Source organism: Leucoraja erinacea, chromosome 6 (genome assembly GCF_028641065.1).
Source record: "Leucoraja erinacea ecotype New England chromosome 6, Leri_hhj_1, whole genome shotgun sequence".
In the NCBI taxonomy this organism is placed as follows: domain Eukaryota; kingdom Metazoa; phylum Chordata; class Chondrichthyes; order Rajiformes; family Rajidae; genus Leucoraja; species Leucoraja erinaceus.
This window is the reverse complement of record NC_073382.1, coordinates 35002886-35074974: the sequence shown is the minus strand read 5'-3', so window position 1 is coordinate 35074974 and position 72089 is coordinate 35002886. Positions and strand designations below refer to the sequence as shown.

Here is a 72089-nt window from a genome sequence, read left to right as displayed (position 1 = left end):
ACCTCAATGAATCCCTTGATGGGATATTTCTAAATCTTTCCAGAATCCAGGGAGTTCTTCAAAATAACTCCCCAATTGTTTCCGAGCCACATATATAAAGCTGCTGTTGAATGGAAAGAAAACAAAAATACCAACATTATTTGCATTTATATAGTGTTTTTGATATATGAATGTGCACCCAGGCACGACATAGATTCAATCTTAAACAACATTTGAAAATGAGGGAGTTTTAAAAATAATTTTAAAATGATTCTTTTCAGAGACTTTTAAGAAAAAGAGAGAAAGGGAATGAGATGGAAACATTTTTAAAAATCCAGAATTTATGACCTAGTTAATTGCAGTTATGGTTATCAAAGAGAACCAATTAAAACCTGGACATATGGGAGAGAAAATATTGTTGGGTTTAATGTAGGTAGTGGAATATTGAGGTGTTTATTATGTAAAAGAATATGTGTGTTATGATTGTGTTTATAATTTGTTTGGTTGTTTGGTTGTCTTTTGCACAAAAGTCCGCGAGCATTGCCACTTTCATTTAACTGCACATCTCGTATGTGCATGTGACAAATAACAGAAGAAGCGGTGTTCACTTCCTGCCCACTCTGATCAGTCTTTGTTCAGCCTCCTCCCCAAAGCCTCTTGAGCCAAAGCCTCAACTTACACTCCAGCACAGCACTTATTTTAGTTTAGTTTATTGTCATGTGTACCTAGGTGCAGTGAAAAACTTTTATTGTGTGCAGTCAGCAGAAAGATAATAAATGAATACAATCGATCCATTTACAGTGTATAGATACATGATAAGGGAATAACATTCAGTGCAAGGTAAAGCTAGCAAATCCCAATCAAGTATAGTCTGAGGGTCATTTATGAGGTAGATAGTAGTCCAGCACTGCTCTCTGGTTGTGGTAAGATGATTCAGGTGCCTGATAATAGCTGGGAAGAAACTGTCCCCGAACCTGGTGATCACACTTCTATACCTCCAATACCACTTACCCTCCAACCCAGTACCTCTGCTCAACCCAACATGGCCATTCCCAATAAGCTGCTCTGCTGTATCGTGCCTTCCTTTTATTGACTGCAAAATTAGCTAAGTTTGATCATTCAACCAAAGACAGCGATGTATTTTTAAATCTCTGAAAGGGAGCTGTTTGGCAAGCATGGGGCTGAAGATGTGGTCAGACATGATCTGCAATGGAACTTCGCTGAAGCTCCAACAAGGAGGTCGACCTGTGCTCAGAGACGCTGGCAGGTAAGGTCGCTTTACTAACCTCTGTAAAAACTCAGAAATGGAGCAGTCTGTTGACCCGGGTTTGGATTTACTGGCAGCATAGTCTGTCTAGTACCTTTCACTGTCTCTGGAGAAGAGCAGGTTGATGCAAAGAAATTGGCATGGTGCCTTGCACAGCAACTTCTGTAAGTTCCGAGTAGGAACTGTTTAGCTAAGTTTGATCATTCAACCAGTAGATCAGTAGACCAACTTGAAACTGGATGTCCATATGGAACAGATTGGCCAGGGAATCACTGCCTCAACATCTGTGATTGAGGTGACCAGGCTCAGTAGTGTGAGGTAGTTTGAGGTTTCCCTCAACACATGCTTAATTCTTTCAGCTCAGCTAGTACAGTTGCCAGCTCACTGGAACATCATTTGCCATCCTCTCAGGGATAGGTAGCTACCAGCAGAAGGCCGATCTGGCATGCAGTATTATTTTATCTGACTTGCAGGTTCATGTTATAAACGCTTCAACTCTAGTCATAAGGATCTGATATATATTTTGCTTCTGCCAGACACTGGAGCTTCGTAGGTTTATGTCACCATTTGAAGCAAAACAAGTCAAAAGGCCTTATACCCCCAGAAAGTTCTGAGTTTCTCTGGGAATGTTCAAACTTTGTGAGGTCAGTAGAGATAATTCTGCTGTCTGATTTACAGTAGACCCTTTAGCACTTTTATGTATTTGCAGTCTAAACTCAATTGTGTTAAGGGCCTGTCCCACCAGCATGCGGTTGCATGCGTCTAGCGCAACCAAACGTGGTCGCTTGAGGCGTACGGCCGTGCGGGGCTGGTCCCAATTCGAACCGCGGAGGTGTATGGAGTTGTGCAGGGCTCTCTCTCCTCCCCCCACCCCCTCCCTTTGCTCAGCCAGGGCCTCCCGCCTCACTCTCTCTCCCACCCCCTCTCTCTCCTCCCCACCCTCTCTCTCTCTCCCTCCCCCTCCGTCCCCTCCCCCTCTCTCTCTCCCCTCTCTCTCTCCCCCCCTCTTTCTCCCACCCTCTTCCCCCCACTCTCTCATCCCTCTCTCCACCTGCCTCACCCCTCTATCCCTCCCACCTCTCTCCCCCTTTCTCCCCTCTCACCCCCTCTCTCTCCCCAACTAACTCTCCCCCTCTCCCTCCCTCCTCTCTTTCTCCCTCTCTCTCTCCCTCTCTCTCACCCTCTCTCCCCCCACCCTCTCTCCCCCTCTCTCTACCCCCTTGATCTCTCCCCACCACTCTATCCCACACTCTCTCCCTTCCTCTCTCACCCCACCCCCCCCCCCTCTCCCTCCCCTCTCTTCCCCCCTCGGCTCGGCCCAGGCCTCCTCTCTCTCTCTCCCCCCCTCTCTCTCTCTCCCCGTCTCCCCTCTCTATCCCCCCCCCCCTCTTCTCCCCCCCCCCTTCCTCCCCTCTCTCCCCCCCCCCCCCCCCCCTCTTCCCCCCCTCTCTCCCCCCCTCGACACAGCCTGAGACTACCCCCCTCTCTCTTACCCCCCTGCCCCATTCTCTACCCCCCTCTCTCTTTCCCCCCTCTCGCTCCCCTCTCTCTTTCCCGCCAGCTTTCTCTGTCTCTGCCCCTCTCTCTCTCTCTTTACCCCCTCTCTCTGCCCTCTCTCTATCCCCGTCCCTCTCCCATCTCTAGACGCGCCTGCGACTTCAATATACAATACAATACAATATTTATTCAATGTCATTTGGACCTCAGTGAGGCTCAAACAAACCTCTGTTTCTGCAGCCATACAAACACAACAATTCCTACAAGACAAACATACAGTTCAATTCACACAAACATCCATCACAGTTAATCTCCTCCTCACTGTGATGGAAGGCAAAGTCTTTTCTCTCCCCTGTAAGGCCGCGCCGGGCGATGTATGGCCCTGCTCCAGGTCTAAGTGTCTCAAAGTTGGAGACCCCGGTGGACGTTGGAATGTACTGCGGCCATTAAAGCCGCACCGAGCAATGTACGGCCCCACTTTGGGTCGTTCCAACCCCGCGACACGGGCGGGAGAAGTTGCGTTGCGGGAGCTCCAAAAAGCGGTCTCCCACCCGGACCCGCGAGCTCCTGATATCACAGCCCACCGGACCTGTGGCTGGAGCCTCCGAGCCCCGGTGTCGGGCCGCAGCAGCGAGCCAGCACCGCTCCCCACGCTCCGAGTCCAGCCAGCCCCACGATGGTAAGTCCGCAACTCCGCAGGCTCCGCGTTTGGAGCCCCCAGATGCGTTCCCGTTGGAGGCCACTCCACGGCACTAGGCCCCAATGACAATGGAGACCCGAAAGGAAAAAGGGCGGGTCTCCCATGCAGGGAAGAGATTTTAAAAGTCCCCCCCCCCCCACATATACACAGTTAAAAACAGCATATAAAAATAAACACAACTACATTTAACTAGACAAAAAAAGAAAAAAAAGACAGACAAGTTGCAGGGGCCGTTGCAACTTGAGTCGCGCTACCAACCGGAACCTATGCGCTAGGGAGCTATGTGTGAGTGGATAGGGTGGGGTGGGGTAAAAGGAACAAATGAATACTATTAATACAATATCAAGGGGGGTGGATAGTGTGTGTGTGTGTGGGTGTGTGAGGGGGTGGGGGTTGGTGAGTGTGTGTGTGTGGGGGGGGTGGTTAGTGTGTGTTTGACGCTGCAGGCTGCCCCCCCGCCCCACAACTGCGTGTTAACAGGACAGGACCCAATGGGTCCCACTTGGTCTAGTAACTATTAAAAGTCTGATCTTGGATGTGTGTGTGTTTGTTCGTGTGTGTGTTTGTTTGTGTATAATCACATCTCTCGAAAAAACGGCGTGCTAACGGTAAGTACAGGAACAGGCCCCTCAGCCTACAAATTCTGTAGGGAGCATGATGCCAAGTTAAACTCATCTCCTCTGCTTGCATGTGATGCATTCCCCCCCCAACCAGTTCAGTTGTCATCTGAAGGTAAAAGGCTGTTCTTTCCTCAAAACAGCAAAGTTGGGCCATATTATGTGAACATAAAGTACTCCATCGGTGTGGTAGTTTAAAAAAAAAACATTACAGCTATGTGGCCCTTTGGCCAAATGGGTGGCCTTGTAACACCTCTCCTGATTTTTATTTCTGTTAAGGTCAATCAAAATAGAAATTGGTAGTAATAAAAAAATATTTTGCCAATGCATTTTGCCGATGCATTATTAATTTGTTAAAATGTGTCTATGTGCGAAATGCATCGTATTACTACTAGAACTTCTGAATTAGGAGATGGCAATTTGCATTTTGTATTGGATTTTTTGTTTCGGTGGTAATGATGTTCTGCTTCAGTAGTAACACGCCATCTCATTTTGTTTTTTCACCTCTTATTATCCAGGATACAGAATGAGCTTTGTGCAAATGGCAAATTATATTCAAAATCTTTATAGCATTTTCACAATCTGTTTGTGATTGTTATTTAATAAATAGGTCAATCTGAAATAGTAGCAAAGCACTCATTTGTGAATGACTAATTCCATGCTGCTTGACTTCAATCACAATCGTCTTTAAAAAATAACACTAAAGCAAATGAAATAAGGTAATAATTGGAAATATAAAGAGATAGATAAGGAGCTTGATAGCTGCCATTTAAACAATCCAAATTATAGTTCCAATCCAAATTCAGATGACAATAATTGCCCTATACACAGTTAAAAGTTCAGGTTTGAGTTCTTCCTAAAATGCATTAAAAAGGATTATGCAGCAACAATGATTTCAGTATAAGGTGTAATGAATGACAGCACTTTGGAGAAGATGGTTTAGAAATTGTGCTTCGAGCCAGCGCTGCCATTCAATGTGATCATGGCTGATCATCCCGAATAAGTACCCCATTCCTGCCTTCTCCCCATATCCCCTGACTCAGCTATTTTTAGGTAATTAGGAATACAAAATGTGGTATTCTGCTAATATTAACAATTAACCCTGTCAGTGTAAATAGCTCGTTCTAAGCTCCCCTCCAGTCTAGTTTCAGTCAAAAATCACGGAGTCAAGCACCTGCGCATCTAAACTTTATTTTGACAAAACACAATTACATTTCCCACTACTATACCTAACCACCGCGGGTTCGATTCTCGTATCTGTCTGATCAAGCCCTCTTTTTAAAAATTTCAAAATAGACTTTATTCAATTGATAAATATATACAATTCATGAATCATGCGAAAAAATTCATCCGACATTTTCGGAGACTATACAAATTGTTCAGTACAATTTTTTTACATTTGTCAAATTCCACCAAACTGTCCCCAACCCGTGCCACTCTGTGGCCCCTGTCCAAGTAATAAATATATACAATGTGTGCACAGTGCGAAAAATTCATCCGACATTTTCGTAGGCTATACAAATTGTTCAATACAGTTTATACATCTTTTAAATTCCACAAAAATGTTCCCCACCCATGCCACTCATGTGGCCCCCTGGCGTGGGATACCTTCCCTTAATTTGAGGGGCGTCTCCACTGTACCGTGCCCCCCATGTCCAGCAGCGGAACGGATGCTAGACTGTGGCCCTCCCCCACCGAGCCATGGCGTTGGCTGCACCAAGCTTCAGTGAGTTCCTTAGCATAGTCTGCAGCGTGCCAGTTGGCAACATTCCCTGACGGACATCTTGCTCTGCTGGGTGGTGAACAACGCTCGGGCAGACCAAAGAGCGTCTTTCACCGAGTTGATAACCCTCCAACAGCACTCGATGTTTAGTCTCTGAATGTGTCCCTGGGAAAAATCCGTAAATCACAGAGTTCTCTGTGATGGAGCTGTTCGGGATAAATCGTTCCAGGGACCCTTGCATACTTCTCCAGACTCTTTTTGCAAATCCACACTCTGCAAAGAGGTGGGAAACCGTCTACTCCATAGCAGACTTCCCGAGGGCAGTGTGCGCGGGTAGTGAGGTTCCGACGGTGCAGGAAGGATCCAGGTCTTGGTGCTTGTTGGTCAGTTCGGGCGATGAGGCATTTTGCCAGACAAGCTGGGCAGTCTGCTCTGGAAACCATGCCACCGGATCCATCGAGTCCTTTCCCTGCAGTGCCTGCAGGACATTCCGTGCTGACCACTGCCCGATGGACTTGTGGTCAAATGTGTTGGTCCGGAAGAACCATTCCACAGATGACAGATGGGGCGGTAATGTCCAGCTGACTGGCACATTGCGTGGCATCTGCGCCAGGCCCATCCTTCGCAACACCGGGGACAGGTAGAACCTCAGCAGGTAGTGACACTTAGTGCCCATACCAAAAACATAAATTATATATCAATTGCTCGTGAATTCTACAAAACATTGAGAAGAAAAAGACTGCAAAAAAAACAAGACATTGGTGAAAGACAAATTTCAAAACAAAAGCTGTGGTAGTGCAAGAGATGGTCTGCACTGTTCCATTGCAGAAGATGTCTCGACCTGAAATAATGTAGCTCAGACCTAACCTAAACTCAACTCCCCCCTAAAAGATTGACTATTTCTCTCCTATACCCAATCTACGGGTTTAGACACAGTGCGAGTCAGTTGATGGCCTTGTCTCCGAGAACGAGTGAGCTGCAGCAGAGTCTCCACTTGGTACCTTTATCTCACCAGATGCATTCAAATGTGTTTGAAACTTGAAAATTGTCTGGCCCTGAAAATTAGTTCTGGCACGCAGTGTGGCCTCTTTCCTAGGATTTGTGCCCATTTTGAGTAGAAGTTCCCAATATCTCATCCAAAGTGTAATTTTGCCATTTTATCAATGGTCTGGGTCTTCAGTGAGTATTTTGGTTTAATATCAGATTGTCAAATAAATCATGACCTGACACGAGGCAATAGTAAACAACAAGAATATTACAAATAAAAACAGAATTAGGCCATAAGTCCCTTTAAGCCTGCTCATTTAACTAATCAGTAAGATCATAGTGGATAATCAGCATGTCTTCCATTTTACTTTATCTGCTTATCCCTTGTTGTCCTAAATGCAAACAGAAAGTACCTAAAATATTCTGATAAGCAGACAGCAGCAATGAAAAAAATCTATAATTTCATCTATCAGCATTTATCCTGCCAAGCCACATTTTCTAGTTCAACATTTTATTTTTGAACACAGCAGAGAATACAAATACAATCTGCTGAATCAAATGATCTGGGGTGATGGAGGGTCAATGGCTTGTTTTATATTTCTGCTATTTTTTTCCTGATTGACTTCAAAACTCAGCAAAGATGTAGCATTGAAAAGCTATTCATTATTACCTATTTTACCCGATTGTAAAAGGTTAGGTTCTATGCCAGACTATGATGAATTGAGTCATTAGTTGGTATTTCTAGTAAACAACACAAACTGTTGTTATTTCAGTTCTTAACATAGCCTTCCATTTCTGCTGCAAATCAAACTTGAAATAATTGCCTTTTTTCGTGCTTTCTTTGCACTTTCATTAAGCAAAGTTTTATTTCTGGCATAACAAAAAATAAATCTCCTTGTGTCACTGCAGATGATGATTGTAAACAGTTACTACAACAACTGAATATAAATGTTAGAAGAAAGTTTGTATCATTAAATACATTTTCAAGTGTAATTCTTTCACTCAGGCAACTTATACATTGTTCACTTTATTTCAATTATCTAACCACAAATAATCCCACAGGCTATAATCATTTAACATTAGAAAGACATGATAGATGGTAATTTGCCATATTCTTTAACATCGAGTGTCATTTCAAATATCACCTTATATTGATCAGCAGAAGTAAGCTGCAAATAAAGTATTTCAGTACAATCTTATAAATAATGTTACCTTTATCAATAACAATATCATTGGGTTCTATATTGGTCTTTCTGATTGAATTTAAGACAAGAAATACAATGGTAAAATTTGGGGAGATAATTAATTTATGGTACAAAATTAGTAATACACTAGACCAGGTGTGGACCCATTGGACCCGTCTTCCAAGGCAAAATTCCACCACTGACCCATAGCCCCCAACTGCGCAGGCGCGGCTGACGGGTTCCTGTTGTGACGCCAGAGATCTCCGTCGTGACACACGCCATCCCTCTTCCTATCCCTATCCTCCTCCATACCCTCTCATCCCCCAGCAGTCCCTCCCCCTCTTCTTCACCCTCCCTCTTCTTTCTCCTCCCCTCGCCCACTCCCTCCCTCTTCTTTCACCTCTCCTCCTCCCCTCCCCCACTCACCACTCCCTCCCTCTCCTTTCCCCTACCCTGTCACTCCCTCCCTCCATCCATAATCCCTCTCCCTTCCCTACCCCCCTCCTCTCCCTCTATCTCCCGGCTCCCCCACTCCTTACCTCCCCCTATCCCACTTCCCCACCTCACCTCCACCGCTGCCCTCCTCAATCCCCACTCCCTACCTCCCCCACTCCTCCCCCACTCGTCCTGCTCACTACCACTTTCCCCTCCCTCTCCCTCCCCCCCCCCCCCCCTCTCCCTCTATCCCTCTGCTCCCCGACTAGTCACTTCTCCCCTATCCCACCCCCTCCATGAAAATAGTGATTTTTTTTAATGAAACCTCCTCCCTACCCTACCCACCCTCCACACAATGAAAATTGTGATGTTTTTTTAATGAAATGTGGCCAAACTAATCCTTGGATCTTATTCTTTAGAAGAGATAGGAAAGAAATGTGTATTATTCCTTACATTAACAGTTAGACAGCCAAAGACATATTGATGGGTTACCACAGAAAAAAAGATCTGAATGTGAAATGAGAGAAATATTTGATGAGAGGCACTTGCTATGGCAAAGAGATAAGTAATTTGATCCTAGAAACAAAATGTCAGGTATGGATGGTTTAACTTGATAACCAAGGACTGATGCTGTAAAGATAAATGACAATAGAAAAATCACCTCCTTTTGCAGGTAGTAAGAAGCAAATGGTGTTGCATCTTGAGGAATGCAAGTATGAAGATAAATATTTAGGTTTATTTGATGGCTTCCATTTCGACCCATGATCCAACATCAAATATTGGCCAAAAAAAACAAGACAACAGTAACCAGAAGCAAAGAGCACTCACCAACCTTTATATTTGCCTGATTGTGGTAACCAGTTTTCCTGTCACCTGTCACTTTCCTGCATTTATAATTGTTATAGATTGTTTACATATCAAAAACATTTTAGATTCAAATATACTTAAAGAGGTTGAAGTTAAACCATTAGAACATAATATTACATTTTTTAAGCAAGAGAACAAAAAATATCTGTTTATCATATCACTATGTCATTTGCCAAACACAAGTACAAAGTGAATGGAAATTGGGTTCCTAAATTTATTTTAACTTGTCATTTTGTTGATACAATAAACTTCATATTCATCAATTAAGTGTGAAAAAGTTAATGATTAATTTACTGATAATTGTTGAATATCTTATCATGAAAATGTATTTTATGATGAAAATTATATCAATATTATGTCTGATGATAATTTTTACTAGTCTTTCAAAACCCTTCACATTCAATGGTTTCTTTCGAAGAGAAATTATATATAGCAGTCAGCAAAAATTGTTTTGCCCCTGGATAGAACCTACAAACCACACAATCTATTAATATTGGTAGACACAAAATGCTGGAGTAACTCAGCCGGTCAGGCAGCATCTCTGGAGAGAAGGAATGGGTGACGTTTCAGGTCGAGACCCTTCTTCAGACTCGACCCGAAAAGTCACCCATTCCTTCTCTCCAGAGATGCTGCCTGACCCGCTGAGTTACTCCAGCATTTTGTGTCTACCTTCGATTTAAACCAGCATCTGCAGTTCTTTCCTACACACTATTAATATTGGTACTGGTTAACAGAGAATTGTTGGCCAGGATATTGCCACAATGACAGAACGTTTAAGAAACATTTAGACAGGTACATGGATGAGATATTTTTAGGGATATGGGTCAACCGCAGGCAGGTGGGATTAGTGTTGATGGGGCATGTTGGTCAGCATGGTCAAGTTGGGTCGAAGGGCCTGTTTTCATGTTGTATGACTATGACTCGATGATTAAACTAGACTGATTTCCTGTCTTTGAATAATGATCAATATTAATTTAAGCCATAGGATTTGCAGACAAGCTGTGACTGCAGTCAGTGTCACAACTTATCCAAATGACAGCACAGAACTCTCTGAACACTTTGTTACTGTCAGCTTACATTACTAGCCATGTCTTTAACCTAACACAACCAAAAATAATGTTTTCAGATTGGAAGCACTCGAAAGAGCATAAAATTGTTCAATCAGCAAATCAAGCTTCCGACCCTAATTTGCCACATTCTTAAAGGGTAATTGCTCTAGTCCTAAAGTGGTTTGAATTGACACTATTTTGACATATCGGAGATGTTGAAAACTAATTTAAATTAACGGAATAATGGGTATAATAGGGTTTAAAACTGGTTTAATATAATAATAATGTAACTGCATCTGAAGAAGGAAAGAACTCCCCAATGACACAAAAAAGTAACTCGCAGTCTTTGTAGGGGATAATCACAGCATTGTATCCAATTTTAACATCCCCAATATATTGATTGGGACTTGCTCAATGATAAATGTTAAGATGCGGCAGCATTTGTGAAATGTATCCAAGAGGGTTTTTTGAAACAGTATGTGGAACAACCTGAGTAGGGAACATACAGGACCTTGAGTTGGGGAATGAGCCTGGCTATGTGAGTGATGTTTCAGTGGAAGAGCATTTTGGGCATGGTGATCACAGCTCCAAAAGCTTTAAGATTGTTTTGAATAGGGAGAAGTCTGGACCTTGCGCGAACAAATTAAATTGGAGCAAGGCAAACTATAACATTATTAGTCATGAACCGATGGAGTATTGTTGTATATGCCGGTAGATAGCCAGTCTTTTTCAGTGCCCGGCAGTACTTGTTATTGGGTATGTTTATGTAAAGAAGTGAAGTCTGACACACTTGTAACTTTACTTATTGTTTAATGAGCACTCAGGTTAAACACATTCCAGCACTGACTACGATCAGTTTATAACCGTGCTGGAACCAAGAGCGCGTGAGAGAGAGAGAGAGAGAATTATTATACTTGATAACTAAGGCGTGGTTAGTGGTACTGAGGGAGCTATATTATTGGTTGCATGCATGGACCATCTACAGTTTACATCTGACATGTGGGAGTTGTTTAAAGGCCAGTTCATCTATGTTCAGAACTGACATGTTCTAGTAAGGAAGGTGGGCAAAATAAGGGAATCTTGGATAACTAAAGAAGTTGTAAATTTGGTCAAAATTGAAAAAGAAAAGATGTGCAAGGTTTAAGATGTTAGAATCAGACCTTTATGAAATATTAGACTAAGTGGGACCTGTTGTATCCCAGCTTCACACGAGAGGGCTGGGCCCCAACACAATATTCCACCTCTCCACCAATTCCAATATTGGTGGCCAGTGGGGGGGCTTTATGGAGTGCTAGTATGGATGTTGTGGGCTGAAGGGACTGGTTTCCAGAGGGCTAGTATGGACATTGTGGGCTGAATGGATTATTGGGCTTGTGGCTCAGTCACTCAAGCCTGGTGTGCTGGCAGCTCACTCACTCACGGCTGGTGGGCTGGCAGTTGACTCACAGCTATTCCTTTTAAATACCACTTCAGGCAGGGTGCAAGGCCGCTAAACTCAAGTGCCGCCATTAGCAACAAGTAGTGCCTTTCAACTTCAAGCCAAAGCACCCAGACCGCCATTTGCAGCAAGTAGTGCCTTTCAACTTCAAGCCAAAGCACCCAAGCCGCCATTTGCAGTAAGTGGTGCCTTTTAACTTCAAGCCAAAGCACCCAAGCCACCATTTGCAGTAAGTAGTGCCTTTCAACTTCAAGCCAAAGCACCCACCATCATTTGCAGTAAGTAGCGCCTTTCAACTTCAAGCCAAAGCACCCAAGCCGCCATTTGCAGTCACTAGTGCCATTCAACTTCAAGCCAAAACACCCAAGCCACCATTTGCAGTAAGTAGCGCCTTTCAACTTCAAACCAAAGCACCCAAGCAACCATTTGCAGGCAGTGCCTTTGTACTTCAAACAAAAAATATTTTCATTTTCAAACCACATTAAGGGGACTCACAGTTGAGTAGACATGTGTTCAGTGTTATTCAGAGCTCAGAGAGACGGGACCCTTTGGCTTCATCCATCTTGCAGAGACTGAGTGAGGCACACCACTTCCTGGTTTTATAGTCCCTCCCCCTCCCTCCAGCAGGGGCAGCAGAGAGAATGGTGATTTAAAAAAAAACATTAATATCTCTCTGATTTGTCACTGCTGGGAAAAATCCACCAGACCCGGATGAGGGAGGGGGGGGGGGTCTGAGCGAGGTGGCCAAAAATGACAGCCCTAGGTGGCGGCGTTCTCTCGGAAATCGCGACACAGCGAGTCAAAAGCGGTCAAGATCAGAATTTTAGTAATATAGAGATATATATAAATGACTTGAACATCAATGTAGATAGGTTGGTTAGTATGACACCAGGAATACTGGGGTCCCAGAATATGACAAAGTCTTTCAAAGTACACAGCAGGATGTAGATCAGTTAGAAAAATAGGTGGAGAAATGGCAGATATCAAATTCCAGATAGCAAATCCGAGCAAGTTTGAGGTGTTAACATTGAAACATAGTAGGCCATTTGGCCCTTCGAGCCAGCATCACCATTCAATATGATCATGGCTGATCATCATAAATCAGTAACCTGTTCCTGCATTGATTCCGTTAGCCCTAATAGCTATATCTAACTCTCTTGAAAGTGTCCAGTGAATTGGTCTCCATTGCCTTCTATGGCAGAGAAGTCCACAGATTCACAACTCTCTGTGTGAATATTTTTTTCCTAATCTCAGTCCTAAACAACTTACCACTTATTCTTACACTGTGACGCCTGGTTCTGGACATCCCCAATATCAGGAACATTTTTCTTGCATTTAACCTATCCAATCACTTAAGAATTGTATATGTTTCTATAAGATCCCCTGTCATACTTCTGAATTCCAGTGAATATAACCCCATTCGCTGCCACCACCATGAACAGACTCCTCGGTCCACCATAACACTATTCGGGTATAAAGAGGTCCATAATAAAGTGGATAGACTATAATGGCATGATCTTTAACAATATTGATGTACAGAAGAATCTTGGGGTACAAGTCCATATTTTCCAGTTGTGGCAATAAAAGTTGAGAGGGTCGTAAAGCAGGCATATGGTATGCTTGCTTTTATTGGTCAGGTGAATAAGTACAAGAATCAGGAAATCATGATGCAGCATTACCAAACTTTGGTTATGCTGTATTTGCAGTATTTCATGCAGTTCTAGTCATCCCATTACAGGAATCATGTAAAGCTTTGGAAAAGGTGCAAAGAAGGTTTACCAGAATTATGCCTGGATTAGGGGCCATTAACTACAAGTAATAGGTGGACAGACATGGATTTTCTCTGGATCACCGTTGGTTGCAGAGAAACCTTATAGAAGTATATAAAATTATGAGAGGCATAGATAGAATAGACAGAACATTTTTGCCCTGGATAGAAAAAAATCAAATACTGGCAGATTTAAGGTGCTAGGGGCAGTTTAAAGTCATTTGATCAGCCATGATCGCAATGAATGGCGGTGCTGGCTCGAAAGGCCGAATGGCTTCCTCCTGCACATATTTTCTATGTTTCTATGTTTCTATGTAAACAACATGTGTGGGGCAAGTTTTTTTACAAAAGGGTGGTGAGTGCCTTGAATGTGCTGTTGGAGATTGAGGTAGGTAGGATAGTGGCATTTGAGATACTTTTGATAGGTATATAGATATGCAGGGAACAGAGGTTTATTTAGGCAGATAAGAGTTGTTCTTTGCATTATGTTCAACATAAATATTGTGGGCCAGCTTTCATGCTCTATTCTGATGTGTACTCCACATCGCTTCGCTGAAGTGAGATGACACCCTTCAAGACCCCTTTGAGTTGGTGGACTGGTCCACGTTCAAGGAATATGCAGCTCGATGAAAATGCCACTACTGTCACAAACATTATAAACAAGTGTGTAAAGCTTTGTCTACCAAAGGAGATGATAGTCTATTTCCCAACCAAAAAACATGGATAAACCATGAGGTCCTCTCCTAGTTCGCCTACATAGAAACATAGAAACATAGAAATTAGGTGCAGGAGTAGGCCATTCAGCCCTTCGAGCCTGCACCGCCATTCAATATGATCATGGCTGATCATCCAACTCAGTATCCCGTACCTGCCTTCTCTCCATACCCTCTGATCCCCTTGGCCACAAGGGCCACATCTAACTCCCTCTTAAATATAGCCAATGAACTGGCCTCAACTACCCTCTGTGGCAGAGAGTTCCAGAGATTCACCACTCTCTGTGTGAAAAAAGTTCTCCTCATCTCGGTTTTAAAGGATTTCCCCCTTATCCTTAAGCTGTGACCCCTTGTCCTGGACTTCCCCTACATCGGGAACAATCTTCCTGCATCTAGCCTGTCCAACCCCTTAAGAATTTTGTAAGTTTCTATAAGATCCCCTCTCAATCTCCTAAATTCTAGAGAGTATAAACCAAGTCTATCCAGTCTTTCTTCATAAGACAGTCCTGACATCCCAGGAATCAGTCTGGTGAACCTTCTCTGCACTCCCTCTATGGCAATAATGTCCTTCCTCAGATTTGGAGACCAAAACTGCACGCAATACTCCAGGTGTGGTCTCACCAAGACCCTGTACAACTGCAGTAGAACCTCCCTGCTCCTATACTCAAATCCTCTTGCTATGAAAGCCAAAATACCATTTGCTTTCTTTACTGCCTGCTGCACCTGCATGCCTACCTTCAATGACTGGTGTACCATGACACCCAGGTCTCGCTGCATCTCCCCCTTTCCCAATCGGCCACCATTTAGATAATAGTCTGCTTTCCCGTTTTTGCCACCAAAATGGATAACCTCACATTTATCCACATTATACTGCATCTGCCAAACATTTGCCCACTCACCCAGCCTATCCAAGTCACCTTGCAGTCTCCTAGCATCCTCCTCACACTTAACACTGCCCCCCTCCCCCAGCTTAGTGTCATCCGCAAACTTGGAGATATTGCCTTCAATTTCCTCATCCAGATCATTAATATATATTGTAAATAGCTGGGGTCCCAGTACTGAGCCTTGCGGTACCCCACTAGTCACTGCCTGCCATTGTGAAAAGGACCCGTTTACTCCCACTCTTTGCTTCCTGTTTGCCAGCCAGTTCTCTATCCACATCAATACTGAACCCCCAATGCCGTGTGCTTTAAGTTTGTATACTAATCTCTTATGTGGAACCTTGACCTCGCCTAAATCTGCAGTATTCAAGTTAAGTAATCCTGTGTGGTACAAGTAAAATATCTACATCTTTCGCAGATCCATTAAGAATGCCAAGTGGGAATTCTGGAATAAGGTGGTCTCGAGGCAATGACACATGCACCCATTGATTGTGGCAAGGCGTGCATGCTATTATGTGCTACAAAGCAAAGCATGCTATTATGTGCTACAGCGCTTCCTGTGACAGATGTAAGATCAGCCTTCTTGAGGTTGAATCCATTAAAACAAACTCATCCTGATGGAGTTCCTTACTGTGTCCTCGGGACTTGTGTGGGTCAGCTGGTAGAAGTCACGAGAGCACCTGGAGAAAACCCATGCAAGTCATGGGGAGAACGTATAAACTCCATACAGTAGCAATGTTACAAAATTTCGAGATTTTAAAAATCAAGTCTGCAATTTATCCCATCAGATAAAACATAAAAATAAGTTTAATTTGACACCTAATTCACTCTCATATCTTCAGGTTTAAAAATGTTATGGCAATTTTCATACTCGGAAATTAGCATCTTGCTTCCTATTGCTTTTCCATTGACTTAACTCAAAAGCTGTAATCGAGGACAGTCAAAATCCCATAGCTTTCTTAAAAATTAAGAGAACTGAATGAAATTTTCAGTTATTAAAGATTGAAGCATTCTGAAAAAAATATGAAACAATCTTACTTGGATGACCTGAAATTAAAGCATATAATTAGTTAGTTACCTAATTGTAGCTAATTCAAAATTCAATTACTAGATCTAAACATCTATCCATTTCTTAAGGAAAGGTTAACATTTTTAAATAGCCTAAGTGTCTAAATAACATTCACACAATAATTCACAATATAACATGATTTTTAAATCTCATTGTCATGAATTAATAGGACAAATGGAAGGAAGTTTGTGTTTAATTCCTGTAAATTAATGGCCATTTAAATCATCTTGCAAGTGAGATTTTGTGGAACGCAATCGTTTGGAACATTGCGGTGAATTTAATCCCCATATCGGCAGGAAAAACACTGCCGGTTCATATATTTACATAATCACATTTTCGCTGATGAAATTTTGATTAAAATAATCCTAAGAAGCAAGTTTATATGTAAAATAAATGACTTACCTAATGTTTTGTCCCCTACGTGAGATCCGTCCCGTTGTCAGCATTGACGGCGTTAGAAGTAGATTTTTATTTTACTCCAGCAATTAAATTGTCCCGAGCTTTGTTTTTAAAACTTCCGAGAATGGTAGTCGGAACTTTTCAGCATCAGGTAGTAGCCCGAGAAAATATACCTTGGTCAGGCAGGAGTAAACGGCATTTTAATTCTGCCCTCCCCCCCCCTCAAAGGCGCCAAAGTCGCGCATACGGCCCGTGACAGAACTGCAGTGCCGCTGAAGGTACGTTTTGTAACATACCTACATACAGGCACCACTTCTCCAGACCATTGGTCCACGTATCTTGCTGCTGGCTCTCTTGAATTTTGTGCATTGCATGCTCCTTATTGGATTAAAGGCAGGCAGAGTTAAAAGCTTTTCTGGTTAATGCCAGTGCAAAAGCACCCAATCTATTTTATTTCCAAACAGCAATCCCAAGATAAAAGTAATTGGCTCATGGTGTAAGGGCACTGAATTTTCCTGGTGGGCAGCAACACATTTCTAGTTGTTTTGCAATTAAAAGTGATATATCGCATTTAAGCGTTTGAAATCATATCAGATAAATAAATTGGTGGCAGAGTGGTGCAGCGATAGAGCTACTGCCTTACAGCGTCATAGACCCGGGTTCGATCCTGACTATGGGTGCTATCTGTATGGAGTTCCCACTATGGAAACATCCTCTCCACATCCACTCTATTCAAGCCTTTTCACTATTTGGTAAAGGGCCTGTCCCACTGCGGCGACCTAATTTGCGAGTTTAGAAGAGTTTGCTCTCGACTCAAACTCGCAGCATGGTCGACATGTGGTCCTAGGAGGTCCAAGGAGGTCACTGGAACTCTCCTTCATGCTCGAGGGAAGTTCTCGCATACTCACGGCCTCAGTTTGGTTGAGGTAGTCGAGGTTGCCGTAGGCAATCTCCTTTGCTGACCGCGCATTTTAATTGGCTCATTGGAGTTCTCAGAACCAAGGGAAACTGACCGGTAATGTTAAATGCCTGCTAAACTTTATTTAAAGTTGTCTGGCTTCTTAAAATGTCTCTCCACTCCCTCTCTTCCTTCCCCCCCCCCCCCCCCCCCCCCCCCCCCCCCCCCCCCCCGACTCACCCAACCCTCTCCTTCTCCCCCTCCTCTCTCCCCCCCACTTCTCCACGCTTTCTAAAGGACTTACCATAACTGTGCCAGCCATCTTTTACCTTCCTGTTCATCACGGGTGTGAATTTCAGACAGTGCTCCCGCCTTTGAGGGGTGTGTGTGTGCGTGTGCGTGTGCGTGTGCGTGCGCGTGTGCGTGTGCGTGTGCGTGTGTACGGTCGATCTGGCTCGCGGTTTCATCGCTGACGGCCGATCCAGCTCGAGGTTTTTCAGGCGAGTGCCCTCGAGCTTGAAGGTCGAAGACAGTTTGCGAAAAGTCACGTTAGTGGGACAGGCCCTTAAGTTTCAATGAGGCCCCACCTTATCTTTCTAAATGAGTAGAGATCCAGCACTGTTAAACACTCATCATATGTTAACCGACTCATTCCTGGGATCATTCTTGTAAGCCTCCTCTGGACCCTCTCCACTGCCAGCACATCCTTCCTCAGATATGGGGCTCAAATTTGCTCACAGTACTCGAAATGCAGTCTGACCAGTATCTGAAACAGCCTCAGAATTACATCTCTGTTTTTGTATTCTCATCCTCTAAAAATAAATTGTCTCCAGTGTGTGTAGGATAGTGTGTGCAGATTGATGGTCAGCATGGACTTGGTGGGTCCAAGGTCCTGTTTCTGTGCTGTATCTCTAAACTAAACTAAATTAAATGCAGTGTTTGTTATGCAAACATTACAAACTAACAACTGCCATGGCAAGAGTGATCTCTTATATTTTTTTTCAGTAATATGAAAGAATGGTGTTATGGCCAAATAACAGGAAGAATGCACTGATTCACTTCTGCAATCCTCAACTAGGCCTGTTGAACTTGGCTTGTTTCATTTGTGTGACTTTGCCCATGGAAATTAAAATTTGCACCACACTTAATTAAGAAATCTGTTGAACAACAGTAAACACATCTGGAATATTTTAATTTTCATCAAAGATGCAGTCCCGTCCCCCCCCCCCCCCCCCCCCCGCCCCCCCACTACTACGAGGTTTATGTAAGTTTATGTAATTACTGGATTATGTAAGTAGAATGCAATCTTTTTTTTCCCAAAGTGAATCTTGACACTCAAGTGAAGAGTTTTTAAAATATAATTATAATACATGTTATTTTCAACGTCACCTAATGAAACTATATAATTTATTCTTCGCTACTGATCCTAATAAACAATCTTATTTTGCTCAATCATGAGTAATTTATGTAAAATAGTTTTATAAGTAATAACATTTTTTTTAATTGCCAGAGTCATTTTCTTGGAATAACCATTTTGAGGTGAGAGGGATGAAGTTTAATGAAGATGTACAGGGCAATGTTTTTACACGCAGGGTGGTGGGTGCTTAAAATGCATTGCCAGGGTGCTGGAGGCAGAGACGACAGTGGCATTTAAGAGGCTCATGGCATGTGGCTATGCAGGGATTGAAAGGGTACAGATCATGTGCAGGCAGATGAGATTAGTTCATCTTGGCATCATGTTCACCACAGACATAATGGGCTGACAGGCATATTCTTGTTCTATGTTCAATATAAACATTGATTTAATGAGCTTCCTGGTCTTTGAATTTCATGTTTTAAACAACAATAATTACAGGTTGCTGTGGCATCATGGATGACGCCACACTGGTGGAGAATGCAGGCATGACTATACTGGCTACTCACATGCTGAAAGAAGCATCAATGACCCAAGCACATCAGGATTAGCTCACCTACCCCTCATCACTCTACTCTTTAAAAAAACAAGGTCATTTCAGCCAGGAGAGGGCGATGAGTTGCAGGTGGCCAGGCCCTGGCCAATCCATCCCATCCCAATCCCAATCCCAATCCCAATCCCAATCCCAATCCCAATCCCATCCCATCCCATCCCATCCCATCCCATCCCAGCTAATTGGAAGCAACTGTTGCTCCTCTGGATTCAGTTCAGTCCAAAATGCAGGCCAGGCTGGTGCATGATTTCCAGCAGGCAGGCACCTTCCTCTTTGTTGGTCTACAGCTCCTCCTGGCCTGTCTGCCTCTAACAGGGATCAGTTCAATACCCGAGAGAAGAGGCGTCGCCACATTACCTTGATCCTCGTAGAAGCAGATTAAAGAAGACAGGAGCAGGTCTTGTGACATGCATGAATAATATTTTTATAACTTTGGTTGTCGTAGGCTGTCGTGGGTGTTGTTGAGGTTTGACATTGCATTACGTGATTAGTTGGGATGCTGGTTGATGTAGCTTGTCGTAGCTTGACGTCGACTAGGTGGCAGCCTGTCGTAGACACAGTCGTAGGGGGGCGATTTCTTGGTGTCATGACACGATAGTGATTGTCGCCGGCTGTCGCCGAAAAAGTCACCTAAGTGGAACATGCCTTTAAGACTCAAAATATTGAAGCAAACAATGAAATTACAGCTATCAGAAGTGTATTGAATCACTTGTTGTTATCTTTCTTCTTAAGGTTATAAAAACTTGGTGTACTTTGTGTTTGTGTGTAAAACAACACTACGCTGTGTTTTTCCCAGGAAACTATTGTCCACCAGGGTTCCTCCAAAGTGCTTGTTTGTTGTGATGAATAAAGGTCTTTTACATCAACCAACTTCAGTCTGCACGTGGCTTGTTCACAGTCAAATCAGCTATCATTACCCAATTGTTATTTTTGGAGAGCACTCGGAGTCTGATTAAATTGGTGGATGAGAGAATGCGTATTATCCTCTGCAAGATGACATTTTTGTTGGATATCATTTTACATTTGATTGAGCCTCCATTTACCTTCTATAATATGGACATAATTCTTGAGAGTACACGTCATGTGCTTGTAGATTTAAATTTAAACTAAATCATTAGATATTTTGCTCTTATACTAGATTGAACCTACAGACATTATGCATGTATAGATGCTTTAATTCCCACTCTGCTTCAATTTATCTTTCCAGATAATAGATTATAACAAGAGTTGGAACTGATTTTGAATTAATACTAAATGATATTCTGAATTAATATTATGAAATTTACTTATAGTGGGCAGTCTTGCTGGCTAGCTATAAATATTGGGAAATCAGAGACATTCATAATATAAGTTCATAAGTGATAGGAGAAGAATTAGGCCGTTTGGCCCATTGAGTCTACTCCGCCATTCAATCATGGCTGAGTTATCTCTCGCTCCTAACCCCATTCTGCTGCCTTTTCCCAAAAACCTCTGCTACCCGTACTAGTCAATCGTTTAATACATTTTTCAATTAATTCAAAGAAAGGGGGAAGTACAGTATATGAGTGCTCGAGACCCCCGTTCCAGCCGCAAACTTTCCCACATTCCAAACCTCTGTTTGTTCGGGTCCCCAACCCAGGCTCTGGACCCTAGGCTCGATCTTCAAACTAATAAGTGAGGCAGATGCTGGACTATTAGGATTTCTGAAAAATGTATCAGTTTATCAGAGTTTTCCTCCCGTTAACAATTGCATACATATTACAGTGTTCCATGGAGAAAAATCCCCTCACATCACTGTATTTTGGCTTGTATTTTGCTTGTGTTGTCATTCTATGCTTGATCTGTACCTGTTTTAACTATGACCATGAAACTACTTTGGTGAGGCTTGCCCTGGCATCAAGAAATGCAGTCTGAAGAAGGGTTTCAACCCTTCTCTGCCTTCCGAACGACCCTGTGATGCTCTGCACTGGAGAGTTCTATCTCTTTCTGTTAGTCAGACAAAATTTGGTTTCCATTTGCCTTAATTAATCTAATTTAACAACAATTATTCCTGACTATAAAGCAAGATAAGGAATATTTGTGGTACAATTGAGTCTTTTTTTTAAATATATCTAACAAAGGAATAATAAATTGACAATTAAGAGGTGCCTTATTCAATCGAAACATGGACTGAGATACTTTACAAATCATTAAATTATTTTGAAGTAGGTTTCTCACATTATATTGGAGGAAGTCCAACAGACAATGTCCATACCGCAGTTGAGGTAATGGCAGAGAAAATGTGATTTGATTATGGTGGCTGAACAGTATTAATTGGCCAGAAGAACGACCTTCTACTTTGAAAATGTGGAGTGGTAGTTCATATAACCATCTATGAAGGAAAGTGAAGTCTCCGTGTAACTATTCATCCAATAGATGGTATCTACAACAATAAAACCATTCCTCAGCACCATACTGGACTGTTTATTTTTAAAGATACAGTGTGGAAACAGGTCCCTCGGCCCACCGAGTCTGCACCGACCAGCGATCCCCGCACATTAACGCTATCCTACATACACTAGGATACAATTTACACTTATATCAAGCCAATTAATCTACCAACCTGCACGTCTTTGGAATGTGGAAGGAAACCGAAGATCTCGGAGAAAAACCCATGCGGTCACGGGGAGAATGTACAAACACCGTACAGACAGCACCCGCAGTCGGGATTGAACCAGGGTCTCTGGTGCTGCAAGTGCTGTAAATCTGCCACTCTACCGCTGCACCACTGTATCGCACTGACTGTTAGTTTAGATTTCCGCTTTTTAAGCTGCAGAGATATATTACCCATTGCAGATGATGGACATCTTAAATAGAAACAAGAAATATTCAGCCCAGGCTATAACTGTGGGGGGAAAACTAAGTTGAAAACCATTACGACATGCTCAGTTCTCAGGAGCACCCTTCTCCTCAGTTCTGATCAAATGACATCAACCTGAACCAGTAAATCTTTCATTTTTTCTTTTGCCGTTTTTTTCTAGTCTGCTGATTATTTCCAGCATTCTGAAATGAAATGAAATGATTCAATTAATTGTCATTGTCAGTGTACAGTACAGAGACAACGAAATGCATTTTTAGCATCTCCCTTGAAAGGGAGACACAGGGCGTCGCGGTGTGCCCGCGCCTGCCGCCGTAATTACATTCCATTACACACAGGCAAAGGTGGGTGAAGTGTCTTGCCCAAGGACACAACGACAGTATGCACTCCAAGCGGGATTTGAACCGGCTACCTTCTGGTTGCCAGCCGAACTCTTAGCCCATTGTGCTATCTGTCACATTCTCTGTTTTTATTTAAGATTTCAAAAATCAAACAAGAGGAAAGAATAATGAACTAGGAGTGCGATAATATCTGCCCAGAACATGGTATTATGGGGTACAGTAAAAGAACCATGCTACCATCGCTCACTTTCACCATAGACTGACAGGAATAGAACATATTAGGTTCATTAACAGGTAAGTGATGTCTCTGAATAGGGAATTCCTTCAGGTCTTCTTCCCAAACTCTACTTTCCATATTTTAACCTACATTCAGTTCCATTTATCCTTCCCTCTTGTGATGATCAGAAATAGCACTTCATTGGCCAGTGCCTTTATTTGAAAATTCCCATTAGAATTTCTCCACTGCATTGTATATTGCCATCCCTGGCCAACCTTACCATTCTTAAAGATTTCATGGGTTTTCCAATTATGAAATCATGTATTCTCCAAGTTATATATCACTGCTGACGATGGCAGTAATTGTTTCGGTCCCGCATGTTTAAACTCCCGTTCTCAACCATTCTACCTCTTTCTTTTCCATTTAGACGCTTTTAGAATTCAATCACCTTTGCGAAATATTCAATCCCTTATCTCAACATCTTCTTATGTAGTGTATTGGTTAAAATCTGCCTGATGGTACAGTCATTAAGCACCTTAGACCATTTTAATATATTAGGGCAGGTTGTAGATTTGTCTATGATCCATAAATAAAAAAGAAAATCACATTACTTGTATAGGAGCTGGTGTTAATAAAAGTCGAGATGTAAATGATTAAAGTTAGGAAATATTATTCTAATCAAATTAAAGGTTTTGTTTTATTAAGATGAAATGAGCTATAGAGAAAAAACACGTTAAAATTAAGAGCCAGATTTATGCTTTAAAATCAAAAGGTTGCCATAAAATTTGCACCTTGTGAATCAAAATGTACCAGTAGCAAAGAACCATGTAAAAAAAAATGCCAAGCACTAATTAATTAACTGAAACAGTGTTAAGGATATCACTGTATTCTGTATTGAGTAAACTGAGGAGCTGCCACTCAAACAGACCAAGGTGGGTGGATGTAATGTCAATGACTGGACTACTGTACTAATAGTATATAGAGGTTAATGGCTGCACCTTTTTAGGTTTATTGGCTTCAACATAGATTAATTACCAATCATTTATCTTATTAAAAGGTTTATATAATCATGCAAAACCCTTTTTTTCATGATTTCATTTTTCTTCTGCTTCAAGCCATGAGATACATATTGGCGTAAATATAAGAAATTAGAACCATTGTTGATTACTCATGAACACAAGGCAGCATCATGTTCACTGGTAATTCGTATATAAAATAGAATTCACATTTAAAAATACATTGATTGTCTGTGAAAATGGAAAAAATCATATTGGTTTATCACCAGCAGCTCATCAAGATATAAGATTAATGTATCATCAGGCCAACTGCTGGGGATACTGCAATAGAAAAACAATTTACATTTATTATTCATTCCATGCATCAGGATCAACAACTAATTTCACTGAAACAGTTTATTTCATCTGGCGCTTCAACAGCACCCTCACCTACAATCTATCTGTCCTTCTTGTCTTTTTTGGGGTATTTTTAGTGTGTTTTAAAAGTAAATGTTAATGTTCTCTGGTTTGTTTTATGTGTGGGTTGGGCAGGGGCGGTGGAGTAAACATTTTATCAATCTCTTACCTTGCCGAAGACAGGATTGTTTTCCAGATCACATCTCCGGTCACTCTGTGGCCTAACATCGTGGAGCTGGAGGCCTTGCTCGGGACTGACTTTGAGCCCCACCCTGGGTGTGTGGACTTAACATCGGAGCCGATTCCTTGCCTGGGATCAATGCTTCAACCGCGGCCTGCGGACTATAACATCAAGGAGCTCGCAGTCTCGGTTTGAGACCGACGTCAGGAAGCTACAAAAGGTGCATGATGTTCAACTGGCCCCTACTCGAGGTAGGCTGCCTGAGGTAGGCCGCCCGGCGCAGGGGAGCTGAGAATCCCCCACCGATGCAGGAGCTTGAACGCCCCGACGACGAGGTCCACCACCGACAGCTGGAGGACAAAGAAAGGAGAGATTGAACTTTTTTTCACCTTCCATCATAGTGAGGAATGTGGAGGAGTCACTGTGTTGGATGTTTATGTTAAAAATAAATTTTGTGTGTTCTGTTGCTTTTTATTGGTATAACTGTATGGCAAATCAAGTTCCTCGTATGTTGCAAAACATACTTGGCGAATAAAGTATGATTATGATTATGATTATTGTTTGTGCGCAAATTGGCTCTATGCTTCCAAAAGGACCACATTTCAAAAGTACTTAATTTTCTGTAGTGCTTTGGGACATAGAGGTCATCAAAGACATTACAGATGATTGATTTTTTTTCTTAACAAGTGATATTTTTCCAAGATCCATCAGAAGAGCATATTCAGACCAAAATCAATGCTGGGCCAAAATAACAGCTATTAGTAGGGGAAACATCGAAAACATAGAAAATAAGTGTAAGAGTAGGCCATTCGGTCTTTCAAGCTAGCACTGCCATTCAATATGATCATGGCTGATCATCCAAATGCAGTATCCTGTTCTTGTTATCTCCCCATATCCTTTGATTCTGTTACCCCTAAGAGCTATATCTAACTCTCTTGAATACATCAAAGAAAGAAATAGCCTATTCAAATAAATATGTTTAATGTGAGCGTTACAATGTAGAGAAGGGCATAAATACAAGGAAAAATTCAGAACATTCAAATTCTAAAAATTGCTCATATTTTTCATTTATTCTATTCTGATGCCAAAATGTGAATGCATGGGTGCTTTCTCCACGGAGTTTGTACATTTTCCCAGATTTCAAGTTTGGAAAGGTACTCTAGTCTTGAAAAAGATAATCATAGGAAAGTACATGAATTATAAAGGTAAGCACAAAGGAATCTCGGCCCATCTAACAGTTTCTTCAACAGCAACCAACAACAAACGGAATTCAAGTATTCAAATGAAAAACTAAAGCTCAAAATCCACAATTCACTACTTCACAGAACCTAGAAATGCTGCCTGTTTCAAACAAAATGTGAATTTATGGAATTCCCTGCCACAGAGGGCAGTGGAGGTCAAATCGCTGGATGGATTTAAGAGAGAGTTAGATAGAGCTCTAGGGGCTAGTGGAATCAAGGGATATGGGGAGAAGGCAGGCACGGGTTATTGATTGGGGACAATCAGCCATAATCACAATGAATGGTGGTGCTGGCTCGAAGGGCCGAATGGCCTCCTCCTGCACCTATTTTCTATGTTTCTAAAAAGAGGCTATTTGGTTAGTCATATTGACTCATTTTTTATTCAGCTGGTTGCACTCTCCACTGCCTAGAAAATTATTTAATTTCAGATACATATCCAGCTTCCATTTAAAGGCATTTGAATATGCCTCCACTACCAGCCCAGCTGTGAATTTGCAACTCTAACCAGTAGCTGCAAGAAAGATTTTCCTTCAAGTCATCTTTCTATTTCTCCTTCTACTTAACTTGTCTGACTATGGGAATCATTTCTCTACATCTACTCTATCTTTCATGATTTTAAATATTTCCTTAGATTTCCTTGCAATCTTATCTGTTCCAGAAAGAGTAGCTGAAGCTGCTCTCGTCAGTCCAAAAACAGTTAATACCCCTCGAATTACAAATTTATGCTGAATTGTCTCCAAAGCCTTGCATCTTTCCTAAGGAGTGGCAGACAGACCTGCACACGAGTCCACTTGTGGCTGAAACAATGTTGTATGAAAGGTCTGAAGGATCTTAAAAGGCTGCCTGTCCACTCCCTCCACAGATGCTACCTGACCTGTTGAATTTCACCTGCATTTTATGTTTTGGTCGAGATTTAGCATCTGCAATCTCTTGTGTCTCTTTTTTTTAATATAAGCCTCAGAGTGACTTCCTTACTATTATGCTCCAATTCCAGCTTCTTTGTAAAAAGCTATGCATAAACATCCTCAATTAAATTTCACCCACCAACTATCCTTCCACCACATAATGTTTATTATCTCATTGAATATTTTTGGTAGGTTATCTGCAAATTAGGAATTATGCCCCAATTCCCCAAATCCAAGACCTTTAAGAAAAGTATTGATTCCAGTACTGAATAAGGAGAACTCTATTATAAACTACTGTCAGTCCTTTAGAAGGGATAACATTCTTGAAATAGAGGAAAAGGATAAGACCATAAGCCAACATAGGAACACAATCTCAGAGTAATGTTGTAAGCTTTGTGGAGTAATCAATATAGCATAAGTGGCAGCATTGATGTTCCCATTTAACAAACAGAAAAGCTGCAAAACCATTCCAGCCAGCACGGTTGTAAATTGTGGAAATTTATTGCAGTCGGCGAGATAATTGATGATTGATGGGTCCATGGAAACATAGAACATCTAACAGTAGGGCATAGAAACAGGCCCTCTATGCTCACGTCTATGTCGAACATAATGCCAAGTTAAACTAATCTCCTCTGCCTGCATGTGATCCGTATCCCATCATTACCTGCTTCTTTATGTGCCTGTCTAAAAACCTCTTAAATAGCATTGTTGTAGTTGCCTCTACCACAACCCCTGGCATCTTGTTTCAAGCACCCACCACTCCCAGTGTAAAAACTTTGGTCCTCTCATTTAAAACCCTTTAGTCCTCTGCCCTCTAGTCTTTTACATTTCCATCCTGGGAAAAAAAGTTCTGACAGGGTACCATATAACCATATAACAATTACAGCACGGAAACAGGCCATCTCGGCCTTACAAGTCCATGCCGAACAATTATACCCTTGATTGTACCCTTGATAATTGCTCGTTTCTAAGCTTCCCCCCAGTCTAGTTTCAGTAAAAACATTGAATCAAGCACTTGAAACAACTACATTTTACTTTATCAAAAGTGCGTTACAGATCAACCATTGTACCTATCCCACCACGGGTTCGATCCTCATGTCTCCCTCTAGGCCTCGCTCAGACAGAGACACTCCAGAAGTTCACGCAATCCCAAGCGTTCTCCCAGAAGATCGATGCTGAGCCTCATGGTAGCGGACTTTTATATGTCCCGGGACCTCGAGAGGCCAAACCACATGGGGGTGGTCTCTTAATAACCCAATTACAGATATTGACTAACCACATACATAACAGACATTCCCCAAACCCAATAATACAACAGCTCATACATTGTATAAGAAAGAAAGCTCTCGAAGGAAGCTATCAAGAACAAACATTGAACCATGTGCCCTGGGAATCAAACAATTTCTCCAATGCTCAACAGTTCGAACAATCATCAATTAACATCTTGCAACAATATTTATACTGTTTATAATGCTTTTGCGGCGACCCAATAGAAATGATGCATTTAAGGTTGGTTTACAAAACCACCATACATGTTATCAATTTAAGAGAAAGATGGGGAGCACCTGGACCCTTACCATCCTGCATATCTGTCTGAGCCTAGACTGGCTGGCGCCAATCAAAGCCTGTAAAGTTCAGCTGACAAAGGTCATGCAATTCTGACAAGTGCAGGGATCCTCCATTTTATGGTGTCTTTAATTTAGCCAATATTAACACCCTATCTACTGTATGCCTCTCATTATTTTATAAGCATATGTCAGGTCCCCCCTCAGTCACAACACTCCAGGTAAAACAGCTTTGCATGTCATTGTGGATGGCATGTTCCTTTAAATTTTAGACTGCCCGTTATAATGTGGGTGGGATTTATGACGTGTCTTTGGGCGTGTTTATGCAGCTAAACTGCTTGCGTGGTAGTTTAGTTAGTTAGATTTGTTTTGGAGTGAAGAGGGAGAAGGTTAATCCTTCGACCATGTCAAGCCACATGTCGAGCATGTAATGCCACATGTCAAGATCATGTGAAGCATGGAGACACGAGGAGTTTTCTAGTATCTGAAGTAATGAGCTGGAGTTCGAAGAAGATTGCCGGAACAAGTTGGAAAAACCTTGGATGTATCTTACTGTTTTATATCTACAATAAAGAAAATATTCATTAAAAGACTGTGTGCTGAAGTTTTATGAAAGGAGAAGCTCTGAAGGTCTCTGAGGCAGCTTGCATGCGTACCGAAGATATTCCCCTTGTCCCGTCTCACCCAATTAGTGGCTAGGGAGTTAATTTCCTGAAAGATTTGAAAAATCTGCCGCTACATCAAGTCGAAGGATACTTCCAGCAGGGGGGTAATTGCCACTTCCTGAGATAGGGACAGAAGATCGAAGTGCGAAGGAGAGGCGCAGCCAGAGCAGGACGAAGGCTAAGACCTCGGAGAGGTGCAGGCATAGAAGATTGGTTCCAGTCATGGAACTGAAGAAGAAATACCAGTACCAGAGAGTGGGACAGAAGAATTAATTGAAGACGGCAGGGCTAAGACCTCGGAGAGGCATAGCCAAAGAAAGAAGATTGGTTCCAATTGTGGAACTGAAGAAGATCTCGGCCAGGAAGAGCCTTGAGGTCTATCATCAGCATCGGAACGTATCTCAAGACGTATCACTGGATTTGTGAGTAAGAATCGATTATTACCTTTTGAATTAAAATCACGGTTTTAATTAAAAGAAATCTGTTACAGAGCTCAAGAAGCTGTTTTCTCCACTGTGTCTGGGAAAGGCAGATCGACCTTGGATTGTTTTGAATCTCTGGTGATAAAGCACATTCCATTTGAATTAGCATCATTTATTTTGCACCTGGAATTAGAGAGAGGTTCTCTACATTATCGGTATGTTTTAGTTTTGGAAGAAATTGTTGATAATAACAAAGTCACTTAGAAGCAGAGACTTTTTCGACTAATTTAAAGACTTGGCAATCTGCCAAGACCTCTTTTAAATCATGAATAAAGATGAAGATGAGGGCAGATCTATGCCAGAAGAGCTACGTGATGGTGAAGAAGGACCCAGACAACTTGAAGAAACAGATATTTCACATGCTGCCTGTCTGAGGGAAACCGAGAAAGAGAGAAATGAATTATGGTTGCAGGTTACCAGAGTAATTGATACACAGAAAAAACTAATGGAATCAGAACAGAACGTGATCGAGGTGAAATCGTATATGAACCAACTATGGAACCTCTACCAGGAGGTTGGCAAGAAACAGAATGTACTGCTGTGTTCAGTGCTGTCTTGGGAAGAACGCAGATGTCATACCCAGTGGATGAATACATGAAGAAGATATTCAATGGGTTCAAGAAAAATGCAGAGAAGTGGTTATCTGAAATTATGTCACAAGTGACGAGCTTAATAGCCGGAAGTGCGAAGCAACAAAGTGCCGGAATGGAAGATGAATTTAGACGACGAGATAGCTTGGTGCTTGAAGGAGCACATGGTGGTGAAGAAAGACCAGCCAGACAACTTAAACTCACTGAGAAAGGTCGAAGTCATGTTCTCAAGGAGGCTGAATTGGATAGGAACAAGTTGGGGAAGAGGATTAGAAGACTGTTTGAAAGTGTGAAGATACTCATGGAATCAGAAGAGAACCAGGACAAGGTGGAGGAGAAATTATGCCTGATAAGTAGCCTTAACCAGGAGCTGAAAGAGAAGCAGGACACACTGCTGAAAGCAGAGCGTTCTCAAGAGGAACGTGAAAGACATTATGTGGGATTCCGAAAATACGGAGTATTATGATAAATCCAACGATGCTGCAGAAGCATGGTTAGCGCAAGTTGACAAAAGTAAATGTAGCAGAAAAGAAGATACTAAGCATGAAGATGAAGGTGATGAAATAGAACCGGGAGATAGTATCTCAAATGTATAACCATATAATATAACCATATAGCAATTACAGCACGGAAACAGGCCATCTCGACCCTTCTAGTCCGTGCCGAACACATAATCTCCCCTAGTCCCATAAACCTGCGCTCAGACCATAACCCTCCATTCCCTTCCCATCCATATAACTATCCAATTTATTTTTAAATGATAAAAACGAACCTGCCTCCACCACCTTCACTGGAAGCTCATTCCACGCAGCTACCACTCTCTGAGTAAAGAAGTTCCCCCTCATGTTACCCCTAAACTTCAGTCCCTTAATTCTCATGTCATGTCCCCTTGTTTGAATCTTCCCTACTCTCAGTGGGAAAAGCTTTTCCACGTCACCTCTGTCTATCCCTCTCATCATTTTAAAAACCTCTATCAAGTCCCCCCTTAACCTTCTGCGCTCCAAAGAATAAAGCCCTAACTTGTTCAACCTTTCTCTGTAACTTAGTTGCTGAAACCCAGGCAACATTCTAGTAAATCTCCTCTGTACTCTCTCTATTTTGTTGACATCCTTCCTATAATTAGGCGACCAAAATTGTACACCGTACTCCAGAATTGGCCTCACCAATGCCTTGTACAATTTTAACATTACATCCCAACTTCTATACTCAATGCTCTGATTTATAAAGGCCAGCACACCAAAAGCTTTCTTTACCACCCTATCTACATGAGATTCCACTTTCAGGGAACTGTGCACAGTTATTCCCAGATCCCTCTGTTCACCTACATTCTTCAATTCCCTACCATTTACCATGTACCTCCTATTTTGATTTGTCCTGCCAAGATGTAGCACCTCACACTTATCAGCATTAAACTCTGTCTGCTATCTTCACGAAGATCAGGCCGTAAATTTGGTAGCTCAGCCAGTTCGATTTCAAGGGCTTCTGCTCGTTTGGGAGCCAAGGCAGAGTTAGCAGCGCTCTCAATAGAAGCGGATGCTATGAAGAAAAAACATGAGATGTCCCGACAGCAAGATGAAATGGCCCAACAGCAAGTAGAGAAGATGTGACAGATAAAGCGACAGCAAGGAGAGATAGTACGATGTCAGGAACAACTGGAATTAGATACAAAGTTGAAGGTGGCTAAAGCTAGAAAGGACATACTGGAAAGTGAAGGGTCTAGATGCAGCTCTAGATCATCAAAGACGATGAGCTCTAGACAGAGAGCCAAAAACTGCTCAGAGTGAATTGGCAGTTGGATTGATTCTACGGTCAAAGTCCACAGGATACCTTGGATTGGAAAACCTAAATAGATTGAGTGAACCTTCAGCTCAGCAAATGGGTGCTAGACCGAAACTAGCTACTATGGGAACATCCGTACAAACTCGAGATGAACCAGTGGACCAAGGAAAAGGGAATCAGGTTGGTCTATTGGCACTGTTGAATAAGCAATCTGAATTCAACGAGATTATAGCTCGACAAAATACCTCTCTTATTCTGCCACCAGTTGAAATTCCTACGTATGGTGGAGATCCTTTGGGGTATGAAACTTTCATAAGAGCCATAGAAGAGGTATTAGAGATGAAAATTAAGGATGAAAAGGAGCGCTTACGATTTCTGGTGAAGTACACAAAAGGGAGTGTGAAGGTGCTTGTGGAAAGTTGTCAGATGGAGCCAGGCAACCAGGGCTATAATAAGGCGAGAAGATTACTAAAGGAACGTTTTGGTGATGAACAGAAGATTGCGAATGCATACATTGAAAGGGCCCATGCTTGGAAAGAAATCAAGCCAGAAGATGTGGATAAATTGAGTGAATATGCAATATTTCTGAGAAGATGTTGCAGCTCGATGAAAAATCTTGGCTACATGGAGGAAATTAATCTTTCAAGTAATATGAGAATCATCATTAACAAGTTGCCCAGAAGAATGAGAGAAAAGTGGAGAGATAGGGCTGGTAAATTACGAGATAAGAACAAACAAGTAGCCAGATGACCAGATCTGGTGGAATGTTTAGAAAGAGAAGTACGGTACATGTCAGATTCATGCAACGGGATTATTGAAGAAGCCAAGCCATTTGCAATTTATAAGGGTTCTACCTATGTCAAAACTAAACAAAAGACAGGGCCTAAGAAAAGCAATTTTGCTACCAATATAATACCTGAGAAGGTGTTGGGTGGTGCCAAAGACGATGCACCAACCAGAAAGAACAAATTTTGTCCATTTTGTGATGAAGTAGGTCACACCATAAGATGGTGTCGTAAATTTAAAGACAAGAAATATGAAAAAAAGATGGACTTTTTAAAAAGGAATGGAATCTGCTATGGATGTTTAAAGAAGCGGCACATGGTAAAAGACTGTAAGTGCCCAATAATTTGTGACAAATGTAAGCAGAATCATCCTGATGTGCTTCATACTGTAAAGAAAGAGCCAGATCTTACTGAGCAGAAAAAGGAGTCAGCGGATGTTAATGCTATCACCTCGCCTCAAGTAACTGCACATATTGGGGCCAGAGAGAAAGCATGCATTTTCTCTATTTTACCAGTACAAGTGAGAAATAGGGAAACTAATGTAGTGTTGCAAACATATGCATTTCTGGATCATGGAAGTTCAGCTACTTTTTGCACAGAGAATTTGATGAGAAGGTTGGACATTACTGGAGAGAAAGTTAAAATTCAAATGCGTACCATGAATAAAGAAAAGGATTACCATAGTTATTATATAACAAATATGGAGATATCCAGTTTGGATGAAGATAATTTTATTCCAATTTCAGAGGTTTTCACACATGAAACAATGCCTGTTGGTCGTCAAAATGTACCCAGATGTGAAGACTTACAGCAATGGCCTTACCTGAAAGATGTCAAAATATCAAAGATAAATTCTGATATTGACTTACTTACTGGAACGAATGCTCTGAGAGCATTAGAACCTGTACAGATAATTAGGAGCCAAGGGGATGGACCATATGCTATGAAGACCCTACTAGGATGGGTTATCTATGGCTCCTTGTGTAAGAATAAGGAAAGCACCAGCAAAATGAATTGCCGTGCTGTTGCTGTTAACCAAATATCTACAGGTAAATTGGAAAAGCTGTTAATTAAGCAATATAACCATGACTTCAATGAAAGTACCAGCCAGGAATATGAAGAAATGTCTAGAGAAGAATTAAAATTCTTAGACATTATGAACCATTCAGTTAAGATGAAAAATTGACATTATTGTTTGGATTTACCTTTCAAGCAAGAAAGTGTTAATTTACCGAATAATCGTTATATGGCTGAACAGCGTATTCAAGGTTTGAAACGTAAGTTTGTTAAGAACACAAAATTTCAAGAGGAATATAGTATAGAAGTTGGGATGTAATGTTAAAATTGCACAAGGCATTGGTGAGGCCAATTCTGGAGTATGGTGTACAATTTTGGTCGCCTAATTATAGGAAGGATGTCAACAAAATAGAGAGAGTACAGAGGAGATTTACTAGAATGTTGCCTGGGTTTCAGCAACTAAGTTACAGAGAAAGGTTGAACAAGTTAGGGCTTTATTCTTTGGAGCGCAGAAGGTTAAGGGGGGACTTAATAGAGGTTTTTTAAATGATGAGAGGGATAGACAGAGTTGACGTGGAAAAGCTTTTCCCACTGAGAGTAGGGAAGATTCAAACAAGGGGACATGACTTGGGAATTAAGGGACTGAAGTTTAGGGGTAACATGAGGGGGAACTTCTTTACTCAGAGAGTGGTGGCTGTGTGGAATGAGCTTCCAGTGAAGGTGGTGGAGGCAGGTTCGTTTTTATCATTTAAAAATAAATTGGATAGTTATATGGATGGGAAGGGAATGGAGGGTTATGGTCTGAGTGCAGGTATATGGGACTAGGGGAGATTATGTGTTCGGCACGGACTCGAAGGGTCGAGATGGCCTGTTTCCGTGCTGTAATTGTTATATGGTTATATGGTTATATGGTTATATACATCCTTCTTACAGAATATGATTAATAATGATTATGCCGAAAGGATACCAACGAATCAACTATATCGAGATGATGGAGAGATCTGGTATATTAAGCTCCATGGGGTGTACCACTCGAAGAAAGGAACATTGAGGGTGGTCTTTGACTGTGCGGCAGTCTTTAAAGGGACATCGCTTAACAGTGAACTACTGCAAGGTCCAGACCTTACTAACTCACTCATTGGAGTTCTCATCAAATTTAGGCAAGAACCGATAGCTTTGATGGCTGATATCAGATCAATGTTTCGTCAAGTGAAAGTAACTGGTAAACATATTGATTATCTGCGATTCGTATGGTGGCCTGAAGGGGATGTGCAACAAGACCTTGTTGATCACCGAATGAAAGTACATCTTTACGGAGCAGTGTCATCTCCAAGTTGTGCGAATTTCGCTTTGAGGAAAACCGCAGACGATAATAAAGATTATTTCCCAGAGGAGGTAATTTCCACTTTGATAATTAATTTTTATGTGGACGATTGCCTAAAATCCATATCTACTGAGTTAGAGGCAATTCAAATGGTGAAACACCTAACCTCTCTCTGCAATAAGGGAGGATTTGTACTTACCAAGTGGGTCAGCAACAGTCGTGCTGTTTTGGAAAGCATTCCACCAGATGACAGAGCGGAAGAAACCAAGGAGTTGGATTTAGACAAAGACAACTTGCCAATGGAAAGGGCACTGGGACTGCACTGGTGCGTGGAAACGAATGTGTTTAAGTTTAAATTGGCGATTCAGGAACGACCATGCACAAGAAAGGGTATCTTATCTGTGATTGGTTCAGTATACGATCCTTTGGGATTTCTTGCACCATTTACACTGTTAGCCAAGTTAATTTTACACAATCTGTGTAGAGAAAAACTTGGTTGGGATGAGAGTATAACTCAAACACCTCGCACAGTTGGACAGAATGGTTAAAAGACCTCTACAAAATGTCAAAGTTTAAGGTAGATCGGTGTATAAAGCCTAAAACCTTTGGTAAAATCGGAAATGCACAACAGCATCACTTTTCGGATGCCAGCGAAAGTGGTTATGGGACTGTTTCATACTTAAGACAACAAAATGTAAACAAAAGAGTGCATGTTGCATTCTTAATGGGAAAAGACAGAGTAGCACCATTGAAGCAAATGACGATTCCCAGAATGGAACTTACAGCAGCAGTCTTAGCTGTTAAAATTGACATAATGCTGAGAAAGGAACTGCAATTTCAACTGGAAGAATCTACCTTCTGGACCGATAGCACTACGGTTTTGAAATACATTAACAATGAAAACAAACGTTTTATGACATTTGTTGCAAATAGAGTTTCTTTTGTACTAGGAGCTACTAATGTTTCTCAATGGAGATATGTTAATACAAAGGAAAATCCTGCGGATGAAGCCTCTAGGGGACAAACAGCAAATTGCTTTCTTAATAACAAGAGATGGATCAATGGGCCAAAGTTTCTTAGTAAGCCAAGTAGAGAATGGCCAAAGCTTGAACTCGGATTTGAAATCTCTACAAAAGATCCAGAAATTAAACAAAACATTTTGGTGAATGTGATTGAAAAAAACTCATATGACACCGTGAATAATTTAATTACCCACTTTTCATCATGGAATAAATTGATAACATCAGTAGCCTGGTTTCTTAAAATAAAAACAAGATTGTTGATGAAGATTCGGGAAAAGAAACAAATAACAGAAAGTATCTTGGAGGAGAATCCTGAGGAAAGGGAAAAGGAGATCAAAGTCCAGATGCAAGTTTTTGAAGCTTCACATAAGCTTCTATGTCTTGATGATCTCCTCAAAGCAGAAAATGCGATCATTTCTTTCTGTCAAAGACAGAAATACAAGGAAGAGATATTAACATTGCAAGCTGGAGGAGAGGGAGTAAAAAGAAGTAGTCAATTGTATAAGCTCGACCCAATCTGGGAAGGAGATCTTCTGCGGATGGGTGGGCGCCTAAACAGATTGGCAATGCCTGAAGAAATGAAACGTCCTATCATTCTCGCTAAGGACTTTTACATAACGACATTATTATTACGGCATATTCATGAACAAATTGGGCATGGAGGAAGAAATTACATGCTATCCCAACTTCGTAAAAAATATTGGGTTACCAAGGCTAATTCAGCAGCAAGAAAGATAATAAAAAATTGCATCATATGCACGCGAGAGCGTGGGAAACTTGGTATACAGAAGATGGCAGACTTGCCTGTGGAGAGGATCACTCCAGACAAACCTCCATTCACGGATGTGGGGGTGGATTATTTTGGTCCTATGGAGGTTAAGAGAGGACGTAGCCTTGTGAAAAGATATGGTGTGATCTTCACTTGTATGGCAAGTAGAGCGGTACATCTTGAAGTTGCATCTACACTCGACACGGACTCATGTATTCAAGCATTAAGGAGATTTATTTGTCGACGGGGTCAAGTTACTTCGTTAAGATCGGATAATGGTTCGAATTTCGTTGGAGCGGATAGGGAACTAAAAAAGGCACTCAAAGACTTAAATCAGGATAAAATCCAATATACTATGCTTCAACAAGGCATAAAATGGAACTTTAATCCTCCAATGGGTTCCCATCATGGCGGTATTTGGGAACGATTAATTCGTATAGTACGAAATGTGCTGCGCTCCGTTCTTAGACAACAAATTTTGGACGATGAAGGGTTACAAACACTGTTTTGTGAAATTGAGGCGATTTTAAACGATCGACCTATTACGAAAAGTTCTGATGATCCTAATGACCTGGAAGTACTCACACCAAATCATATTCTTCTGCTAAAACCCAATCCAACACTTCCACCTGGGCTTTTTGTAAAAGAGGATTTGTATATGAAATGTAGATGGAAGCAAGTACAATATATGGCAAATCTTTTTTGGAGGAGATGGATACAAGAGTATTTGCCTTTAATCCAAGAACGACAATGATGGCTAAGGATTAAAAGGAACTTTGTTCCAGGCGACATTGTGTTGGTGGCTGACTCTACAGCATCTCGAGGTTCTTGGTTAATGGGAAGAATACTAGAAATCATGCCTGATGTTCAGGGTTTGGTGTGTATGGTGTGACTGAAAACAAAAAACAATGTTTTAATAAGACCAATAACTAAGTTGTGCTTGCTTCTAGAAAGCGAAAGCGAAGATGGAAGAGTCGATAAAGAATTGTGATTGCAGATATATAGTGCATGCTATTTTTTCCTCGTTAGTATAGTGGTTAGTATCCACGCCTAGCACGCGGGAGATCGCGGTTTGATTTCCCGACGAGGAGCTACAGGGTTCTATTGATCTTTTGATTTTGATTTTGATGTATGTTAAGCCTTTATGGCCACTTTTTTGATGTTTATTGGTAATTGCCTCATTATGTATTCTGAACAATTAGGGGCCGGTATGTAGTGGCCATTTGGCCTGTTTTGCATGTCATTGTGGATGGCATGTTTCTTTAAATTTTAGACTGCCCGTTATAATGTGGGTGGGTTTTATGACGTGTCTTTGGGCGTGTTTATGCAGCTTAACTGCTTGCGTGGTAGTTTAATTGGTTAGATTTGTTTTGGAGTGAAGAAGGAGAAGGTTAATCCTTCGACCATGGCAAGCCACATGTCGAGCATGTAAAGCCACATGTCAAGATCATGTGAAGCATGGAGACACGAGGAGTTTTCTCGTATCTGAAGTAATGAGCTGGAGTTCGAAGAAGATTGCCGGAACAAGTTGGAAAAACCTTGGATGTTTCTTACTGTTTTATATCTACAATAAAGAAAATATTCATTAAAAGACTGTGTGCTGAAGCTTTATGAAAGGATAAGCTCTGAAGGTCTCTGAGGCAGCTTGCATGCGTACCGAAGATAATCGCCTTATCCCATCTCACCCAATTAGTGGTTAGGGAGTTAATTTCCTGAAAGATTTGAAAAATCTGCCGCTACACCTAGTTTCCTCAAAAAATGATACACTATGCTGGAGTAACACGGCGGGTCAGGCAGCATCCCTGAAGAAGATGACCTGCTGAGTCACTCCAGCACTTTGTATCTTTTTTCCTGTAAAACAGCAACTGGAGTTTCTTGTTTCTGCCAAGTTTGGTCAACCTCTCATTATAGCTAGCTAATACCCTCTTAATCCATGCAGCATTCTGGTAAACCTTTTCTGGACCCACTCATACTTCCTGTAACGGGGCAAATGGATCTGCACACAATACGTCAAATGTAATGTAATCAAAGTTCTATATTGCTGAAACATGACTTCCTGACTCTTATATTCAATGCCCCGACCAATGAAGGCAAGTATATCATATGCCTTCTTTTCCACTCCATTTACTTGTTTCACCACTTTCAGGGACCTATGGACTTGGACTCCCAAGATACCACTATACCTCAACGCTGTTAAACATTTATCAGATTCACAATATTAAAGTAAACAATCTAATTTAGCTTCTGAAATTGTATTGTACTGTTATATTTGTCTATTTTTGCTCTTAAAAACATTGATGTACTTTGAATTCAGAGACATTTTTTTTTTTTTTTTTATTTTATTTTAGAGATACTATATAGATTCTATTGACTTTCACCCTGGAATTAGTCTTCCCACATGCCTCTCCAGAATGCTTGCTGATGTGCTGAATAAAGACCTTTGACATCTGACAGCTTATTCATGGCCATAACACCACAGATGCTACCTCATCTGCTGAGTATTTCCAACATTTTCAGTTATGTTTTGATCAGTCAAATTTATGTTTAGTTTAGATTATTATTGTTACATATACCGAGGTATAGTGAAGAGTTTGTATTACATGCTACCCTTCCAAATCAGATAATATTATACATACAGTTAATACAATCAAGTACATCAGTTGGAGCAATGATGGGGTATCTAATCTGTGTGATGAATGAGCTCCATCCAGAGCTCTCTGCAATTTCATGTGGTGTTGGGCAGAACAGTTTTCAAACACATCTGTGTTGCAAACCAACAGCATATGGTACATCTGAAAAAGATTGAAAAAGTAATTGGAGACATGCAAAATGTCCTCAGTTCCCAGAAGGCTTCAAAGCATTGGTGTGCCTTCTTGTCTATCATTTCAATTTGGTTGATCCACAACAGATTGTTGGTAATATTTATGCCCTGGAACTTGAGGCTCTGGCACCAATTATGCTGAATAGGGTTTCATAAGATCATAAGTGATAGTAGAAGAATTAAACCATCTGGCCCATCAAGTCTTCTCCATCATTAATAATAATAATAATAATAATAATAACTTTATTTATAAAGCACTTTTAGGCAACATCAGTTACCACAAAGTGCTGTACAAGGGAAATCAACAAAAAGTTATCACAAAACTAAAACCATTAAGACGACAGGACTATAAAAAAAAAGCACTAAAACAGGAACAATGTCTCAGCCAGTGTCGAAAGCCAGTGAATAAAAGTGCGTTTTTAGGGAGGATTTAAAGATGGACAGTGAAGGGGCCTGTCTGATCTGCAGCAGCAAGGTGTTCCAAAGTGCCGGTGCAGCAACAGAAAAGGCTCTATCCCCTCTGAGCTTCCGCTTAGACCTTGGTACCTCAAGGAGCAGCTGATCCGCTGACCTGAGGCACCGGGTAGGAGCATATAGGTGGAGCAGCTCAGAGAGGTAAGGCGGGGCGAGGCCATTCAAAGATTTAAAAACAAATAAAAGAATTTTAAAATGAACTCGAAAGTGCACTGGAAGCCAGTGAAGGGAGGCCAAAATTGGGGTAATGTGCTCCCTCTTTCGAGTTCCGGTTAAAAGGCGAGCGGCAGCATTTTGGACCAACTGGAGACGCGCCAACGAAGCTCGCGAGACTCCAGTGTAGAGCGCATTACAGTAATCCAGCCGAGATGTAATAAAGGCGTGGATTACTGTTTCAAAATGCTGCCGCTCAAGAATGGGCTTCACCTTTGCCAGCTTCCTTAGGTGAAAGAAGCTGGACTTAACCACTGCGCCTATTTGTTTATCTAATTTAAAATCACTGTCCATCATAAAACCCAGGTTTAAAACTGTTGGCTTTACAAACACTGCAAGTGGACCCAAGTCAACAGAGGGAGGTTCACGGCAGCCATTAGGGCCGAACAAAATCACTTCTGTCTTTTTTTCGTTAAGTCCCAGAAAGTTTAAGGCCATCCAGGACTTAATGTCCTCAAGACAAGACAGAAGTGATTTTAGGGAATAATTATCTTCTTTCCTGAGTGGCATGTACAACTGGCTATCATCCGCGTAAAAGTGAAAGGAGATGCCATGCCTTCTTAAAATTGAGCCCAGTGGAAGTAGATAAAGGGAGAAAAGCAGGGAGCCTAAAATTGAGCCCTGTGGAACCCCATATGCCAAGGGAGCAGAGGAGGATTCAAGGCCACCAAGGCTTACACACATGGTTCTATCTGCCAGATAGGACCTGAACCATCCCAGGGCACTGCCACAGATGCCCACTTGTTGCTGTAATCGGGAAATTAATATTCCATGGTCCACGGTGTCGAAGGCGGCAGATAGGTCCAGCAAGACAAGAACCACATAATTACCGGAGTCGTTTGCCAGGAGGATGTCATTAGAGACCCTTAGCAAAGCCGACTCTGTGCTATGCATAGCCTTGAAACCAGACTGAAAGACCTCCCGGATGTTGTGCTCATCCAGGAAGAGTTTCAGCTGGGCATAAACTACTTTCTCCATGATTTTCGAGATAAATGGCAGCTTTGAGATTGGCCTAAAATTGGCCAGGACAGTCTGGTCCAGGCCTGGTTTCTTGAGTAATGGCTGCACCACAGCATGTTTAAATTTTATGGGGACAACCCCGGAAGACAAGCTACTGTTTATGATGGCAAGGACCGAATGCCCTATGCTCGGGAAGACCTCTCTAAAAAGAAGAGGAGGGACAGCATCACATGGGGAACCCGATGGCTTGATATGGGTAACCACATCCTCTAGACCCGACAGCGTCAGGGGAACAAACTTATCAAATGCCACCCGGCAAGGGGCCAGAACAGGTGGGTCATGGTTAATCTATCTCTTCCTCCTAACCCCATTCTCCTGCCTTCTCCCCATAACCTGACACTGGTACTAATCAATAATTATCTATCTCTGCCTTAAATATATCCACTGACTTTGCCTCCACAGCCTTCTGTGGCAAAAAAATCCACAGATTCAGCACCCTCTGACTAAAGAAATTCCTCCTCATCTCCATCCTAAAATAACGTCCTATATTTTTGAGGCTATGACCTCTAGTACTATACTCTCCCACTAGTAGAAACATCCTCTAGTTCACATCCACATCCAGTTTTTCCAAGCCTTTCATTATTCTGTATGTTTCAATGAGGTTCCTCCTATTTATACCCCACACTTCCTGAAGTTGATAATTAGCTCCTTTGTCATGCTGACAGTGAGGGAGAGGGACACCATGTTATAAAGTTCTCTATATCCTGTACGCTGCTCATCATTGTTTGCAATCTGGCTGGCTAAAGTGGTGTCATCTGCAAATATGTTGATGATATTAGAGATGAATTGGGCGGCACATTCATGAGTGTATAATGAGTGTAGTAGAAATAATGCTCTCTGTGGGTGATAGTGTTGGAAATTATTGTGAGGATGTGTTGTCACCTATCCTCACTGATTGTGGTCTGTGGGTCAGAAAGTCGAGGATCCAGTGGCAGAGGGGGGATACATTATGAAACAAGTCACAAGAAGATTAGCACAAAATGCTGGAGTAACTCAGCGGGCCAGACGGCATCTCTGTAGAGAAGTAATGGGTGACGTTTCGGGTCGAGACGCTTCTTCAGACCTGACCCGACCAGAAGCAGCAAAGCAGCAACAAGGAGAAGCAGGAAGAAGCACTGATTGGCTGAAGCCCGTGTGGGAGGAGAGAAAGAGGTGTCAGAGGGGGAAAACAGTTGAAAAAGAGAGGCAAAATGCAGACCGATTTAACACAGAGATTACGTGGATATTGAAGAAGCAGCAAAAAGGAGAAGCAGGAAGAAGCACTGATAGGCTGAAGCCAATGTGGGAGGATAGAAAGAGGTGAGCCAAAGGGGGAAAACAGTTGAAAAAGACCGGCAAAATGCCGACTGGCTTAACACAGAGCTGAAATGGATTTTGAAGAAGCAGCAACAAGGAGAAGCAGGAACAAGCACTGATTGGCTGATGTACATGTGGCAGGAGAGAAAGAGGTGAGTCAGAGGGGGAAAACTGTTGAAAAAGAGCACCAAAACAATGACAGACTTAACACAGAGCTTATGTGGATTACACAGAGCCTCTGGCTGCTACAAGTGTGAGAGTGTATCCAGGTACAGCTCCTCTAGGACCGAGTTAGGGAATTTGAGAAGCAAGTGGATGACCTCAGGTTCGTCCGAGAGGCTGAGTCTTTCCTCGGCGAGTCCTACAGCAAGATTGTTACACCTAAGGTACTGGAAGGGAGAAGGTGGGTGACAGTGGGAAAGGGAAGTAAACATGGAATGCACCAGTCCCCGGGTGTTGTACCTCTTGTGAACAGGTTCACACACTTAAAAGCTGTCGGGACAGAAGTCTTTGACACACTGTGCGGCGCTCTGGCTTTGCAAAGCAAAAAGTGCTGTTGAGCCAAAACCAAAGAGGCCGACGTCAGGCAATGCAGTGGTGGTTGGAGACTCCATTGTGAGAGGTACGGACAGGTGTTTCTGCGGCAACAGATGGGATTCGAGGATGGTGTGCTGCCTCCCGGGTGCCAGGATTCAGGATGTCATGGACATAGAGTGCAGAAAATCCCCAAGGGCGAAGGTGAACAGCCGGAGTTTTAGTGCACGTTGGCACAAACAATGTCGGAAAGAAGGGGATGAATATTCTGAAGCGTGACTTTAGAGAGCTCGGAAAAGTGCTGAAAAGCAGGACCTCCAGGGTGGTTATCTTCGGTTTTCTTCCAGTTCCTCGTGCTGGCGAGAGCAGGAACAGGGAGATACAGGAACTTAATGTGTGGCTGGGGAATTGGTGCAGGGGGCAGAGATTTAGAATCTTAGACCACTGGGATCTGTTTTGGAGTAAGGGGGAACTGTACAAAAGGGACGGATTGCACCTTAACAGGTGGGGGGACCGGCATACTGGCAGGCAGGTTTGCCACTGCGACACAGGTGGTTTTAAACTAAATAAGGGGGGGGGGGGGTGTCAAATGGGATAGTCAAAGACGGAGTTAAAGGGAAAGGGAGTAAAGGGATAGTTAATGACCCCAGAATTAATGGGATAGGAAGCTCACAAAGGGATGGGAGAGTATGGCCAAGTGTAGTAGGGATCAATGTGAATGGTGAGATGCGTAAGGAATTAAAAGTACTGTATTTAAATGCGGGAAGTATAAGAAGTAAAGTAGATGTGCTTGAGGCTCAGATAGAGGTTGGTAGATATGATATTGTGGGGATTACCAAGATGTGGCTGCAGGAGGATCGGGTCTGGGAACTTAATATTCAAGGTTTTACATCCTATAGAAAGGACAAGCAGGTGGGCAGAGGAGGTGGGGTAGCTCTTCTGGTGAGGAATAGAATTCAGTCCCTTGCAAGGGAAGACTTAGGGACTGACGAGGTAGAGTCACTGTGGATTGAGTTTAGGAATTGCAAAGGCAAGAAGACACTAATTGGTGTTATCTACTTAGTAGACCCCCAAATAGTAGCACGGATGTAGGGTGTAAGTTGCAGCAGGAGATAATACTGGCATGTAACAAAGGTAATGCCACTGTGGTGATTGGGGATTTCAATATGCAGGTAGACAATGAAAATCAGATTGGTTCAGGACCCCAAAAAAGATAGTTTGGTGAGTGCCTCTGCGATGGATTCTTTGAGCAGCTTGTAATGGAGCCGACCAGAGAAAAGTATCAAACCAAATGTGGTGACAGGAAATTTGATTTTTTTAATTGTCTTAGGAAGGAAAAGTCATAATTAATACCAACTTTGAAGGCAATCCAATCCAAACAACTTGAGGTGTTCTTCTGCAAATATTAACAATTACACCATTCACCATCAAGACTTTCTAAAGAGCGCTACTCTTTGGCTTTCCGTGTAACTGTATGTGTTAAATTCCAAAGACATTAAATTAAACAAGATATATTCATAGATTGTGAGCAGACAAGACTGTGACAAATGGATACAATGCAGGAAAATGTGAGGTCATTCCCTTTGGTTTCAATAGGGTAAGTTAGCGCTTTTTAAATGGAAAAAATCTCAAGCTGGCAAGGGTCCAAAGAGGTTCTTGTACATTGATCATTAAAATGTCTGGGACAGCTGCAAAAAAAAGTAAAATCACTGTGGTAGTGCAGACATTTGTGTCTTGAAGCCAAGATTACAATAAAATAGAAACGCTACAGCTACAGAGCGCACTTGTTGGATCACACACAGACTATCGGGGCGAATCCTGCAGGTTTGGCCCATTACCTGAAAGATGGATTGTATTCCTGGAATTTCAATGGCTACAAGATGATTGGCTCTTAATTTTATAGCTACTAAGGGAAACAATGGGTAGATATAAAAAGCTATGTATATAGAGGTCGCTTTTAACAGCCCTGTAAAATAATATACTAAAGCAACCAAAGTATTAGATTCTTAGGGTAGTGCAAGGACATCTTTTGCATTACCATGGAATTGTTTTTTTTTCTATTTGCTGGATAATTTATATACAATTTGTATTCGTGTGTTGTTTGAATCTATAGAATAGAATACAATAGAATAGAATACCTTTTATTGTCATTCAAGCAGACAAGGTTAGAACAAAATTTCATTCCTGCAGTCATGACATTACAAAAAAACCAAGACACACACTTAACACAATTTACACAAACATCCATCACAGTGAATCTCCAACACCTCCTCACTGTGATGGAAGGCAAAAGTCATATCTCTTCCCTTTCTTCTTCTCCCATGGACCGGCAGTCCAACTGCAGCATCGAGGCAACTGGGGCTCACGATGTTAAAGCCCCCGGCGGGCGATGGTAATTCCTGTTCCTGTTTAAGCCATGACGGGTGATGTCAGGCCCCGCTTCGAGTCATTTAAACCCCGCGATTCCGGCGGGAGAAGTTGCCGTTGTGTGAGCTCCGAAAAGCGGTCTCCCACCAGGGACCTGCGAGCTTCCGATGTTCCTGTCCACTGGGCCTGCGGCCAGAGCCTCTGAAGCTCCGAAGTTGGGTTGCACCCACACGCCACCACAGCTCTCCCCGCTCCAAAGTCGGCCAGCTCCATGATGGCGAGTCCGCAGGCTCCGCAGGCTCCGCAGGCTCCGCGACTGGAACCCTCAGTTTGGTTCCGGTTGGAGGCCACCGCCGGCTCTACGATGTTAGGCCCTATGACACCAGAGACCCGACAGCGAAAAGTCGGGACCCGTACAGGGAAGAGATTAAATGGTTCCCCCCCCCCCCCGCCCCCCACATATACACAGCTAAAAAATAATTAAAATTAAAACCAAAAACATACATCTAACGGGACAAAAATTTTAAAAAGACAGACGGATGTGCAGTCGAGCTGCTGCAGTTGGGCGCCGCCTCATGCCAGACTATGTGGTAAAAGCAAGATTTTCGTTGTAAAGTGGCTTTCCCACTGCAGCGACCTAATCTGTGAGTTTAGAAGGGTTTTCCCTCGACTCAAACTCGCAGCATGGTCGACACGTGGTCCTAGGATTTCCTATGAGGTCACTGGAACCTTCCTTCATGCTCGAGAGAAGGCCTCAGTTTGGTCGAGGAACATCTTTCAGCATGTTGAAAAAATTTCCGCAAGTAAAAATTGTTCTTTTGGCGTGGTTCTTTTGAACTCGTAGTACTATGGAGTGGGGTCGCTATGTAGTTACAGGCAGCAGAGGGCAGCCGTAGTCAATTTCCTTCACTGACCGGGCATTTTAATTGGTTCATTGGGTTTTTCAGGACCAAGGAAAACCGACCGGTAATGTAAAATGCCCGCTAAACTTTATGATAAGTTGTCAGGCTTCTTAAAAGTGTCTCCACTCCTTCTCCCCCTCTTCTCTCCACTTCTCTCCCCTTCTCGCCACCACGCTCCTTTCTCTCCCCCCCCCCCGCACTCTCTAAAGGACTTACCGTACACTGTGCAGCCGCATTGTGCAGCCGTCTTTTACCTTTCTGTTCATCGCGGGTGTGAATTTCAGACAGCGCTCCCCCACTTTCCCTGGCTCCCACCTTTGCAATGTGTTTGTGTGTGTGTGTGCGGTTGGGTTGATCCAGCTCGCGGTTTAATCGCTGACAGTCGATCCTGCTCGAGATTTTCCAGGCGAGTGCCCTCGACCTTGAAGGTCGAAGACAGTTGCACCAGTGGGACACGCCCTTAACTGTACCTCACCATCATACTTATGCCTATTGCGCTATTGCAATAATTACTTTACTTGAGTTAAGAAGCATTTCGACACACGAAAGCTGACAGAAATTTGCTCTTTCCAAGATATGCCAATTAATGTAAGTAAATTGTTGATTTTAAATCTAAAATTGATGGCATCTTATTTACCAGCGCTATTCAAGAATGTGGTGAAAAAGCTTGGCTATACTGTGATGGAACAGGTTGGTCATGCTTTAGTGGTCTGAGAAACGACTACTGTATAACCTTCAAGAAAAATTTATTCCTATGAAGAAAAAAAGGGGTAAGGGTAAGAACAGTCAGCCATGGCTCAGTAAAACTATAAAGGATAGTATTCGGCTGAAGGCAAGGGCATATAAGGTAGCCAGAGATAGTGGGAGGGTAGAGGATTGGGAAGCATTTAAAGGTCAGCAAAAAATAACTAAGAGATTAATTAAGACGGGGAAAATAGACTATGAAAGGAATTTAGCGAACAACATAAAAACTAATAGTAAGAGTTTTTATAGCTATATAAAAAGAAAAAGGGTGGCTAAGGTGAACGTTGGTCCATTGGAGGGTGAGACTGGAGAGTTGTTGGTGGGGAACATGGAAATGGCAAAGGCATTAAACGAGTATTTTGTATCAGTCTTCACCATAGAAGACACAAAAAATATTCCAACGCTGGATAAACAGGGGGCGGTAGGAATGGAGGAGCTAAATACTATTAAGATCACCAAGGAGGTGGTATTAGGGAAATTAATGAGACTGAAGGAGGATAAATCCCCTGGGCCTGATGGATTACATCCAAGGGTCTTGAGGGAGATAGCGGTGGGGATTGTGGATGCATTGGTGATAATTTTCCAAAACTCCCTGGAGGCAGGAACGGTCCCAGTGGATTGGAAAATGGCCAATGTAACACCTATATTTAAAAAAGGAAGTAAACAGAAGGCGGGTAACTATAGACCGGTTAGTCTAACATCGGTGGTGGGTAAAATGTTAGAGACAATCATTAAAGAAACACTAACGGGGCACTTGGATAAACATGACTTCATCGGACAGAACCAGCATGGTTTTGTGAAGGGGAAGTCCTGTTTAACGAATCTGCTCGAATTCTTTGAGGAAGTAACAACCCGGGTGGATAAAGGGGAACCGGTGGATGTGGTATACTTGGACTTCCAAAAGGCTTTTGACAAGGTGCCACATAAGAGACTATTGCTAAAAATAAAAAATTATGGGATTGGGGGTAATATATTAGCATGGGTAGAGGATTGGCTAACAAATAGGAAGCAGAGAGTGGGGATAAATGGTTCATACTCGGGATGGCAACCGGTAACTAGCGGGGTTCCGCAAGGGTCGGTGCTGGGACCCCAGTTGTTCACAATTTATATAAATGATTTGGAGGAGGGAACCAAGTGTAATATATCAAAATTTGCGGACGATACAAAAATGGGAGGAAAAGTAGGGGATGAGGAGGATAGGAAGAGTCTGCAAAAGGATATAGATAAGCTAGGTGAGTGGGCAACAACTTGGCAGATGAAATTTAATACTAATAAATGTGAAGTCATTCACTTTGGGAAAAAAAATGATAGGGCAAGTTATTTTCTAAATGAGGAGGAGCTGCGTTGTAATGCAACGCAAAGGGATCTAGGGGTATTAGTACATGAATCACTGAAAGTTAGTATGCAGGTGCAGCAAGCAATCAGGAAGGCCAATGGAGTTTTGGCCTTTATTGCTAGGGGGATTGAGTATAAAAACACGGAGGTCTTGCTGCAGCTGTACACAGTATTAGTGAGACCACATTTGGAATACTGTGTACAGTTCTGGGGTCCATACTTAAGAAAGGATGTACTAGCCCTGGAGGCAGTGCAGCGAAGGTTTACAAGATTAATTCCTGCAATGAGGGGATTGACATATGAGGAAAGGTTAAGTAGGCTGGAACTCTACTCTTTGGAGTTTAGAAGAATGAGAGGCGATCTCATTGAAACATATAAGATCGTGAGGGGCCTTGATCGGGTGGATGCACCGAGGATGTTCCCAATGATCGGGGAAACTAGAACTAGGGGACATAGTTGCAGAATAAGGGGGGGCTCTTTTAAAACTGAGATGAGGAAGAACTTCTTCACCCAGAGGGTGGTTAATTTATGGAATTCACTGCCCCAGGGAGCAGTGGAAGCAGAAACTTTAAATATATTTAAGACTAAAATAGATGGTTTTTTAGCTGCCAAGGGGATAAGGGGCTACGGGGAGAGGGCAGGGATATGGACCTAGGTATGGTTAGTATAGTAAGACCTGAGTGATCTCCTGGACAAGTGTCGATCGCCTAGATTGGGGTCGGAGAGGAATTTCCCGGATTTTTTTCCCGAATTGGACCTGGGTTTTTATCCGTTTTTTTGCCTCCCCCAGGAGATCACGAGGTTCTTGGGGTGGAGAGGGGTGATAGCGGTATAAAGGGGAGGGTAGTGTCTTGTGTTCTGTGTCTTGTGTCTACTGTTTGTGGGTAAGTGTGTCTGTTTAGTGTTCAGCCATGAGCGAATGGCGGTGCGGGCTCGATGGACCTGGTGGTCTACTCTCGCACCTACTTTCTATGTTTCTATGTTTCTATGTTTACTGGGGTTTTCAACAGATCTTTATTCGAAAGTTCAATAACCAGCATACAGGCTTTACAGACACGTCTGCCCACAACGGTGGTCAGCGCTGAACTAACGCGCGCAAGGGAAAAACCACAAAACCAGCAGCCCCTCCCAAGTCACGTGACCGCGGCTTCCGAACGCCGGGTTCGATATCTGCGTGCGCTAGCAGGCACCGCTACAATGCCTCAATCAATGATTAAACAGTCTACACCCCGGATTAATTAAAACAAAATCAATTTTACAATCTATGTTTTACAAGCTTTGCTCATAGTCTTGCCAGTAAGTAAAATATTATTTCCAACTAATATTTCAGGATTTAGTTCCATCGGTTTCAGCATTGCTTTAAGAATAGTGGTTTGATTGTTTTTATTTTGTGCTACCCACTGATCTATACAAAATACAGATTAGGCAGTTGAAAGGATTACAAATTAATCCTCATGCAAGGATAAAAGAAAATGATATGTGAGAAATAATTCAGTACATTGTTTTCTGATTATGACATGTAATGTTATTCAGTTTTGTAGCACGGTTGTCAAACATTTTCTGTACTCATGCAAATCAGGTCTGTTCACCCTAAAGGGACTAAAGGGATTTTCATCTTATGAGAGTCATTTGAGCAGATTCTGTTTGAATGCATCCCCGGTCTAAGGTTTTTATCCTTTGATTTCCAATACTTTTTAAAGGAGAATTAATTCAAGAAGATAAAGTCACTTCTTTCATTGTATAACAGTCTAGAAATTGATTTGTGCTGGATTCAAGGAGCTAATTGGGACTCATTGAGAATCCCCAGAAATATGTGCAACACTTAACGCTTTCAAGCAGTGCCAATTGTACTGCTTTTTAGAATAACATAACGGCATAAAATGATGAGGTTTTGGCGAATGCAAAGACGACAACCAAGTTTTCCGAACGGATTTATTAACACAATAGCTCCTTGGCATATAGGTATCTGCAAACACGTCTGACCACAACAGTGGTCATCAACACAACTCTGGCGCGAAAGTGAAACCGCTCGAATACAGCAGCACCTCCCGAGTCACGTGACCGCGGCTTCCGAACACTGGGTTCGATACCCGCTACAAGGTTTAATTTCAGGAGACCCACACACCAGTTGGAAGACTTTTCCTCCTAACTAGAGGAACTCATTGCCTCGACCCACAGTTGAAAATTCATAGCACAGCTTGGAGTGCACTGAGATTAATACTGATACCCCAGATACAGGAGCAAGAAGCCCAGTTCTCAAATGCATTGTGGAAGGGAGCAAAGATGTAATGAAGGAACAAGACTGACTGTTGCACCCACAGGGAAATACAGCACCAGAGAACCAGAGTACAATTGCCTCCTTCAAATGCCAAAAACCTGCTTCCCAAATCATAGAGTGGATTCCATTTAATGCTGATGCAAGGTCTCAATCTTAAATGTTGACCATCCCTTTGCCTCTTCAAATGCAGTCTAATCTGCAAAGTCTTACCAGTTTTCATTTTGCTCTAGATTCTAATGCCTGCTGTGTCTTGTGCCTCCACACAATGGACATGATTTTTACCATAGCACAATTCCATAAACATTGCAGTTAATGCGTAGCCCTCTTCAACTTCACTAAAACCTTTGATTACATTAATTGGTGGGAATACCCTCCTCAAATTGACTACCAATTTCTGTTTCCATTTTGCATTTGCAAGATGGGATCCTCAACATTTAGGGTTGATACCCGTAATCAGAACTTGGACGGAATGCATTCTATGGTTTGGGAAGCTGTTTTTGGCACTTGGAGGAGGCAATTGAGTAGTAGCCTGGTGCTAAATGGCAACCTATGATAGAAACCAATAGGTCTACAACAGAATCATTCATAATGAAGAATGGTGTCAAGCAAACATCCTTCTAGGAGTGAAGCCAATCATCACAACTAATTGCAATCCATACATCAGAACTGAAGTAATCAAAACTGGACTGTGCAGGTTGTCTTGCTCTATTAAAGGTTTACAGTAAGATCTAGAATGTATCAACCCAGTTTCTATATCTCAGGAGCCACCAAACTTGAGATGATGAAATCCACTCAGATGGACTTTAAGGAAAAGGGTATTTGAAGACCAGTTTCTCGAACCTGGCATGAATCCCCTGGAGTTCCTACAGCGTTGACCGCTGTCTCTACTATATTTTTTAGACTGTCGCTACGTACGGTCGGTGGGGGCGCTGCAAGCCGGCGCCCAGTCAGCAGCGTGCCTTTTTTTTCAACTTTTTTTGTTTTTTTAGTATGTTTTAAAGTGTGTTTTTGATCATTTCTTTGTGGGTTTTGTGTGGGTCGTGGGCGACCCGTGGGAAGAAGAAGCTCCGAATGCCGGCCCGCGGCCAACTTCTACCGCGGGCCCGGCGTGGACTTAACATCACCCCTGGAGGGGAGCTTCGACCGCCGGCCCTGCGGTCTGCGGTGCTTCTGGCGGGGACTTTAAATCTTCGACCACCGGCCTGCGGCCTACACCATCCTGAAGCCGCGGTCTCCGGTGGGGAAGTGCCAACTATGGACTGGCTCTGGACTCTGGTCCCGACCACGGGGGGAAATGGAGGAGGACTGGCCAATTTTTGTGCCTTCAACCACGGTGATGAATGCTGTGGTGGATGTTTGTGTTAAATTTTTATTGTGTATTGTGTGTTCTTTCTCATTGTACCGCTGCTGACATAGTCATTTTACTTGCACTTTATGTGCAATGTGACAAATAAATCCGTATTGTATTGTATTGTACAGTGGACATCTCAAGATACTGGAAGAAATTTCACCAGCACTGCACCAGCAGGATAAGTAAAATTATGCAAGTGTTCTCTCCCAAGCTAACATTCGCAGCGGTGAAACCCTCGACAATCTCATTTGGTTACAACATGTGGGTTTTGTGGTTGATATGTCTCACACCAGACTTTCTGAAAAGATTTAAGGATGTGATAAAAGCCTCCTGAGAAAGAGCAATATCCTCACATACTCTGCATCTGCAATGTGTTATCTCTGCCTTACATTTGCACATTCACTTAACCTGCCCATAACTCCTGAAAGCCTTCTTTTCCATCTTGTTGTACATCATTAGCAATAGTAGGATCCAAATTGAAAATAGAAAATATCTAAAACCTGATTTAGAGATTCTTAACCAATTCAAAGGGATAGAATTTCATTGTTTATCTTGTCTATCCCTTTTATTAATTCAAACATTTCTATCAAATCTCTGAAAATGTTATTAGTTTCATGATAGTTAATTATTTCTGAAAGGCCTCACACATGGTGAGTAGCTATTTAATAATAATAGCTCAGAAATATATGATAAATGACTGAGGGTAGAAGTCTTGATAATGTATTCTTGCATCTCAGCTGCCTTCCATTTTTTATATTTAATGAGACCCCTTTCTGCCTTGCATCATCTTGCTGTATAGATGTTACATTATCTCAATATTATGTTCCTTCTGCATGGAGAACAAAATTTGATCATCACTTTATTTATTAATCCCAGTTACATACACATCCTTTTTGCTACCATCATACTTATTTAACTTAAAAGCACCTTATTATAATCTTATGCAATACAACAATATTGCTCTGCTGTTATGTCGTGCACAAATAACACTTTAACTCATTATCAACTGACGCTTTGAAACAATAAAATGCAAATTTCTCCAAAATGTTTAAACTTAAATTGAAATTAAGGAGCCCACCATATTCACCATTTCATAGAATTTATAATTACTGATTTCTTCAATGCATTGGGAACTAAAAAATATGATTTTTAACATAATATTTCTGATTTGTGGCCTCAAATGATGCTTGCCTTTCAAATCAGTTAAAAACTAAAGCCTTACTTAAAATATCTGAAGAATAATAAATAAGTGTACCTATAAATTGCAAAGAATATTAAAGGAAAGGAAACAGACTAACACAAATTAAAATGCAGTGGGTGGAACATGGCTCAGCTTGGGCCTTACACTAACTTCCCTTTGTGGCCCAAGGTCTTGCTTGCTCTTTGCGGGTCCCAGTGTTTTGAGTTTTTGTTGTTGTGACTGTTGCACAAGGTGGATTGGGCTGCAAACTGTGAGATGTGATTTGGTTTCAGGAAGCAGAAATTGTGTCCTCTTTCCTGAATCTGATGGTCTTTTGTCAAAAACCTATATCAGATAAATTAATTTTAATACAATTTTGACTTTTTGATACACCAGGCATGGTTGGTGTATGCAGGAAGGACTAATATGAATTTCATTGGACATCTCAGTTTGGTACAATCATGAGCTATTCCTGGACTATGACCTCCAGTATGTTTTTCATGTTTCTACACTGCATTGGCTATGCATAGAAGCTTGGAATATGTTTATATGTGCACTTCAGCAAGCTGAGAATTATCTACTTAATCATCCACTAATGCAATCCAGTCCATTGATTAAATTGCTTTAATAATCATCAGCTACATCATAGTTAAAATTCACTATCCTTCTAATGTTCACATTTTTGTACATTTGAACTCTCTTTCGGGTATCATTCTATTTGACATTGCTTATGTTATTTGACATTGTTGTTTCTATTTGACGTCTGCTTTGGCTACGTACCTTGTGTTATGTCACTTCCCCTATTATTGTTTCAGAACCCATCAAAGGTGTCATTTAACAAAACAAAATTTCAGACAATATTGAATTTAAGAAATTGAAGATGTATTTCCCATGTAGAATGAAGAATGTTTATGTTCATCCTTGGAATATGGATGTTTATTGCTACTTTCCTCAGGTCCTCTTCTTAAATGTCTGTAGTCCTTGAGAGGAAGGTTCCCACATTGCACTTGAGCATGATTTACAGGATGTACGTAGATACAGTGGTTATGAAGGAACAGTGATCTATTTTCTAATCAGCATGGTGCATGACTAAGAGGCGAATCTCTAGGTGATGGTGTCCCCATGACACTTCTATCTTAGAAACATAGAAACATAGAAAATAGGTGCAGGAGTAGGCCATTTGGCCCTTTGAGCCAGCACCGCCATTCAACATGATCATAGGTGATCATCCTAAATCAGTACTCCGCTCTTGCTTTCTTCCCATATCCTTTGATTCAGTTAGCCCTGAGAGCTATATCTAACTCTCTCTTGAAAACATCCAGTGAATTGGCCTCCACTGCCTTCTGTGGCAGAGAATTCCACAGTTTCACAACTCTCTGGATGAAAAGGTTTTTCCTCATCTCAGTCCTAATGGCCTACCCCTTATGTTTAAACTGTGACCCCTGGTTCTGGATTACCCCCAACATATAACCATATAACCATATAACCATATAACAATTACAGCACGGAAACAGGCCATCTCGACCCTTCTAGTCCGTGCTGAACACGTATTCTCCCCTAGTCCCATATACCTGCGCTCAGACCATAACCCTCCAGTCCTTTCTCGTCCATATAACTATCCAATTTATTTTTAAATGATAAAAACGAACCTGCCTTCACCACCTTCACTGGAAGCTCATTCCACACAGCCACCACTCTCTGAGTAAAGAAGTTCCCCCTCATGTTACCCCTAAACTTCTGTCCCTTAATTCTCAAGTCATGTCCCCTTGTTTGCATCTTCCCTCCTCTCAGTGGGAAAAGCTTATCCACGTCAACTCTGTCTATCCCTCTCATCACCTTCTGCGCTCCAAAGAATAAAGCCCTAACTTGTTCAACCTTTCTCTGTAACTTAGTTGCTGAAACCCAGGCAACATTCTAGTAAATCTCCCCTGTACTCTCTCTATTTTGTTGACGTCCTTCCTATAATTAGGCGACCAAAATTGTACCCCATGCTCCAGAATTGGCCTCACCAATGCCTTGTACAATTTTAACATTACATCCCAACTCCTATACTCAATGCTCTGATTTATAACGGCCAGCACACCAAAAGCTTTCTTTACCACCCTATCTACATGAGATTCCACTTTCAGGGAACTGTGCACAGTTATTCCCAGATCCCTCTGTTCACCTGTATTCTTCAATTCCCTACCATTTACCATGTACGTCCTATTTTGATTTGTCCTGACAAGATGTAGCACCTCACACTTATCAGCATTAAACTCCATCTGCCATCTTTCAGACAACTCTTCCAACTGGCATAAATCTCTCTGTAGACTTTGGAAATCTACTTCATTATCCACAACCCCTCCTATCTTAGTATCATCTGCATACTTACTAATCCAATTTACCACGCCATCATCCAGATCATTGATGTACATGACAAACAACAGTGGATCCAACACAGATCCCTGTGGTACCCCACTAGTCACTGGCCTCCAACCTGACAAACAACCATCCACCATTACTCTCTGGCATCTCCCATTCAGCCACTGTTGAATCCATCTTGCTACTCAGTATCAGTATCAGTATCAGTATCAGTATATCTTTATTGTTATTTCCTGAGTACTCACATACCCAGAGGAAACAAAAAAACGTTGCTCAACCAGTGTCCGTTCAGTGTGCAGTACAAATAACAACAAGTAAATAGAAATAAAAATACATATATCATGAACAAATTAAATTAAACACTCTACTCTCTACTAAACATCAACAGGCGTTCCGATCGACAGCTGCTGCAGTGTGTCCAGGTTGGTGGTTGGTGCGCGATACTTTGGCAGGGGGCTAAGTCCGTTTATCAGTCTTATAGCCTGCGGGAAGAAGCTGAGGAGCATCCTGCTGGTTTTGCAGCTAATGCTCCTGTACCTCTTCCCAGATGGCAGGATGGAGAATATGTGATGCGATGGGTGGTAGGGGTCTTTGATGATGGAGATGGCTCTGTTGATACATCTCTTCCTGTATATGTCCAGCAAGAAAGGGAGTGGAGCACCAATAATCCTGCTGGCGGTCTTCACAATCCTGTCAAGTTGGTGCCGTTCGTACGCCTTGCAGCTCCCGTACCAGGAAGTGATGCCGTTGGTTAATGTGCTCTCGACTGTCCCCCTATAAAAAGTTCGTAGATGTGTAGTGGGGAGACCTGCTTTCCGTAGTCTTCGGAGAGGGTGTAGTCGCTGCTGGGCTCTCTTGACCAGTGCTGTGGTGTTGGTTGTGGACATCAGGTCATCTGACAGGTGGAGTCCTAGGAACATCACGCTGCTGACCCTTTCCACATCAGCTCCATCGATGTGCAGAGGTGTATGGTGTTGTTTTCCCGCCCTCCTGAAGTCAACCACCATCTCCTTAGTTTTTCCCACGTTGAGAATGAGGTTGTGGGATTTGCACCATCCTGTGAGCAGCTCCACCTCCATCCTGTACGTCGACTCATCATTGTCACTGATGAGACCCACCACTGTTGTGTCCTCCACCATTAATACCCAACCATTGAACCTTCTTAACCAACCTTCCATGAGGAACCTTGTCAAAGGCCTTACTGAAGTCCATATATACAACATCCACTGCTTTACCCTCATCAATTTCCCGAGTAACCTCTTCAAAAAATTCAAGAACATGGGGAATATTTTTCCTTCATCTAGCCTGTCCGATCCATAAATAATTTTATATGTTTCTATAAGATATCCTCTCATCCTTCTAAATTCCAATTAATATAAGCCCAGTCGATCCACTCTTAACATCAAATTCCTGATAAAGGTGTACATTGCAGAAGTCTTCAACAGAAAGCCTGATCTCGAGAACCAATAAGGCAAAGATTAGAAGGCTGAGTAAAAGGAACTGTCTTCTTACAGGAGATAGGTATGGAGGAGGTTTGGACAAGGAAATGGTGAGAGTGGGTTTATAGTAAATGTTAGTGGATATTGTTTTCCCTGAGATGGAGACAGAGAAAGTGGCACGTTGGACAGCGGTAAAGTTGATGCCTTACAGTGACAGAGATTCCCCCAACATCGGGAACATTTTTCCTGCATCTAACCAGTCCAATCCCTGAAGAATTTAATATGTTTCTATAAGATCCACTCTCATCCTCCTAAATTCCAGTGAATATAAGCCATCAATCCATTCTTTCATCATATGTCAGTCCCACCATCCAAGAAATTAACCTGGTGATCGTACTCTGCACTCCCTGAATAGCAAGAAAGTCGTTCCTCCAATTAGCAGACCAAAACTGCACACAAAACTCCAGGTGCGGTCTCACCAGGGCCCTGTGCAACTGCAGCAGGGCCTCCTTGTCCTATATTCCAATCCTGTCACTATTAATCGAACATGCCATTTGCTTTCTTCTCTGCCTGCTGAACCCACCGCTGCTGCTGGCATGGCCTACCGCTGCCGCTGGTGGGGTGGTATTTGGCGGGGGTGTGTGTGGTGGGAGGGTTATGGGGGGTGTGTGTGGGCGGGATTGGTGGTGGGGGAGAGGGGGTGTGGGGGGGATGGGGGGAGGGGGTGTGGGGGGAGAGGGGGAGTGTGTGGGAGAGGGTGTTGTGTGGGGGGAGGGTGTTGTGTGGGGGAGGGGGAGTGGAGTAGGGGGGCGTGGGAGGTGGTGTGGGGAGGGAGGGGACGAGTGTGTGGGTGGGCAGGCATTTGGGAGGAAGGGGGTGAGTGGGGGTGGGGGGGTTGTGGGGGTTGGGGGTGTCTGCGGGAGGGGAAGAGGGGTGTGTGGGAGGGGGGAGGAGTGTGTGTAGAAAGGGGAGGGGTGTGTCGGCATGGTACAGCCTCACTCATCAGCTCCCGGCCCCGGCAGCACTCACTCACTGGCTGCCTGCCGACCGCACTCTCTTACCGGCTGCCTGACTGCTGGCCGCACTCACCGAGCGGCTTTCGGCTCGTCGTGATGGCAGATGCAGCCCCCACTCGCTCTCCGCACTCAGCTCACTCCGCTCCTTCAGCTTTATTCTCCTCGCCGTTGGTGAGTGACAGCGGGAGTCGGAAGGGGCGTTTTTTACGATATTTAAACCTCATAACTTTTGTAATATTCCACCGATTGGAACAAAACTTGGTACACTTGCAGCACAGGAGAATGGCGACTAAGGTGCCAAAAATCGTAGTGTTATCGCAAACCACTTTTGCGGAAATTTAAAAACAATGCAAACCAGAAGTGGACAAGAAGATGGATGGATAGATGGATGGATGGATGGGTGGATGGATGGATGGATGGATGGATGGATGGATGGATGGATGGATGGATGGATGGATGGATGGATGGATGGATGGATGACTAAACTAAGTGGAACCCATTGGGTCCCATCCTCACATGGAACGTCATATACCACCACTCGCCCATAGCCCCCAACTCCACATGCGTGGCTGAAGGGTTCCCGTTGTGACGCTTCTAATCCACCCTCCTCCCCTCACCCCCACCATGCCACCCCCTTGCCAATCCCTCCCCCCCCCCCCATGATTCACTCCATCCACCCCCTCAAACCCCCCCCATCCACTCTTAGCGGCCATTGGGTTCCCATTGTGACGTAGAACATGCAGGCATTACTGCGCAGGCACAGCTGATGGGCACAGCAAGATACTTATTAAAGCTTAAATTGTGAATAACTCATAATATAACAACAATTTAAATGATAAAGATGACATTTATTCAGTTCAGTTCTTTCTTGTTGTGTTTCTTGTTGCATTCTGCAGCCGGGGGAAGGGGGGGGGATGGCTTCAGGCGGGGGCTATCTGGGGGGTGGAACAACCTGCAGCCTGGGGAGGAGCGCGGCTTCAGACGGGGGCTGCTGGGGGATGGGGGAGCGTCCTGCAGCTGGGGGGGGGGGAGGATGACTTCAGGCGGAGCCAGTCGCGGGCCGGTGTGAAGGGGGGAAACGCTGCCGTGGCCTACTGCTGCCACTGCCTATCCCTGCCACTCTCGTGGACTACCGCTGCTGCTGCCTACCCCTGCTCCTGCTGTGGCATACCGCTGTGGCGGCCTAGCGTTGCCGCTCCCCACTGGCTTCAGGTGGTGACCAGTGGGGAGCATCCTGCAGCTGGGGACGTGTACAGCTTCAGGCAGGGACCAGTGGGGAGCATCCTGCAGCTGGGGATGGGTACGGCTTCTGGTGGGGATTCAGGTGCACTAAAACCTATGCTCCACTCTTGAAATTTGATTCCATTGCCTTCCATGGATTTGAATTTCAAAAAATCTATGTAATACACATAAACTAAATTACTACAAAAACTTGAATTACCAAATGCTCTTGAGCCAGCAACTTCTCCAGAAATGTTGAGGGAAATAATCTGAATGAATATAAAGGTGCCTACCTTACTAGAGTGTCTTGGCAGAACTATTTGACTTAGAAATTCACTTAAAGTGTGTAATATTTTAGAATGAATTTTATGGCGAACACTATTTCTAAATGAGATTGGGTACTTTGAATATGAAAAGCTTATCGCACGATATTTGATCCAGGTATCCTGTATATAGAATAGGCATACACAGGTGGACCACAAGTGTAACCATATCAAATATCAAGACACAATTGACATTACACAGTTTTAACATCTAAATGCCTAAACCTACCAGTGTTGATCTTTACTGGAATACTCTTTGTTACTTCACATTTGGACTTTAGCTGGGGAGTTAAACTCTTGACTCTTGCGTGCAAGAACATTACTATTCCTTAAAGTAGCTACTCTTTTATCTTGGATAGGCTGGAATCTGAAACAAAATAGATAGAAATGTTGGGCAACAGTTGGACAAACATCTGTGGAAAGAGAAAATTGAGGAACGATCTTTAACCTGAAACATTACCTGCTTTCTCCTTCCACAGATTCCGATTGAATGTTTGAGTTCTTCTGCATTTGTTTTTCTTTTATTCTTTCATCCATAATAATCATTCATACTACGGCCTTCCCTGCCTACGTGATTGGTGTCCTCTCCTGATCAACAACGCCAATCTATCTCATGGATGTTGGAAACCTAAGTTAAAACTATTCATTTTATAAATGCTTGTAGGACTTTTACTTGCATTAACCTCACCCCACTTTGCTGTTCTCTGATTATGTTTGAAACAACATGGTATTTTGCCTATGTTGATCTGCTCCTCACCCACTTCTTCTTGATCATCTCACCATCATAATCCTTAAACCCAATTACCTTAATTTTGTCCCCAGCTAATCCTAGTCTTCAAATCTGTCTGTAATCTGTTGTTTTTGCCATTCACTTTGCGAACTCCACACTCTTTCATGCTAGTACGTTACCATTATCAACTACAATTGCAGCGTACCAGGGCCCCATCCCCGACCTCTACCTCCGTTACATTAACGACTGCTTTGGGGCCACCTCCGGCACCTACACACAACTAACTTACTTCATCCACTTCACCACCAACTTCCATCCTGCACTCCAATACACCTGGACCATTTCGACAATTCCCTACCATTCCTTGACCTCACCATTTCCATCGCAGGGGACAGACTTCTGACCGACATACACTACAAACCAAATGACTCACATGGCTATCTGGATTACACGTCTTCCCACCCTGCCCCCTGTAAAGACTCCATCCCCTACTCCCAATTCCTCCGCCTACACCGCATCTGTTCCCAGGATGAGACATTCCATACCAGAGCATCGGAAATGTCCTAGTTCTTCAGGGAACGGGGATTCCCCTCCACCACCATAGGTATAGATGAGGGCGGTGAGTACTTAAATCGGGCGCGGGGCTTTATTTCACAGAGGCCCGGGACCGTTGGAGAGTGTGGAGGATGGTCAGGGCGGTGAGTACTTAAATCGGGCGTGGGGCTTTATTTCACAGAGGCCCGGGACCGTTGGAGAGTGTGGAGGAGGGTCAGGGCGGTGAGTACTTAAATCTGGCGCGGGGCTTTATTTCACAGAGGCCCGGGACCGTTGGAGAGTGTGGAGGAGGGTCAGGGCGGTGAGTACTTAAATCGGGCGCAGGGCTTTATTTCACAGAGGCCCGGGACCGTTGGAGAGTGTGGAGGAGGGTCAGGGCTTACCAAAATCTGTAACATTCCACACTCCATAGGGAGGGTTCTGGTGGAAGATGCTGATTGGTGGAAGCAGACTAGAGGAAGCAGCTGATTGGGTGCAACCTCAGGTTGGCATTTGAGTTTTCTGGTTAAAGGTACAGTGCTTTAGTAAAGGTACAGTGAGCTAAGGGTACAGTGGGCTAAAGGTACAGTGCTTTAGTAAAGGTGCAGTGCTTTAGTAAAGGTACAGTGAGCCAATGGTACAGTGGGCTAAAGGTACAGTGCTTTTTGTTTATATAATAAAGGTGCAGTTTGAAGGTCAAGAGGGAGCAGCTGTTGTGAGTCAGATACCTGCTGATTTCTCCCAGCAGTTTCTATTGTATTATACTTGTTTAGGATCCAAGGTAAGGCGGGAGAATGACAGTCAGAGCAGTGTACTGCTCTGGATGTCAGATGTGGGAGGTCATGGTGTCAGATGGCCCTCCAGACGTCCACATCTGCACCAGGTGCTGCGAGATGGGGCTCCTAAGGGACTGTATTAAGATCCTGGAGCAGCAGCTCGATGACCTCTGTCTGATCAGGGAGAGTGAAGAGGTCATAGAGGGGAGTTATAGGCAGGTGGTCACTCCAAAACCACGGGAGAGAGACATGTGGGTCACGTTAAGGAAGGGCAAGGGGCAGTGGCAGGAACGAGTGAGTACTCCAATGTCGGTACACCTTGCAAATAAGTAGTCCTGTTTCAGTACGGATGGGGGTGACAGCCTACCCGTGGGTAGCGACAGCGGACGGGCCTCCAGCACAGAGCCCAGCCCTGTTGCTCCGAAAGGTAGGGAAAAAAAGAAGAGGGCAATAGTAATTGGGGACTCTATTGTTAGGGGGTCGGATAGGCGATTCTGTGGACGCAGTCGGGAGACCAGGATGGTGGTCTGCCTCCCTGGTGCCAAGGTCTCGGACGTGTCTCAATGCATCCAAGATATCCTGAAATCAGAGGTAGAGGAGCCTGAGGTCGTGGTACATATAGGTACCAATGACATAGGTAAAAAAAGGGAAGAGGTCCTGAAGGGTGGATTTAGGGAGTTGGGAGGAGAGTTAAGGAAAAGGACCAGAAAGGTAACAATCTCAGGATTACTGCCTGTGCCACGCAAGTGAGTGTGGGAATGGAGCGAGGTGGAGGATAAATGTGTGGCTGAAAGACTGGTGCAGAGTGCAGGGATTCAAGTTTCTGGATCATTGGGACTTCTTTTGGGGAAGGTGGGACCTGTACAGAAAGGATGGGTTGCACTTGAACCCGAGGGGGACCAATATCCTGGCGGGGAAATTTGCAAAGGCTACTGGGGAGACTTTAAACTAGAATGGTTGGGGCGAGGGACTAAAATAGAGAAAGCTAGTAGACAGAATGGGAGGCAGGAAGCAGTAAAGGGAAGCACTCGGACAAAAGTAGAGAAAGAAAAAAAGGAAATAAACAGAGAATAAGAGACGGGGGATTTCTTAAATGTGCATATTTTAATGCTAGGAGCATTGTAAGAAAGGTGGATGAGCTTAGAGTCTGGATAGACACCTGGAAGTATGATGTTGTGGCGATCAGTGAAACATGGTTGCAGGAGGGCGTTGATTGGAAACTAAATATTCCAGGATTTCGTTGCTTCAGGTGTGATAGAATTGGAGGGGCAAGAGGTGGAGGTGTTGCATTGCTAGTCAGGGAAGATATTACAGCAGTGCTTTGACAGGATAGATTGGAGGGCTCATCTAGGGAGGCTATTTGGGTGGAACTGAGAAGTGGGAAAGGTGTAGCAACACTTATAGGGGTGTATTATAGACCGCCAAATGGGGAACGAGAATTGTAAGAGCAAATATGTAAGGAGATTGCAGATATTCGTAGTAAGCACAAGGTAGTGATTGTGGGAGATTTTAACTTTCCACACATAGACTGGGAAACACATTCTGTAAATGGGCTGGATGGTTTGGAGTTTGTAAAATATGTGCAGGATAGTTTTTTGCAGCAATACATAGAGGTACCTACTAGAGGAGGGGCAGTGCTGGACCTCCTGTTAGGAAATGAGACGGGACAGGTGGCGGAGGTATGCATTGGGGAGCACTTCGGGTCCAGTGATCACAATACCATTAGTTTCAATATAATTATGGAGAGGGTCAGAACTGGACCTAAGGTTGAGATTTTTGATTGGAGAAAGGCTAACTTTGATGAGATGCGAGAGGATTTAAAAGGAGTGCACTGGGACAATTTGTTTTATGGGAAAGATGTAGAAAAATGGAGGACATTTAAAGGGGAAATTTTAAGAGTACAGAATCTTTATGTTCCTGTTCGGTTGAAACAGTAAAAATTGGAAAGAGCCCTGGTTTTCAAGGGAAATTGGACATCTTGTTCGGAAAAAGAGGGAGATCTACAATAATTATAGGCAGCATGAAGTATATGAGGTGCTTGTGCAGTATAAGGAATGTAAAAATAATCTTAAGAAAGAAATTAGAAAATCTAAAAGAAGATATGAGGTTGCTTTGGCGAGTAAGGTGAAAGTAAATCCAAAGGGTTTCTACAGCTATATTAATAGCAAAAGGATAGCAAGGGATAAAATTGGTCCATTGGAGAGACAGAGTGGACATCTATCTGCAGAGCCAAAAGAGATGGGGGAGATATTGAACACATTTTTTTCTTCGTTATTCACCCAGGAGAAGGATATTGAATTATGTGAGGTAAGGGAAACTAGTAGAGTAGCTATGGATACTATGAGGTTCAAAGTAAAAGAAGTACTGACACTTTTGAAAAATATAAAAGTGGAGGCCCAGGACCGTTGGTGAGCAGTGGAGGAGGGTCAGGGCGGTGAGTATATAAATCGGGCGCGGGGCTAGTTTCCACAGAGGCCCAGGACCGTTGGAGAGCAGTGGAGGAGGGTCAGGGCGGTGATTATAGAAATCGGGAGCGGGGCTTGTTTTCACAGAGGCCGGGGACCGTTGGAGACAGTGGAGGAGGGTCAGGGTGGTGAGTACTTAAATCGGGAGCGGGGCTTGTTTTCACAGAGGCCCGGGACCGTTGGAGACAGTGGAGGAGGGTCAGGGCGGTGAGTACTTAAATCGGGCGCGGGGCTTGTTTTCACAGAGGCCCAGGACCGTTGGAGAGCAGTGGAGGAGGGTCAGGGCGGTGAGTACTTAAATCGGGCGCGGGGCTTGTTTTCACAGAGGCCCGGGACCGTTGGAGAGCAGTGGAGGAGGGTCAGGGCTTTTACCAAAATCCGTAACGTTCCACACTCCATAGGGAGGGTTCTGGTGGAAGCCGCTGATTGGTGGAAGCAGACTAGAGGAAGCAGCTGATTGGGTGCAACCTCAGGTTAGCATTTGTGCTTTCTGGTTAAAGGTACAGTGCTTTAGTAAAGGTACAGTGGGTTAAAGGTGCAGTGCTTTAGTAAAGGTACAGTGAGCCAAGGGTACAGTGGGCTAAAGGTACAGTGCTTTTTGTTTATATAATAAAGGTGCAGTTTAAAGGTCACGAGGGAGCAGCTGTTGTGAGTCAGATACCTGCTGATTTCTCCCAGCAGTTTCTATTGTATTATACTGGTATCAGATCCAGGGTAAGGCGGGAGAATGACAGTCAGAGCAGTATACTGTTCTGGATGTCAGATGTGGGAGGTCATGGTGTCGGATGGCCCTCCAGACATCCACATCTGCACCAGGTGCAGCGAGATGGGGCTCCTAAGGGACCGTATTAGGATCCTGGAGCAGCAGCTCGATGACCTCGCTCTGATCAGGGAGAGTGAGGAGGTCATAGAGGGGAGTTATAGAGAGGTGGTCACTCCAAAACCACGGGAGAGAGACATGTGGGTCACGTTAAGGAAGGGCAAGGGGCAGAGGCAGGAACGAGTGAGTACTCCAATGTCGGTACACCTCGCAAATAAGTACTCCTGTTTGAGTACGGATGGGGGTGACAGCCTACCCGGGGGTAGTGACAGCGGACGGGCCTCCAGCACAGAGACCGGCCCTGTTGCTCCAAAAGCTAGGGAAAAAAAGAGGGCAATAGTAATTGGGGACTCTATTGTTAGGGGGTCGGATAGGCGATTCTGTGGACGCAGTCGGGAGACCAGGATGGTGGTCTGCCTCCCTGGTGCCAAGGTCTCGGACGTGTCTCAACGCATCCAAGATATCCTTAAATCAGAGGGAGAGGAGCCTGAGGTCGTGGTACATATAGGTACCAATGACATAGGAAAAAAAAGGGAAGAGGTCCTGAAGGGAGGATTTAGGGAGTTGGGAGGAGAGTTAAGAAAAAGGACCAAAAAGGTAACAATCTCAGGATTACTGCCTGTGCCACGCGACAGTGAGAGTAGGAATGGAGCGAGGTGGAGGATAAATGCGTGGCTGAAAGACTGGTGCAGAGGGCAGGGATTCAAGTTCCTGGATCATTGGGACTTCTTTTGGGGAAGGTGGGACCTGTACAGAAAGGATGGGTTGCACTTGAACCCGAGGGGGACCAATATCCTAGCGGGGAAATTTGCAAAGGCAGCTGGGGAGACTTTAAACTAGAATGGTTGGGGCGAGGGACTCAAATAGCGAAAGGTAGTAGACAGAATGGGAGGCAGGAAGCAGAAATGGGAAGCACTCGGACACAAGAGGAGAAAGAAAAAAAAAGAAATAAACAGAGAATAAGAGACGGGGGTTTTCTTAAATGTGCATATTTTAATGCTAGGAGCATTGTAAGAAAGGTGGATGAGCTTAGAGTCTGGATAGACACCTGGAAGTATGATGTTGTGGCGATCAGTGAAACGTGGTTGCAGGAGGGCTGTGATTGGAAACTAAATATTCCAGGATTTCGTTGCTTCAGGTGTGATAGAATTGGAGGGGCAAGAGGTGGAGGTGTTGCATTGCTAGTCAGGGAAGATATTACAGCAGTGCTTTGGCAGGATAGATTGGAGGGCTCATCTAGGGAGGCTATTTGGGTGGAATTGAGAAGTGGGAAAGGTGTAGCAACACTTATAGGGGTGTATTATAGACCGCCAAACGGGGAACGAGAATTGGAAGAGCAAATATGTAAGGAGATAGCAGAGATTAGTAGTAAGCACAAGGTAGTGATTGTGGGAGATTTCAACTTTCCACACATAGACTGGGAAACACATTCTGTAAATGGGCTGGATGGGTTGGAGTTTGTAAAATGTGTGCAGGATAGTTTTTTGCAGCAATACATAGAGGTACCTACTAGAGGAGGGGCAGTGCTGGACCTCCTGTTAGGAAATGAGACTGGACAGGTGGCGGAGGTATGCGTTGGGGAGCACTTCGGGTCCAGTGATCACAATACCATTAGTTTCAATATAATTATGGAGAGGGTCAGAACTGGACCTAGGGTTGAGATTTTTGATTGGAGAAAGGCTAACTTTGATGCGATGCGAGATGATTTAAAAGGAGTGAACTGGGACATTTTGTTTTATGGGAAAGATGTAGAAGAGAAATGGAGGACATTTAAAGGGAAATTTTAAGAGTACAGAATCTTTATGTTCCTGTTCGGTTGAAAGGAAACAGTAAAAATTGGAAAGAGCCCTGGTTTTCAAGGGAAATTGGACATCTTGTTCGGAAAAAGAGGGAGATCTACAATAATTATAGGCAGCATGAAGTAAATGAGGTGCTTGAGGAGTATAAGGAATGTAAAAAGAATCTTAAGAAAGAAATTAGAAAAGCTAAAAGAAGATATGAGGTTGCTTTGGCAAGTAAGGTGAAAGTCAATCCAAAGGGTTTCTACAGCTATATTAATAGCAAAAGGATAAGGAGGGATAAAATTGGTCCATTGGAGAGACAGAGTGGACAGCTATCTGCAGAGCCAAAAGAGATGGGGGAGATATTGAACAATTTTTTTTCTTCGGTATTCACCAAGGAGAAGGATATTGAATTATGTGAGGTAAGGGAAACTAGTAGAGTAGCTATGGATACTATGAGGTTCAAAGTAAAAGAAGTACTGACACTTTTGAAAAATATAAAAGTGGATAAGTCTCCAGGTCCTGACAGGATATTCCCTAGGACATTGAGGGAAGTTAGTGTAGAAATAGCCGGGGCTATGACAGAAATATTTCAAATGTCATTAGAAACGGGAATAGTCCCCGAGGATTGGCGTACTGCGCATGTTGTTCCATTGTTTAAAAAGGGTTCTAAGAGTAAACCTAGCAATTATAGACCTGTTAGTTTGACTTCAGTGGTGGGCAAATTAATGGAAAAGATACTTAGAGACAATATATATAAGCATCTAGATAAACAGGGTCTGATTAGGAACAGTCAACATGGATTTGTGCCTGGAAGGTCATGTTTGACTAATCTTCTTGAATTTTTTGAAGAGGTTACTAGGGAAATTGACGAGGGTAAAGCAGTGGATGTTGTCTATATGGACTTTAGTAAGGCCTTTGACAAGGTTCCTCATGGAAGGTTGGTTAAGAAGGTTCAACTGTTGGGTATAAATGCAGGAATAGCAAGATGGATTCAACAGTGGCTGAATGGGAGAAGCCAGAGGGTAATGGTGGATGGCTGTTTATCGGGTTGGAGGCAGGTGACTAGTGGGGTGCCTCAGGGATCTGTGTTGGGTCCTTTGTTGTTTGTCATGTACATCAATGATCTGGATGAAGGTGTGGTAAATTGGATTAGTAAGTATGCAGATGATACCAAGATAGGGGGTGTTGTGGATAATGAAGAGGATTTCCAAAGTCTACAGAGTGATTTAGGCCATTTGGAAAAATGGGCTGAAAGATGGCAGATGGAGTTTAATGCTGATAAATGTGAGGTGCTACACCTTGGCAGGACAAATCAAAATAGGACGTACATGGTAAATGGTAGGGAATTGAAGAATACAGTTGAACAGAGGGATCTGGGTATAACCGTGCATAGTTCCTTGAAGGTGGAATCTCATATAGATAGGGTGGTAAGAAAGCTTTTGGTATGCTAGCCTTTATAAATCAGAGCATTGAGTATAGAAGCTGGGATGTAATGTTAAAATTGTACAAGGCATTGGTGAGACCAAATCTGGAGTATGGTGTACAATTTTGGTCGCCCAATTATAGGAAGGATGTCAACAAAATAGAGAGAGTACAGAGGAGATTTACTAGAATGTTGCCTGGGTTTCAACAACTAAGTTACAGAGATAGGTTGAATAAGTTAGGTCTTTATTCTCTGGAGCGCAGAAGGTTAAGGGGGGACCTGATAGAGGTCTTTAAAATGATGAGAGGGATAGACAGAGTTGATGTGGACAAGCTTTTCCCTTTGAGAATAGGGAAGATTCAAACAAGAGGACATGACTTCAGAATTAAGGGACAGAAGTTTAGGGGTAATATGAGGGGGAACTTCTTTACGCAGAGAGTGGTGGCGGTGTGGAATGAGCTGCCAGTGGAAGTGGTGGAGGCAGGTTCATTGGTATCATTTAAAAATAAATTGGATAGGCATATGGATGAGAAGGGAATGGAGGGTTATGGTACGAGTGCAGGCAGGTGGGACTAAGGGGAAAAAAAATTGTTCGGCATGGACTTGTAGGGCCGAGATGGCCTGTTTCCGTGCTGTAATTGTTATATGGTTATATGGTTATATGGTTATATGGATAAGTCTCCAGGTCCTGACAGGATATTCCCTAGGACATTGAGGGATGTTAGTGTAGAAATAGCCGGGGCTATGAGAAATATTTCAAATGTCATTAGAAACGGGAATAGTCCCCGAGGATTGGCGTACTGCGCATGTTGTTCCATTGTTTAAAAAGGGTTCTAAGAGTAAACCTAGCAATTATAGACCTGTTAGTTTGACTTCAGTGGTGGGCAAATTAATGGAAAAGATACTTAGAGATAATATATATAAGCATCTGGATAAACAGGGTCTGATTAGGAAAAGTCAACATGGATTTGTGCCTGGAAGGTCATGTTTGACTAATCTTCTTGAATTTTTTGAAGAGGTTACTAGGGAAATTGATGAGGGTAAAGCAGTGGATGTTGTCGATATGGACTTTAGTAAAGCCTTTGACAAGGTTCCTCATGGAAGGTTGGTCTGAAAGATGGCAGATGGAGTTTAATGTTGATAAATGTGAGGTGCTACACCTTGGCAGGACAAATCAAAATAGGACGTACATGGTAAATGGTAGGGCATTGAAGAATACAGTTGAACAGAGGGATCTGGGAATAACCGTGCATAGTTCCTTGAAGGTGGAATCTCATATAGATAGGGTGGTAAAGAAAGCTTTTGGTATGCTAGCCTTTATAAATCAGAGCATTGAGTATAGAAGCTGGGATGTAATGTTAAAATTGTACAAGGCATTGGTGAGACCAAATCTGGAGTATGATAGAGGTCTTTAAAATGATGAGAGGGATAGACAGAGTTGATGTGGACAAGCTTTTCCCTTTGAGAATAGGGAAGATTCAAACAAGAGGACATGACTTCAGAATTAAAGGACAGAAGTTTAGGGGTAACATGAGGGGGGACTTCTTTACTCAGAGAGTGGTAGAGGTGTGGAATGAGCTTCCAGTGGAAGTGGTGGAGGCAGGTCCGGTGGCTCAGCACTTCAACTCCCCCTCCCATTCCCAATCCGACCTCTCTGTCCTGGGTCTCCTCTATTGCCAGAGTGAGCAACACCGGAAATTGTAGGAACAGCACCTCATATTCCGCCTGGGCAGCTTGCATCCTGATGGCATGAATGTTGAATTCTCCCAATTTTGCTAGCCCTTGCTGTCTCCTCCCCTTCCTTAATCCTCGAGCTGTCTCCTCCCATACCCCCGCCCTCGGGCTCCTCCTCCTCCCCTTTTTCCTTCCTTCTCCCCTCCCACCCCCCATCAGTCTGAAGAAGGGTTTCGGCCCGAAACGTCGCCTATTTTCTTCGCTCCATGGATGCTGCTGCACCCGCTGAGTTTCTCCAACAATTTTGTGCACCTTCGATCTTCCAGCATCTGCAGTTCCTTCTTGAACACCATGAATTAAATGTGCATTGTGCTTAGAGCATATTTTCCAAGATAATCCCGTGACTTCATTCTAAACAAGAGCAGCCCCTTATCATCGTACTCCCCACGACACAGCTGGTTGCAGCTTTGAAAAATCCCTTGCTTTGCACATTTCTCTAGATCTCTCAGGGCATAGTGCTGATTCAGTTGATTTATGTTTTGAGATAAAACAAGTACTTTATACCACATAGTGATAACATCAGGCTTTTTGATTTATAGTGCCAAAATATGCCATTTCAGCTGAGTTCCAGTAATGTCTTTTATTTCAGTTTTTCCGGGTACTCCATTGTTTATATCTTATAAATTTAGCATTACTTTTTGTTATCTCATTAACCTTCCACTGATAAATAAGTTATGATTAACAAACCTTCAACCTGGTTAGGCTGATTTGGAGTATTGTGTGCAGTTCTGGTCATCTCCTTACAATAAGGATGTGAAGGCTTTGCAGAGGATGTAGAAGAGGTTTACCAGATGCTGCCTGTATTAGAGAGTATTAGCAAAAGTAGATGTTGGACAAACCAGACATGTATTCTCTAGAGCATCCGAGGCTAAGAGGAGAATTTTTTTTTTTTTTAATTTTTTTTTTATTAGTAGTACAGTAAATTACAGTAATACACACATATATCTTATTACATTTTGTTGTACCACTTCGTTCTTTGATGTTTAAAACAGGTTGAAATAAAAGTAGTAAGGAAAGTGAGCAAGAATCGTGAAGGTGCAGGAGAGTGTTGGGAGAAGAAAGCCCCTTAGGGAAGAAGTTAGAGAAGGAAGTAAAGTAAGGAAATAAGACCCCAGAAAGAAAAGAAAAAAAAAAGAAAAACAATCGCTCTATTGTAACACAAAACTCTGCAAAAAAGGATATACCAACCGTGTTTTTTTTTAAAATCATTTTATACCCCCCGTTACCAGATCCTGGTACCATTTATATTTTAAATTACTATCGTACCTTATGCTTGTAATAGTTCCGTAAATGCAGACCACGTCTTTTGGAAGTCGTCTGCTTTGCCTGCTAGGAGGAGTCTCATCTCTTCCAAGTGTAGTGTTTCGAACATGTTTGAAATCCACATTTTTATTGTTGGTATTGGAGCATTTTTCCAAAATTTGAGTATAAGCTTTTTTCCCATTATTAGCCAGTAATTAAGTAAGTTCTTTTGAAACACATTTAATTCGGGGTTACCTTCCGATATTCCAAAAATGATCCATTCTGCTTTTGGTACAAGTTTTATTTTAAATAATTTTGTGAAGATTTCAAATATTTAGTTCCAGAATTTTTGAATTTTTATACAGAAAACAAAAGAGTGCGCTATGTTCGCTTCTTGTGACTGACATTTATCACAAATGGGTGAGACATTGGGGAAAAGTTTATTTATTTTAGTTTTTGAATAATATAGTCTATGTAATGTTTTATATTGAATTACAGTATGCCGTACGTTGATCGAGCATTTATGCACATATAGTAAGTGTTTATCCCAGCTCTCTTTTGAAATTTTTATAGCTAGTTCTTGTTCCCAGTCTCTTCTAATACCATCGGTTGTAGGTATTTCTATATTTAAAATAATGTTCTATAAGTATGATATTAGATTTGCTGATTCAGCCTTTGTCTTCATGGCTTCATCCAATAAGTCTGGGGGCATGCTATGATAGTCTTTTGTGTATTTTTTCAGATAGTCACAGATTTGAAGATATTTAAAATATTGATTATTTTTCAAATTATATTTCAGTTGTAATTGTTGAAATGATAATAAGTTTCCTAATTCATACAAGTCTCCGAGCGTTTTGATTCCCATTCTTTCCCATTGTGTAAATTATTTATCTATAATTGAGGGTTTAAATGACGGGTTATTGACTATTGGCATTAAAATAAATAGATTTCTTAATTTTAGATTCTGTTTTATTTGTTTCCAAGTTCTAATTGTGCTATGTATCATTGGGTTTTTATTATAATTTTTGTTATTCAGATTCATTGGTGAGAGGCGAATCGCTCCTGTATTACACGGTGAGCAGTCCTCTCTCTCCATTACAATCCAGTCCACCTGCTGGGCAGAGTTGTCCAGCA

General features: G+C 42.8%; 1 protein-coding gene across 1 annotated transcript; it reads left to right on the top strand.

The window, feature by feature from the left end:
• Positions 1-33759: 33759 nt before the first annotated feature.
• LOC129697995 (uncharacterized) lies at positions 33760-37570 on the top strand. The gene is given in 2 exon segments (XM_055636802.1): positions 33760-35297; positions 35300-37570. Coding segments are annotated over 2 exon segments (2967 nt in total). The 5' UTR covers positions 33760-34354; the 3' UTR covers positions 37324-37570.
• Positions 37571-72089: the final 34519 nt, after the last annotated feature.